This window comes from Anguilla anguilla, chromosome 4 (genome assembly GCF_013347855.1).
Source record: "Anguilla anguilla isolate fAngAng1 chromosome 4, fAngAng1.pri, whole genome shotgun sequence".
NCBI classification, from domain to species: Eukaryota; Metazoa; Chordata; class Actinopteri; order Anguilliformes; family Anguillidae; genus Anguilla; species Anguilla anguilla.
Genome location: NC_049204.1, coordinates 26,014,799 through 26,074,210, shown reverse-complemented (window position 1 = coordinate 26,074,210; position 59,412 = coordinate 26,014,799). Strand labels below are relative to the sequence as shown.

Genomic DNA, 59,412 nt, shown 5'->3' with positions numbered 1-59,412 from the left:
CAGCCTGGTTACAACCTCAACCTTTGGTAGATTTTGATATTTTAGTAAGAATTCATTGTAATGGAAATAAAAAATATTGTTAATTTTGTAGAGGAAATCCTAAGAACTAAGTATAGTGTATACATTCCTGTCTATTCTGGTGGATCAAAAGATCCAAATACTGGACATACAGTATGTGCTTTTTAAATTCCAGAACTGAAAGTTAAATAGATAAAATGGCTACCAGATAATATGTCAGTATATACAGCAGAGCTGATTGCTATCTTACTTGAATTAGCCTACATTGGATTGAGATAGTCAAGCCTGTTAAAATGGTGATTTGCTCTAATTCTAATTTGGCTTTAATGAATATTAAATATGCAACCTCAAGATGTAGAGAAGATATTGTTTATGAAATATTAACCACATTGTTAAGAATTACCCGGTTTGGAAGTAGCATTATCTTCTTATGGGTACCAGTTCGTAGTGGTAGAATGAAGCGGTGGATAAATTTGCTAAGAGGGCTCTTAACCTAGAATCAGTTGAGATCAATGTCACAGTTAGCAAAGCGGAAGTTAAATTGTATATGACTCCAAGTTAAGAAGCAGTGGCATGTGGAACAAGGCTTCAAAAGGAAGACATCTTTATCAAATTCAAAAATAGTTGGGGAATGGGAGGCCTGTTGGGAGGAAAAGAAGAGAAGAGTGCTTGATAAGCAGGATGAGACTGGGGCATACGAATACCACACAACGACTGACAAAGAAACATCCAACCGGAGAATGTGACCGTTGCCATCAGCAGAAAGAAACAGTATTACATGTAATATTTTTTATGTCCTCAATATTCTGCAGAACGTCAGAGATTAAAAGAAGAACTGGATCGCTTTGGAATTAAGGGAATGGAATTTAAATGTTTTTTTCCCCCCCTATCATTCGGGAAGTGCTGTATACAATCATGCATTCATGTTTCTGGAACAAACGGGTCTAATGCAAAAGATCGAAAAATTTGGTTTCATATTCAATTTTAACAGTAGGTGGCGATAATACTCCGGTTTGGTAGGAATTCGTTATTAAAAAGAAGAAGAAGAAGAACCACAATGCTTTGCGAAGGTTGCTCGAGCAACCGTTCAAACAAAAAATGGATACGTCGGAGAAACTGTCAAGTGTCCCAAACGGTAAAATAACTGGAATCTAAAAAACGAAATATTTAGATAATATGTTTGGAGTAGTAACATGTTGATAACATATATGGATAGTTAACTTAGTTATTCTGCTGAAATGCTCCCTGGACTAGTAAGTAACGTTACTATCGGGCTAGCGAGTCTAGGTAGTACAGCAAGTTAGGCACACAGTGCCAAAGTGAGTTTCATGAGTCAAAAGTTACTTGTTTATATTTTGGACAGGTGTACATCCTAAGCAAATTTACCGCTGTTTCTGTCGCAGCACTTTCGACACAATAAATATTGAAAGCGCTATCCTAAAATTTCTTACCGTGAAGAGTGCCATGACCCGCAACCATAGAAATGTGTTAACACGGCGGCGCAATTACATCGAGAAATACCATCGTTGGAAAAAAGACTATATGCTAAAACTGCATTTAAATCAAACCTACTATGTATAAAAAAACATTCGTCAGTCACGTTCAATCAATTTGTAGTACCACCACAGCGCGTTTTAAACGATATAGCGCTGCACCCCCTTTGTATCATGCAACATGGAATTGTGGTGAATTCCCTTACTTTGTTAACCTTTACAGCTATTACGACTTAGGTGTACCCCGCACCACTTTTTTGTTTTTACTCCTACCTCAGAGTTAAATCATTATTAGTATCACTTCACTCTCGGTAGTGTCGGTCAGATTGCCATTTAATGGTATGTCCCAGAAATTTCATTGTGTTGTATAATCATAGCCAAGAGCTTTTGGTTGTTTTTCTTTCTTCTTTTTTAAATTAAAAATGATGTATTTATCTCTAGTCGTATTTTGAGTCAAATACGAAAACCGTTAATTATTTCCCCTCTCTCCCCTATATCAGCACACCCCAATGAATGCACATATATGCAAACCTGTACTCACAAACATCCACGATACAGGTTTTAAAATTAATGGAGTTAGATTTACAAAAAACGTGAGAGTACCTGGGGCTTAAATAACAGCTGCGTAGAGTAGGTTGTGAGAAAGGAACGGCTTCTGATGCTGTATTGAAATAATCTTTATGCCCGACTGACTGCTGTTATATGGAGAGTGAAGGACAGCTGGTCATCTAGGGTTACCCCAACACTCATTGCAGTTCAAGAGCTCTGAGGAAATTCAGAGATTAGGTAGACCAGTATCAGACGGTCTATGAGTATCAGTCAGCAAAGAAGCACCAAGATTCTGTAGAACAGTATCAGTCAGGGGAGCTACACAGAGATGAGATGGAATGGCATCAGTCAGGTGAGTAGCACAGAGATTAGGCAGAAAGGTATCAGTCATCAGACATTATGTAAGTCTTGGGAGCTGCATGGAGGTGACGCGAGTTAATTTTACTTAGTAAGTTTACATAGCTGCACATAACTGGCTGAGAGGCTTTCAGACAGAGTAAGAGGACTGATGCAGACCCTGAAGCACCGAAACTTGTTTTCACAATGGACATTGGGGAGGTACTGAGCATTGTGTGAGCTCTTTGCCAGCTTTCAAACAGGGAATGTACTGTGTGTCTCTGATGGCAGCTGCTGTGGACGAGGAAACGGAAGAAGAGGGAGGAGCAGAGACGGGGGTAACTCAGACCCAGACCATCCCAGTGGACATGTACTACAGTTATGAGGATCTATGCTCTAGGCCATTCATTACACCCAATTCCAACATCCCCAGAGACCTGCTTCAGCTCACGTATCCTACTCATGGAGGAATGCTCAGTGTATCTCTGTGTTTGTGTCTGCTTGTGTTTGTCAGCATGTTTGTAGACAGCAGGATACAGTGCCGTGAAAAAGTTTTTGCCCCCTTCTGTCTTTCATATTTGTCACACTGAATGGATTTGAGTGTTTAGACAAATGTAATATTACACAACACATTTTAAAAATAATTTCATTTATTTAATTAAAAAATAATTAAGTAAAAAGTATTTACCCATATTCCCTGTTTGAAAAAGTAATTGCCCCCTTAATTGCTCAATAAACCTATTACCCAAATTTAATTGATAATTAGATTGATTCAGCTGATTGAACACAGCCTTGATTGCAGCCAGCCTTGTTGAATCTAAACCTCTCTCATATTGAACCTTACCATCCGAATGAAGTGGTCATCACAAAGTTTCTACAAGCACACTATACCACAATGAAAGAAAACTCCTGAAGAGATGAGAAAAGTTGTTGCAATATACAATACCTGTCTGGAAAAGGTTACAAAGCAATTTCTAAGGCTCTGGGACTCCACTGAACGACAGTGAGAGCCATTGGGTGTGGCACAAACCGCAAACTTCTATGCTCCGAACTACCATGCTCCTGAATACGCACTCCAGTCAGTGCTTGGGACTACGCACTCTGGACCATGGAAGTACGGTAGCACGGAAAAGCAGTTCTTTCAGTGGGATGCACTTTGTGTTATCTGACCAATAACCTTTAACCTTTGCTGTAACTATTTGGGAAATTTTGATGATAAACCTGAGCCCGAAAGCACCTAGTATCAACCACCTGAAATGCTAAGGTATTTATATAAGGGACTGGATGCAGTTACCTGTTTAAATGCAAATCCTGTAATACACATAACTGTCTAAATAAAAAATAAAAAAACCCAACTTAATACATATTAAGTTGGGACGGAGTGTGGCACAGTGGATAAGGAACTGCGCTTGTAACCGAAAGGTCGCAGGTTCTTCCGTAGGGTGTCAGGGCTTACTCTCCTTGAGAGGGTGAGGAGCTCAGTTGTCCGGGAGTACCTCAAAGTAGAGCCGCTGCTCCTCCGCATTGGAAGGAGTCAGTTGAGGTGGTTCGGGCATCTGACAAGAATGCTTCCTGGGCACCTCCCTCTGGAGGTGTTCCAGGCACAGCCACCAGGGAGGAAACCCAGGGGCAGACCTAGGACACGCTGGTGGGATTATGTTAACCGGCTGCCCTGGGATTGTTTTGGGATCCCCCGGGATGGGTTTCGCGGAAGTCGCTTGGGAGAGGGACGTCTGGGCTGTTCTGCTTGCCCTGGTGCCACCGCGACCCTTATCTGGATCAAGTGGTTAGAAAATGGGTAGATGGGAGCGTTTGGCTGCAGTTATTGCAGTACAGCCAGTTAAGTCTATGGGAGCAATTACTTTTTCACCTAGGTGATATGGGTGTTTGATAACATTTTCATTAAATAAATGAAATAGGAATTTTAAATGAAGTGTTTTGAATTTACTTGACTTTCCATCTAATATTAAATTTTGTCTAAAGATCTGAAACCACTCAGTTTGACAAATATGCATTAATATAGGAAATCAGGAAGGATGCAAATACTTTTTCACAGCACTGTAGTAGGTTGTGGGGTCAGTTCCCTACTGGAGTATAGCAATTTTACCCTTGAGGAAGAAACCTGAATTTCTTCAGTAAAATAACCAGCTGTAAAAATGGTTTGTATGTGAGAATGTAATCTGTGTACATATTATTCTCTGGATAAGAGAATGTGATAAATGGCAATATGTTATCTTATGATGAAGAATCTGCTAAATGCTAAAATACTATTTTATGTTTGTGTGTGCATTTACATGCACGTGAGTGTGTGTGGGATTGTGTTTCTCAGTGCTGGAAGTTTTGCCTTTAACACTTCAGTCACTCATTTGGATATGACTGTCACCGACGGAATAACCTACAGCTGCTGGATGAGCAGACTCTTGCTTTCATTGCTGGGAATTTGCTTGTCTTGCTGGATATTCAGAGTAAAGAGCAGCGGTACCTGCGCAGCTGCAGCGGGGGAGGAATCGGCACCATCATGGTACTAACACAGGACTCCTTGCATTTACACACACCTATTCATTTATACACACACCACCTCATTCACACAGACCTCATAATAGGTAAGTCAGGCATCTGGGTAAATTAGCAATGTTACCTTTATGTTCTTTTGGAAAAATCTATTATTGATATTTTTTGGGCAATATTTTGTCAGCTGCAATACTAGTAGAAAACTATCATCATGTACGTAGAAAAAAGGCTTTTTTGCATGAACGTTATAATTTTATGTCAAAAAATATTGGACAAAGAAATGCATGTGCAAACTGATTATAAAATACGAAGGTAGAGACTAGTGCATGTAGGAAGGTATAATGATTATTATTGGTTTAACGCAAATGCTAATGTTTTTTTCATCTTTTATATTTATTATGCAAAATGTTTTGTTAATCTTCAAAATCTATTCATAAATGCAGTGTTTCCATAATTTGTGCCAGCATTGTTTGCCAGTATAAACATCAGCCATGGTCGCTGTGATGTCACAGTTTACATGCATTAGAGGTGAACCTGTCTTTCTCATTGAATTACTGTTCTAAATGTATTGGTCTCATATAATCCTTATATGCCTTTGTGCCCTTCTCTTTGAAGGCTCATCCCAGTAAGAGCTACTTTGCTGTGGCAGAAAAGGGATATCAGCCCAATATCATCATCTATGCATTTCCTTCTCTGCGCCCCTACCGTATCCTCAGAGGTACTGTATCCTTGTTCCCAAAAATAACTAGTGTGTGTACATGCACACTTGTGGACTGTGTCTATACTTTATGTGTCTGTATGTGTTCCAAAAGCAGGTCAGCTTGACTTTATATGGTTAATTCATATTCCCAAAAAAACCCTCTTAATTTGAAGAATGAACTATTTATTCTTTACATGCACTCTGATCATCAGTTTGGATATTCTACAGGTATATTTTAATCATTAACTTAAACTTAGCTATTTTTTTTCTCCAAATTGGCCACATCGATGTTCAGTGCCTCAGGTTGGAGCAGCCTGCCATTGAGGCAGAGAAGTAGGGAAATTGAAAGCGTGCAGGCATGCCTCGACCACATGCCTTCTGTCAGATTCCGCAAGTGTTCTTTGGCTAAGACAGCTGGTGACTAAAAACGGTGCTGGTGTATCCTCGCACCTGGATAGCTTCAGCCAGTCGATCAACCAGGTCTGCCACCATCTGTGACATTTGCTGCTGGAAGATTCCACCAATGCACACAGGAGGATCCCAATTTCCCAATTTATTTGTTTTCTTTTTTTAAGTGCCATGATTTAAGGTAAAATAAAATAAAATGTATAAGAACTAGCTATGGTCGTACAAATGCTGCAAATCTGGAAAGGCTACTGGCAACAGAAAGGTACACTCAGCAGTCTATATATTGGTGTTTATGTGCATGCGTGTGTAATGCTGACTGTGTGTGTGTGTGCATGTGTGTGTCTCTGTCTGTGTGCCTGTTTGCACTGCTGACGTTGAGTTTTTATATGTGTGCTTGAATGCATCCACAGGGGGAACAGTAACGGCCTACAGCTCTGTGGATTTTAACCATGATGGCACGTTGCTGGCGAGTGTGGGCTGTGCATCAGATTTCATGCTGACCCTGTGGGACTGGGTCCAGGAGCGGGTTCTGCTTCGCTACAAAGCCTTCTCCCAGGATGTCTACCGAGTCACCTTCTCACCCTACAACCCTGGCCAGCTCACCACCTCTGGCTCAGGACACATCAAGTTAGTGCTCCACAGTAACCAGTGGTCAGTTTTGTTTGACTATGCAACAAAAGACAGTTTTGGTTTTGTTGCCAAACATAATAAAGCGTTACCTTTGGCTTTGCGTGGATATACAGAGTCGGCGTACTTGTGTCCCTTCTTTTCTTCTGTTTTGTACTTCTGAGAGTTACACTTCTGTACATTTCCCTGGATAAGTGTTTCTGTAATGTAATGTAGCCAATGATGTGTCTCCTTACAAACATGTAGATATGACTGGCCTTACATTCCCATAGCGAGATATTAGTAAGGAATAGGTATTGTTTAGATTTTGTCAATACCGATGCTAAAATGATACTTAATTGTTACCTTCTTTAAAATAAAGAGCAAATGTAAAGAATGTCATTTTTATTGCAAAAGCAAAGAAATTGAATAATTGAATTGTTTAATAAATGTTTAAATTATACTTTATACTTATAATTTATACTGTTTCACGTGTGGCAGAGTTTAAGCATTAGCTAGCTTGCTAGCAGTACCTGCTGTCACTGACTGAGTTGTTAAAGCGAGTGCAACATTAGCTAGTGAAGATGTGTCACTGAAATGAAACTGAAATCTGCTTTGCGATTCGGTTTGGTAGGTACCCAACCCTAGTGATTAGTCTCTCTGATTCTCAGTAACCTGTTATAGGAGTGCTTGGTAATCAGTAACCAGGTACAATGCTTCTCAGTGATGCTATATTCATTTGGAGTTTCACAGTTTTTGGCTGAGATTGTTAGAACTGTGATGATGAACATATTTTTTACTACCCCAGCCACTACATCACATTTGACATCTGTAACCCCTTTAGATTCTGGAAGATGGCCAAAACTTTCACAGGGCTCAAGTTGCAAGGGCTGCTGGGACGGTTTGGGAAGACAGCCCTGACAGACATCGATGGCTATGTGGAGCTTCCTGATGGCAAGGTCTCTCTCTGCCTGTTTTCTGTGGGATGTGTTTGTCTCTACAGAAGTATGAGGGATCAGAACCAGCATAAAATAATTTTTATGATGATGGTCAGGATAGTGATGGTGGTTGTCTTGATGATGATGGTGGAGCTGATTGAGGTGGTGATGATGATGATGTTGAAGGTGATGATAGTGGTGGTCATGTGCTTTATTGCAGGTTGTGTCTGGCTCAGAGTGGGGGAACATGCTGCTTTGGGAAGGGGGCCTAATTAAGGTGGAGATTTGCAGAAAGAGGGGACGTCAGTGCCATGCCGGCTCCATTCAGCAGTTTGCTCTGGATGAGGGTGAGCTGATCACTATTGGCACAGATGGCGCTGTCAGGGTAAGAGCTCATTGCTTCTGCTGCACTAGACCTCGAACTTACCTCCACCCAACCCCACTCCAGCTTGCTTTCCACCAGGCCTGGGTCAATTAGTTTGTAATACTTTCTACATTAGTTTACTGTTATTGGCATTTTGCAGGCACTCTTATCTGTAGTACCTTAATTAATTAATTAATTAATTAATTAATTAATTAATTAATTAATTAATTAATCAATTCATTCATTAATTCATTCATTCATTCATTCAATCAGTCAGTTAATATGTAAGTAAAAAATAAGTAAGTAAATAAATAAATGAATAAATAGATGTCTGTGAAATGCATGTGTGTCAAAGATGTCTGTTTTGAGTTATGCTGTGACTGGTGTGCAGACCTGGGATGTGGAGTGCATCGATGCTGCAGATTCTCCAGACGACAGTGGGCTCTTTGAGATGGAGCCCATGAACGAGCTTTTGATTGGACGCACTGTCTGCCTGACCTCCATGGTGAAGAGCTCTTTGCCGGACTCCTTCATTTGGTTTGCTCAGGTCAGGGGTCTTTGCAGGAGCGCAGAAACACAGTCAGCCTGAAGAGTGTTTCTAGGCTTCTGCTCACCGAGATTCATCTGTTTACAGGATGCTAATGGCTCCATATGGAAACTGGACCTCTCATTCTCAAACATGGTGAGTTTACCAGCCCTTTGCGTACGTGCATGTGTTTGTGAGGCACTCTGCCTTAGGTGTGTAATGTGATATATTTGGATGATTTTGTGAAACTAATATTTTAATAAAGAAAACGAGGTCTCCAATTCTATGTAACTGGACTGTTCTATTCCTGCTGCACCATGTCCCACACACCTACAATTCTAAGCATTTCTGTCTTTTGCAATAACCATTCTTTTTAGGCCCTGCTATTATAGGCTATGGGATAGCAATATACTACTTGGGACATTTTACAATTTTCTCAAAAGGTTTACAAGTGGAGTTGTCCTTCTGTTTACTTAAGTACTCAAATTTTTTTGTGCATTGTACAGGAGCTTATAGGTGCGACAAAACTAAGATGCGACAACACTGAGATAAAAACTTGTTTTGAGCCATTACCAGATACCAGGCACAGCTGTAGTCTTGTTGCTCTAGGGCAAGATTGCAGATTGGAGAGGGGAAGTAGGAGTGACTTTGATTGAAAAATGCTACAAAAAATTCCCGATAACGTTTTTTCTAAACTGCTGGCGAGTACTTACTTCCTTATGTAAACAGTCCCACCCCTACGCTGTCTATTTGTGTGTACATGTGTGTTTACCGTGTGTGCGTATTTACAGACCCATGACCCAGAACGCCTGTTCACCTTCCATGCTGGTGCCATTCAGGCCATGGACGTCTCCACGACTTCCCACCTCATGGCGACTACAGCACTGGACCGTACGCAGCATATTTGGCAGCATGGATAGTTGTGTGAAATGTTTTGAATGAGGAGATATTTGCCATATAACTTTGTTCATTCACTTGAAGTGAAAGATACTAAAGGGCTTTTAGAGCAGGTGCTGTGGGGTGCAGGTGAGATGTTAGCTGATGAGAGCAGTTTCTGAACGTGTCTTCAGGAAAATTTAAATTTGGTAGTTTCGAAATTAAAGGGAATTCATTGATATTATTTCAGTTTTTGTGTTTAATGAAGGCTATTTTCAGTGCTTACAGAACTTTCTCAATACCTGCCAGCTTCACAATGGCTGGTGTAGGGACCTCAACAGGCTTTTTCAAGTAATTCCAAAGTAGCTTGTACAACAATTTTATGCTTCCAGAAGTAGTGCTGTATATGTGTATACCGTGATTACTTAACTTTTTTAATTTACATCTTTAAAAATAAAAATAAACTAAATGCATTTTAAAAGTTTGTTTAAAAGATTGTTATTCAAAATATTGTTCAAATACAGATAATGATAAATTATAAAATGACAATGTATTTTTATCTTTGTAATTGTGAATGAACTAGATTAAACTACCATTCCACTCTGGCCCTGCCCCAATCATGATATCTGAGTACATATTTGGAGATACTACTACGTCATGTAGATGTCGATCAAGATATCCTGTAGGAAATTGTTGCCGTCCACAAATTTGTCTGTTTACTTTTTAATATGATGGAACACTGCCTGCGCCTAATTGGCTAGATTAGTTTCAGTCCAACCGGACTGGAGAAATATGGTGGCCTGTTCATAAAGAGTGCAGTTACTCTTTAAATATCACTGATTTTCAGTCCAAATCAATAGTAATTTAACGAGTGCTCAAAGGCAGTGTTGTCTAGCGTGTGGGGGTGTCTGCTTTCCTTACTTCTGGGCTTCATTAGGAAGATCATATTTTGTCTCACCATCTTTCATTCCCCAGGCTCTGTCCGGATTTTTGACTTCTTGGCAAAGAGGGAACTGACAACAAACCAGTACAGCCAAGGAGGAACAGCATTGATCTGGGCACCTCGCTCAGTGAGTACCTGTGCATGTTTGCGTGTGCAGACCTTTTTGGGAATTTCAACATACTGGTTTGATTGCAGTGTGCCCTCAAATTGGAGACTTGCACAGGATTTACTTGAGACTTTACATATTTCCCGGATGTACAACAAGATCAAGACCAAATTACTCTTGTCCCGATTGCAGCACACTGTCTAAGGCAGACCTTTCACTAGAAGATATTTTAAGTGATTTTGCTGTCTTACAAGTTGGAGTAAGGTCACAGCAGAAAACTCTTTGCAAATAAAAAGCATGCATTGAACTTGAAGTGTGCTTGAAGAAATGCTGCCTGGTAGTTTTCACATAAGCCCTGCCCCCCCATCCCAGCTCCAAACTTGATATGACATTGAACATTAGAGCAGTTGCTTTGTTCAGGCAGAACATTCCATTTTGTATGTTGCCTTTCATTTTAGAATTGCCTATGTTAACAAAGTGATCAGCTTTTCCAATTCTGGTTAACAATGGGGACCGGCGCTCCCCTCGTTCAACAACAATTTATTATTTCAATAAAATGGAATTTTATTAAAATAATGTTTTTGCCGCTAATCAAAAAACATTCCGAGCTGTAGCCCCGGAAGCCTGATGCTGGTGACACCTATGGTTGGATATATGACAATGAACAAAGTTAGCTGGCAAAGTTTCTCACAGCACATCTCACAAAAACGTTAGCTAGCTATTAGCTTGCCCCATTTGTGACTTTAACCCCTTTGCGCAGATGTGAAATCCTCACTCATTTAGGGGGTGTTCTGTTTAAAGCTTTAGAACTCCAGATATGAGTATCACGTTTTCTATTAATGGGAAATGAAAACTGGGCCATAGTAATTATACAGGCGACGTTTCATAGAAATTTTGACAGTAGAAAACTTGAACAAAATAATTTATAATATTTGCTTGAATTTTTGGAAAAAGTGACAGCCCTACTCTACACTTCCCACACAGGAGTGTCAGTCTCTCCTATGATGAGTATATACTTATCTACCATAATGGTGGTAGATCACGGAATTGGCAGTATGCCAGGGCACAAAGCATATGGCTCTTAAATGGAATGAAATGCGGTCATTTGATTAACTGTGACTGAATCCAAGTGCAACCAGCGGTGAAACTAGCATTGGGCTGTTGGGCTCTACGTAAGCTAGGCCACCTCTTTAAGTGGATTGGCAGATTCAAACCCAGCTGAGCAAAATCCAATTTTTGCATGCTTCCAGGGCTGTCACTTACCGCAGCCTAGCGTCATTGGATGTTAGAAGTCACAATGAAATAACTAGTGTAACCAGAGCCTAGGATGTAGTACGTTGTGTGATTGTTCTTGATCTCTCCCCTCAGATTAATCCTCGGGGGGCTGTGCTGGTGGTGGGGTTTGAGGATGGGGTAGTGCGCCTTCTGGAGCTCTACCGATCTGTCAGCCTCCAGGCTGTGCAAGGCCAGAGCCAGACCAAGGACGGAGAGCTCCGCCTAAGACAAGCCCTGAAGCCCCATAATGCACCTGTGACCGCCATTGCATACGAATGCAACGGGGAGATCCTAGCCACTGGGGTAAGAGGGCAGTTTTATTGTGTTTTTACTTTATTTTATTTACTGGTTTTATCATTGTCTTACTGGTGGTCTTTTTGGCTGGACCGCAACAGCGGGGCCAGTCCTACAAACACAAATGTCTGTGACTGAGTGACTGAGTGATGAAGTTACACCATTGGTCGGTCGAGTTATGCAGTTACACCATTGGTCGGCCGGATGAAGTGTGTTAGGTCCAGCCATATACTAGGTTTTGACCTGGTCTTGTTTCTGGTGGTTTTATCATTCTATTTTGGTTTTATTTGTTTCTATTTAAGATTTTGGCTTTGTCCCTTTTTAATTTCTGTTAGGAACACTTTTATAGATTAATGGTTATTGTGTAATTGTTTCTGTAAATATTTTTTGCAATGTTTAAATAAATGGCACATGGGACATAAAAATAAAAAATATCTCTCTGCCTCCATCTTTCTCTCTCTCCATCTCTCTCTCTTTCTCTCTCTCTCTCCCTCTCCAGAGCGCAGACCACACTGTGTTCTTCTTCTCCGTGGGGGATAAATATGATCCTATTGGCTTTGTCACTGTCCCAGGACCAGTGAAGTCTCTGGAGTGGTCTCCCAAAACACATGTAAGTCACCTTCCTCCTTCACACTGTGTTTTAAAATAAATCTCAAATCTCAACAAAATCTTATCATGAAATGTGTGCGTGTGAAAGAGAGAGCGACAGTCTCTTTGTGTGTGTAGCTCTGTGCTGTATCTGTGTGTGTGTGGGTGGGTGTGTGTGTGAGGCATTGAAACAGCAAAGCAGCAAAGCAGATCATATGTGTTGTGAGGCGGTGCAGAGTGCATGTATATCTGTGTGCTATGCTTGTGCTGTATGTCTGTGGTGTTTGGTATCTATGCTTTGTGTTGCTATGCTATGCTATGTGTGTTGTATCTCTGCGCTGTACCTCTGGTAGGAGAGGAATACACTGCTGATCCTGTGTCATAATGGCTACATTATTGAAGTTGAGGCCCCTGAAGCAGAGTCTCACACACCTGCTACCACCTTTGAGATCCACGGACTGCGCACTCGATACTTCCACTTTCACAGCATCAAGTCTCGCATTAAGGTGAGATGACCTCTCACCCCTCTCTCCTGTCTGAACTGCTACACTCCTCTCTCTGTGTGACACATCTCTCTCTCTTTCAGCATCCCATTTTTGTCTTTCCCTCCTTCACTAAACGGCATTTCTTTCACATCCTCTAACATGCTTGTTAGTAAATCTGACTTGGGTATTTTCTTTTTCGGCCATCACTGTGTGTGTTGAAGAAACTGTATGCTATTATAATGGTTATCCATAAACAGCTGAGTGTGTGTGGACTGGTACGTGCCCATGTTGTGGTAGGGTGTTCAACTGGCAACTGTAGACTTGCTGCTTTGAGCCCCTGGTTGGCATAGGTAACTTGTTTCTGGAGAGATGAAGTTGGGTGCCTGCATGAAAAGACACCCAACTCTGCCATTGGGCCCTTGAGCAAGGCCCTTAACTCTTAAATAATTTATTAAATGAAATAAATTAAATAGCCTCTAAATAGTGTTTTGGACAGAACTTTGAGAATGGAGGTGTAAGGAAATTGCAGCATCAAAAAATACCAAGGACAAAAATAACCGGAAATGTACATTGTAGAATATTTTTATTATTTCCCCAACCATTTACACAACCATTTGTCAGTGCTTTGAGAATTCCCATTGCAAGTGTGGAGGTATTTCAGTTAGGTGTTATTGATCAGGGGTTTTCCTTTTTTTGCCGAGGGACCCCATCATAAATTTAAAAAGGTTGGATTTTAGAAAAGGTTTTATATTTTCAAATATTTCCCAAATCTATATATAGTCATTGCATATCCAGTCTGGTTGGGCACCCTCCTACAGTGCCTTCAAGGACCCTCAGGGGTCCACAGACTGTTGGAAATTTCGGTTGTAGATGAAAGCGACTCTTAGTTGTGTTGTAGATGTGTTGAGTTTGTGTAATTTTTTAGCGTGATATAGAGGTTGCTCGGAGAAAGGAACTGAAAGAGAAGAGGAGGAAGGAGAAAGAGCAAAGGAAGGATGACCCCACTGAGGAGGAGAAAGAAGAGGAGGGGCAAGAAGAGGAGGAGAAAGATGAGCTACCCGCCCTCTACATCCCAGAGTCCCCAAGCCCCCTGCTCTGTGCTTTCTACTCCCAACCTGGAGCCTTCTGGGTCTCCTTGGTACTGCCTCATTCTCTTTCTCATTGTCTCTTGTTCTCTCTCTCTCTGTCTCTCAGAGTGCATATAGGCACACACAAACACACACACACACACACACACACACACACATACATATATATACACAGGCCAAAAGTATTAGGCCACATGTAGTTTAAATATATGTAATATAATAATGAAATATTAGTATGCCAAAATAAAATCAAGTGTCTTGATTCTAAATATGTATGAGTTTTTTTGGTTGGATGGTAAGTTCTTAGCCCTTTAATATTGTTCAAGTTGTTCCTGAGCTTTTTAGATTTAATTTGAGCCATTTCCATAGTACATAACTGAAAAGCAACACAATTAAATTAATGGTTAGCAGCCCATTGTCATGTTTAACAGCTCTCTCTCACACACACACACACACACGCACACACACACTCATGCACACACAACAACCGTTCATATGCACTCTTACTCACACATTCGTGCTTATTCTCATTAAGATGTGTGTTTGTGTGTGTTATGTGTATTTTTTGTGTATTTATGTGTGCAGGGCGGATATGATGCTGGGTTTCTGTACCATTGCCGGTTCTCAGAGCAACAGGAAGAGGACCCAGAGCTCAGACAAGATGAGCCCTTTGCATTTCTCCCTCTGCAGGAAACGGAAGAGAACCCTATCTGCACCTTTAGCTTCAGGTACAGGGTGGGACACTAACATTTAATGATCTACTTAAAAAAAAAATTTAATTAAGACAGGAAATAGGCCCTAAAAGATTTAAATCGCTTACACTTTTTTCCCTGCTTCGCCTTTTCACCAGTTCTTTTGAATTATCACCTACATCATGTTTTGTGGTGTTGACGGTGGAGGTGATATACTGTCAAATTAGCATTGTTCGATCTTGTATCCTTGGCAGCGAGGGAAATTTTTTAAATCAGAATAGGTCATCCCATTTTGATTAAAAATTACTCAAACAAATTGTAGTAGGCTTGCATTGAACAAATTTAATGTTTCTTATGTTGTCTAGTGCGTGTTATCTAGGTAATGCAACTTTGCTCCAAGTAGGTAGCAGCCAGCTTGTAATGATGCTTGTACAAATGCATAATCAACGGCACGGTCTGTGGTATGATTTTAATGCACAAGGCAAAGATCCACCCGATGGAAAGCTAACCGGCTAGCTAGCTGGACATCTGCTCCAGTTGCTTCAAAACTGCAGCTATACTCTCAAATAGGTCATTGCAAAGCTGTCTTCATTCATGAACATGAGATGGGAGTCAATGCTGTATACCTTTCCACCTCCAATTTAAAAAAGGCAATTTTGTCCAGTTTACACTGCTCCTAAATAAAGCCTTATAACTTCGTAGCAACACACATCAGAGACATGGTACACAGTCTGATCGCCAACATGTTTTTCACCACTGGAAAAATAGTGGTGCATATATCTAAATTCAACAGGGGTTAACAGGACAGTCTACTTTTCAAAGGACAGACTACATTTCACATTGAAAATTCGCTTTTGTCCAATTCTTCAATAACTTGGCCACAGTGGAAATGTGATTTTATTTGAATATTCGCCATTATTAGGTTATACTATATATACCTTTCTCAAAAAATGCACTGGCTCTTTAACCAATTGGATTAAAGGGCCTCTAGCAGTGAACCGACCAGATGCCAGCGTTGAGTTGAGAGATTAGATAAAGAATCCCTAAACACAGAAACTCCAAGGAGGGCTTGTTTAAAAGCGAAAACTCCACTTTAATTCGCCCTGTTGCTCGATTGGTTTATAACACCAATGGCAGAAAAGCAAATCACTGCTGATCTGAGACCAGTCTGTGGCTGATCTGTGTTTTTCTGGAATATTCTCAGCTGATATGTATTGGATTGAGTTCAAAATGGCGTCAGAGCTCGGAATTAGTTACAGCTTGCAAACAGTATTTTAGGAAAGACGTTTATGATGTGGTTTTTGGTGTAATGAGTCATTGGAGCATGGTAGGGCACCTTGTTTTATTGCCTTGTTTTACTGAGCTAAAGGGAGAAGAGATAAGGGAAAGAATGGCCTGGTTAACTTCAGAAGAATCTCTGGATAGCTCTGAATGCTATTTTTTGGCATGTTTGTCCAATTCATTTTAATAAACTGGATATGTAATGAGTCAAAATTCTGTGGGCACCAGAACCCATACCACCAGGGGGCGGAGAACAGGATAAAACTTTTGAGTGAGCATAGCCTCATGAATAGAGTATACAGAATTCAATTAACAATGATTTATTGTAACAATACTGTTTTAAATTAGTAAGATAACTAAGTTTTTGAGTGAACAAAAAGCTACAATTTGAAGTTATTTTAACATGTTTTTAAGTACTGTGTGCACAAGGGCAAGTAAGTTTGCTTACATAATTGTTTTGAGGTAATCAATTTCCACAAAACTTTTGAGTAGACTGAACTAATTCGGATTTTCAGTGTGTGAGTGAGTCAGTATCTGTGCTTCTGTCTCAGCTCCAGCAGGAAGTTCTTTCTGTGCGGGATGTGGTGTGGGCAGATCAGGGTGTACCCCATGCAGCCGCAAGACCCGAACATGATGTCCCTTGATGCCTTCTGGGCCCTTAGTCTTCATGACAACCATAACGGACACCTGTGCAGCGTGCGCTGCAGCTACGACGAACTGTTTGTCCTGACGACGGGAGAGGATGGCAACATCTTCGTCTTTAGCCTGCTCTCCCAAGAGGAGCTGGCCGAAGCCCTGGAGCCCAGCCAAGCTAAAATCCCCTCCCCCCCTGTGAGTCTCCCTGGGTTTAGACTGGGATGGGATGAGTGAGTGAATGGGTGATGAGTAAGTCTGATAATAGTGAGTAAATATAGGATGGGGGATTAAAATGTGATGAGTGAGTAGATGTTTGCTGGCTGAGCAAATCTCTTATATGCTTCTGACTGTTTTTGCTGGTTTATACAGTTTGGAATCGAAATGGAGAAAGTGGTACCAGACATACTGGATACCAGTGCTTACAGGCAAGTTTTACTACCTCCTGTGAAATGCCATTATCCATTTTAAATTACCCAATCACATATTGCCTTTTTTTCACCATTGCGGGATGGAACATTGTCTCATTCCATCACTTATACATGCATGTTATCTGTGTGTGCACGTGTATGTATGTGTATGTATGTGTGATTTTTTGGGTGGGTCTGAATGTCATGTGTGTAGCATTGAAACTGCAAAGCAGAGGACTGAGCTGGATCGTATGCGTCGTGAGGCGGAGCAGAGGAAGGAGGAGAGGCGGAGGAAGCTTGTGGAGCTGCAGAGCCAATTTAAACAGCTACTACAGTGCAACCAGAGCCTGCCAGAGCATATCCGCTTACGGCAAACGGTACCTCAACCCTAGCAGTAATGCAGAGTAATTGCAATGAGATCTGATTGTGAGTGAGACATGGTTGGGTAGTACAGAGCAATGCAATGCAGTGAGACCTGGTTGTGTAGCATAATGTAGTGAGACTTGGATGTGCAATACAGACGAGTGTAGTGCAATGAGACATGGCTGTGCTCTACAGACGAGTGTAGTGCAGTAAGACATGGCTGTGCTCTACAGACGAGTGTAGTGCAGTGAGACATGGCTGTGCTCTACAGACGAGTGTAGTGCAATGAGACATGGCTGTGCTCTACAGACGAGTGTAGTACAGTGAGACATGGCTGTGCTCTACAGACGAGTGTAGTGCAGTGAGACATGGCTGTGCTCTACAGACGAGTGTAGTACAGTGAGACATGGCTGTGCTCTACAGACAAGTGTAGTGCAATGAGACATGGCTGTGCTCTACAGACGAGTGTAGTACAGTGAGACATGGCTGTGCTCTACAGACGAGTGTAGTACAGTGAGACATGGCTGTGCTCTACAGACGAGTGTAGTGCAGTGAGACATGGCTGTCCTGTACAGTGCAGCCTAATGCAGTGAGACAAGGCTGTGCTCTACAGACAAGTGTAGTGCAGTGAGATCTGGATGTGCGGCAGGAGCTGGAGCTGGACCCTCGGTTTCGGGAAGAGGCAGAGCGACTGACTGCCCAGCAGATTCGAGAGGTACAGAAAGAGCTGGCCTGGGAGGCAGAGCGGCACAGCATCGGCCTGAAGAAGCTGCAGGAACGGTAACCGTGTTCGTCTGGTTTTACCTGTCTCACCTGTCTGTCAGATCTTGTCAGCACCCTCTCCATGTTACATTACATTACATTGTGTTGTGGTTATGTGGCCTGATTATTGCATTCCCATTCATTTTGGGAGTTTTTACACATTTATAATCAGGACTACAATGTGAACCGCTCACCAAACAGTACTGTCCTGATGGAAGGAGTTTTTTTTATGATGTAGTCCTTATGGATTGTATCTGTTCATGTTTACAAAATTAACTTGTATAGAAAGAGTCATCTTACAGTTTTTGCAATAAGTTGTGCAATTACAGCACATGATGCATGCTTTTCATGGATAAAATTAAGTTTGTTAAATCTTGTGAGTTTTTGAGCATGGGAAAGGGGTGAAAATGTAGGGAGAAGCAGAAGAAAAAAAATTATAATAAGAAGAATAATCCTAGCAAAAACATTTGGGATCCTGGGCACCCTTTGTGCTTGGCCCCCTAAAAAGTGTTATGTATTCACTCAGTTTCCCTAATATTACATCTTGGCTAAAGATCTGAAACATTTTGGTATGACAATACATTTCAGTATTCGATATGCAATAATAGACAATTCTTTGCTCGTTATGTGAGCCTTCATCTGATCTCCAGTCTGTTATTCTTTGCACTTGGGTCCACATCTCAGCTCCCCACATAACAGTCCTGAATACAGATACAGGTACAGATTAATTTGTTGGTTGACAGGTACAGTTAGCAGAAACTCTACATGCCCGTAATCAGCTGTGTCTTGCCTTTCTTCCACCTCTCAGACATTGCTCTTTCTGCTGTGTACCTCACTTGTGTCTCATCTGTGTCTCACCCATGTCTCCTGTGGTGTGCAGGTTCTGGGAGTCTCTGGAGTCAGATATAATTACTGTGGTGGCCTGTCAAAGTGAACATAAGATATCCACATACCGGCTATTGCCATTGTCACAAAGATTTCTGCAACTACAGAAATTGGGCCAATTAGGCAGGCCTCGGCAGTGCAAGAAGGAGCTCAGTAAGGAGAACGACATGTCTTCAGGTGTGTGCGACTCATATGCACAGGTGTCTGAATCTCCACAGGTATGCATCTGTAGATGCAAGATAAATATCCACATGGGATATTTGAGACCCTGGAGGTATGTTTTTTAGACGTATGTATGAGACTCCACAAGTGTTTGTACAAGTGCCGGTAGTGTTCTCTGTCTGCGCATGGGATCTGGAAAGGAACACGGTCAGAACAGAAGCAGCCATCTTTCCCTCAATAGACCTGGTTGTAATTAATATTATACAAAAACGTTAACAAAAGCTCATCCATACTGTATGTTTCATTCCAGTCTCTGTTACTATCAACATAGCCCATCCATACCGTATATTTTATTCATATTGTATCTGTCTGTGTTTTCTCTTACCCATATTTATTCATATATTCATAGTAGATTTGGATCTTTTTTTATCCCATCATCTTCATTTGATTTGTCTATGGTGCATTGCGGTCTTTTGTGAATTATGAGTCCTTTCTGATTATGAGATGACCTGCATTTCACTCTCCTCTCACCCTCTCTCTCTCCATCTCTCTCACAGGAGGGCAGGATGGAAGTTTGGATAGGGCTGAGAAACAGAGAGATGGTAATGTTGAAGGATATTGTTGGTTTAATAACAATACATCATTTTATTATCATTTTTAGTCTTCCTTCTCCACAGACCTGCTCCAGCCCTTTCCTCCCTGTTCTTCGGTTTTTCCACTACAATTGCCATTGTGCTGGCTGAACGCTTTTGCCATAATAAGTTGTAGTGATCGATGGTCCATGTAGTGATAGATGTTCTAGGCAATCTCCTGGATTTCCCTTATTTCTGACATCACAGAAAATTGCAGGCAAAGCCAAGAGGAGCTAATAGCTTATTTGTAAATACCAACCCACACTTCCATCCATTATCTATACCCGCTTATACTGGTCAGGGTTTCTGGAGACTATCGCAGCATGCGAAAGGCAGGAATACACCCTGGACAGGTTGCCAGTCGCAGGGCACACACACCCATTTACTCACCATTCACTCACACACTCATACCTATGGCCTTCCTGCATGTCTTTGTACTGTGGGAGGAAACCGGAGTACCCGGAGGAAACCCACGCTGACATGGGTAGAACATGAAAGCTCCACACAGGGAGGTCCAGCCTGGGATTCAAACCCAGGACCTTCTTGCTGTGAGGTGACAGTGCTACCCACTGCACGACCATGCTGCCCCCACACGCACCTGTATTTGCAATTTGTTTTTATGCCAAGTCAACCCCATAACCCCATACTCTTTACACTATCACTGGAAACCACTCTCTGATGTCTCTCATCAATTTCCTTTTTTGTAGTCTATAGAGATATTTCATGGAATATACCTTATGCCAAATCTAGATTCTATGAAGGATATTTTTCATCATCTTTCTCTCCATCCCTCAGATGAGATTTTTTCAGAGGGTGAATCTCAAAAGCCTGTGGGGGTGGCTGAGGGGATGGGAGCCCACGTGGCAGACAGGCTCCAGAAAGCTGCAGAGAAGGCAGAAAGAATGAAAGCCAAGATCGAAAGACGGAGACAGGAGTGGGTGGAACTGTGAGTAACACATTTCCACTGGTTAAATCTCCAGACCATTCTCCGCATCCACATCCTCAAACAAACACCACTACTTTATGATTTGGACAGTTTATTGTATGTATTTTTACGAGACTTGCATTTTAATAGGTAACGGCGTTCAGTCCTTCTCATGAATTTGAAATAAATGTTAGCATTTGAGGTGGTCGAATGTCATCCCCCCATGCCCACTCAATAATAGGTGCTCAAACTCCAATGATTTTGAAATGAAAGCTTGACCAAGAACTTGACCATAAGCTTGACAGAGTCCTCTGATGGGTGATTCAGCTAGCAAACTGAGGGCAACAAAAGGCTCTATTTTAAGCCTGTGTTGTGAGCCATCAAATTTATTTTGGGTTGTTATCTAAGCATGTGGACTTTAATAATTCCTAGTGGTTCTGTGGCCAAACTAATTCTCAGGCCATTAGGTTGTATAGCCTGCTACTTCATCATTTCACACAGGTCAAGTAAGCCAGAATGCTCTTATTTTTTGGTTAATGGTTTTGTCATTTGCGTGTGGTATTCTGTTGTCAGCTTTTCTTCAAAGCCAAATGAGAACTATGAGGACCCTGAAGATGTGCGAGCCCTGCAGCTGGCTATAGAGAACATGGGTGATTTTAAACTGAAGACAGCCAAGGACTTCACTGTCCCAGAGCAGCTAAGAATGAACACAGAGAGAAAGAAATTACAGCTGGTCGCCCTGGAAGAGGAGGTGCGTTATGCCCCTTACAGTAGAAGTGCGGAACCCGGTTCCTGGATGACAGTACCTGGATTTAATGGCATCTGTAGATTTAACTTAATTCAACTTCTGCTCTCTATTATTTTATTATGTCAATGATTTATGTCATACAATGTAGCTACATTTACTGATACGTTTATGAATGAGACGACTATTCTTGTAGATGATCAAGATGATCAAGACATTGCAGCACTTGTCACCATAGTCAGTGCCATACTGGGAATAGAAACTATTCCTAGGAACTAATTTGTATTCCTGTATAAAACATTTTCATGTAGCCTATGAGTGAACCGCCTTTGACTTATACAGCTATTAGCCAAGAACAAAAACTAAAATCAGATAGGGCTCTCCAGGAGCAGAGTCATTACACTCCCACCTCTTAACTTTGACCGCTTTGTGCTGGGATCCCCCACACCCTTGTCTCTTACACCTTGACTCCTCCCCTCTAACACTTTAAACTCTGACTCCTTACATCCTTAAACCTCTGACCCTTTACATCCCCACCCCTCACTCCTAACACCCCTACCTTTTACACGCTCAGTCCTGTCCCCTCAGCCTTTACACTCTCATCCCCATGTACTGTGATGATGATGACAATGATTATCAGTCTGAGCATTGATGATGAAGATCAGGATATAATAATAATGACGATGATGATGCTTTGGTGGCACACAGATTCATGAGAGAAAGCTGAAGATGAATGTGCGAATCATGACGTTGCGGGATGAGAAGATGCAGCTGATCTCCCAGCTGGGACTGTGGATGGAGCAGCTTTTGGCAGTGCAGGCCCAGCTTACTCCGGATATGCGCTGCCAGTGCCCCACTCTGCCTACTCTGCAGCCAGAGGAAATCCCTGAGAGGAGGCTGCAGTACACACGCAGTACCCTGCAGCGTTTCGCTGCCCTTTGTGCACAGTGGAACCAGCAGAGGGGTGCAATAGAGCGTGGTCCAGAGGAGCCCAGTCTGCTCAGCTTGATGCAGGAGGACAGCGATGATCCCATCCTACCAAGCCGAGCGCTGCAGGGCAGCCCGGCACCACCAGAGCCGAAGCCCTGTGAGCTCACAGAGCTTGAGGAAGAGATGAAACAAGTGCAGATCATCAGATTCCTCTACCAGCAGGATGAGCTGCTGTCAAAGGTGGGAGCAGTGTGTGTGTGTGTGTGTGTGTGTGTGTGTGTGTGTTATTGTAACATGGAAGGTTAAAATGTTATTGACATCCTATGACATCCCACTCCACAGACAGACTCCATACATCACTGCTACATCAAGCCATCTGACAAATCAGTAATTAAATAATTTAATCTTTTGACTGTATGAAAAGGCCTTTCTTTCATTAGTAAACATTATAAACCCTAATGTGTAACTTGCAAATGTACGGTTTCTTTACAAAATATTCAAGCAAAATAAAAAAAAGGTTTGGATTTAAATGAAAAAATATACTTTCAGATAGAGCTGGCATATTAACCATATCAAAATTAGTAAAAAAAAAGAAAATGTAATCACAGTAAAATGTTAAGTGCTAAATCAACTCTTACATAGTACATGGTCTCTTTTGGACTCATGTGCTCTGTTAGAGTTGCATCAACATTTTGCTGTGGTAACAATCTTTGCAGCCATACGGCTTATCGGCTTCCTTTCATCAGTTTTTTCTTTAATCATACCTGTGGTCGTAGACAACCAGAATAAGTAAATAAATACCACTCTTATCTATTGAATCTTGTTATGACATGCACTCAGCAGCAATGCCTTGCAGCTGCCATGTGAACACATCACTTGATCACAGAAAAGGAGGTAAGGTGATTGTTCTTATGCTTTAAAAAACAGCAGAAGCTGAGAGGTTTCACCACTGGTGTCACTTGACTTCGACTCCATCATGGGTTTCCACAAACTTCCCTGCACAACAACTTTGCATTATCACATTACGTTTTTTAATGAGCTGGTGTGATATTCATTCAGAAGACAATTCACCTTAAGTTTACATTGCAAACTATTTATGATACTGTTGCAATGTGCAATTTTTAATATCGGATAAAAAACAATAAAATAGTATTGAAGATGGCAAAACCACGCACGATTGCATGAATTCATACCGGTATACCGAAAAATACAGTATAGCACCCAGCCCTCCTCATCCAATGTCCAGGTTGGTCAAAGTAGCCTCCTTTTCCTATGGCCAGGCAGGTTCCAATCTAGGCAGGCAGTCTTTGTGGGTCAACAGACTTGTCCTTTGGCTGGGTGTGACCACGCCTCCAGACTCCTAGGCCAAGATGAAATGCATCAATTGTTACTAATGTATAATGTAGAGCATCCAGTAAAAGTAAAAGTAAAACCATGCAAATGTTACAGATAGTTTTTAACAAGCTTGTTCCCTGCTTTCTTATTTTTTGTGGCTGTTTGGAATAGATGGGGGAAGCTATGTGCCGCTTTGATGCAGAGCTGCAGATCCTGCGTCATGAGAAGGAGGCATTAGATGTGCAGATGAAGCTGGCTGACCTGCGCCACATCACCCTGTTTCAGGAGCTCTTGCTTCTCAAGGACTTTGAGAAGAGAGAAAATTTACTGCAGGAGAGGCTGAACGCTCGCATGCAGGAGGAGAGTCAGATCCTGGTGAGCATGTACCCTCCTCACATGACCATGTTCCCTCCACATGCACATGTTCCCCGATCACAGACTCGTGTCTGCTCATCACATATACACTGTCAGTTATCTAGTGTTTGGATTATGGCCTTGGAGAGAGAAACAGTGAATTGGGTACAATATAATTTTGTATCCAAGAACGCAGCCTGCCCTCCCTGCCACAAATATCAAAGCAAAGGTAATTGGGGAAATTTAAAGTCCGCTGATACCCTTATCTAGACAGGCAATCTATGGGTCCCACCCCCAAAAACATACTCTAAGTTCACATTAAATGATAAGTTCATGGTCAGCCCGACCCACCCCCCCTCCCCCGGCTTCTCGATCTCCCTCTCTTTTCTGGTATTTTCAAATTAATTGTTTAATGTTTTGTTTAATGTCTTCCGTTTTGTAATTTAGTGGGCTGCATTCAAGAAAGAATGTATGATTTCAGTTCATTATTTTAATTGACTGCTTCTATTTAATCTTAAAGCCTAATATAGAGTTTGTTTTGACTTGTTGGTTCATTGCACCAGTTTACTGTAGACTGACCTACCAATGAATTCAGCAATTTAATTGATAATTCTCATTTTCACATGATTCATACAAAAATCGACCCTTGTGCAACACGTAAACTGCACTTCCAGTTCCATGCGCCTGTTTCATACATACAGTGTTTTAGGGTTTCATTTGACACAATTGCCTCTATGGTAAAGGTTCTGCTTGCCAGGGGGAAATACTTGCGGGGTTCTGACAGTAGTGGGCAGCAGAGTGTAATGTTTTCTCATATGGAGAATACCTCATTGATGTCTACACCAGGCAAGATCAACAGGGCACAGAAAAGTATTTGAATCCAAAACAAATACATATTTGACCCAGGTCTGCTACATTTATGTGCATTACTATTATCACTTATAACAAACACAGTACAAAACGAAATGATATCTGAAGAAAAACACGTTTTCAACTTACAAAAATGCCAAGTTACTCACACATACAATGCACTGTCTATGAGTCATTCATTCAAACTTGCTAAATCTAAGCCTGCCATGAAAAGTATTGATATCATAATTAGGCCAAGGTGCAAGAAACAATATTGGCTAGAATTAGAAAATTTCCTTGTGAGTGATATGAATTTGAACAAAGCAGGCCACTACAAGCCACTACACTGCGTTGGCACTGCCCAGGGTAAGCTTGTACTGTCCTGGTGCAGTTTATAAGGCAGCTGACTCTCGACACATATACAAATTACCCCCATGTTTGATTCCTCACCATGGCACTTAACATACTGTGATCTCATCTCTATCTGTAACACGCTCTGCTTTTCACCTATCAGAATATCCCCCCACCAACAAAACAAAAACAACAATGGAGAATGGAGGGTCTGATGAAATTCAAGGCCTGGTTTGCTTGACACAGTACTGGATACACTGTAGTTTTATTGGTTTTACTGTTGTTAGGTTTTTAAAAATATATATATTTTTTTTTGGGGGGGGAGGAGTTGGTATTGTTTTTTATTCATTGATTCATTGATAGTTTTTATTGTTTGATGTTTTTTATTTGTTGTTTGATGTTTTTATTGTTTGTTGATTGTTTTTATATTGACAGTTTCTCGTATGCTGTACATGTAATCAAGGAAAGTTAGGCTGAATGGCCTGTTCTTGTCATTGCTTTTTTATGTTCTTATGAGACTGCTTGCTCACTTAAAAACTTAACTAACATTCTTCTCTACTATTTACCAGCTGTGGTGGTCCACAGGATTGCATGAGCCATCCAGTCCTTTGTGCTTTGTGCTCCAATATGTTGTGTCTGTGTGCATGTGTGTGTGTGTGTGTGTATTTACAGGCTAAGTGGGAGGACAGTAGGAAGCAGCTGGAGTTCAAACAGCAGAGCATGGTGAAGCTCCAGCAGAGGGAGAAGGCACTTCACACATCCTTCCAGACTTCACTAGGAGACAACAACAAATTTGCAGACTTCCTCACCAAGGTCTTCAAGAAGAAGGTGAAACGCACGAAGAAGTCGGAGAAGGCTGGAAATGAAGGTGAGCAATCATGTCTCCAAACATCTGCATGTGGGTTTGTGTGTGTGTGTGTGTGTGTGTGTGTACGCGCGCTCGCGTGTATTTATGAGTGTGTGAGTCTGTTTATTTTCATGTTTGTAAAGTAGACTTGAACATTCACACTGCACACTGTTTATGTTTTGTGTGTAGAGGAGCAGGAGGACAGTGATGAAGACTCTGACGAGGAGTCTGACTGGGATGAAATGGAAAGTGATGAAGAGTCTGAGAGTGGCGGTCCGCTGGATGACAGCGTTTGCCCGCCTTGTATGTTCCCTTGCATCAAACTCTCAATGTTGATTGCACTCTTTTTGTGTAGACTGTTTTCAGTGTAGATTGAACACTTGCAGTGTTGACTGTACTCTGTCTTAGTGTAGACTGTGCTCTCAGTGTAGACTGTACTCTCTCGGTGTAGATTGTAAACCCTCAGTGTAGCATGTACGATCTTGTGATGCAGTCTGTGACCCAGAGCTGTTTGAGAACACTCTGCAGTTGCGAACGCGGAAGTTGGACCTAGAGGAGCTGATTGCGGAGGAGAAGAAGAGCTGTGATGCCCTGAGGAAAGAATGTGATGCACTAGCCAAGAAGGTGTGAGATCTGTGCCTGTTCCTTCAGTTCCTCCTGCCCCTTCTGCTCTGCCATTGGTCTAACACACTGAACTGCTTTACCTGCTCCTGCTCTCTAACATTGGGTTTCTCAATTGTGGTCCTATAAATTGGTGAATCTCAAGTTTATAAAAATCTCAAAACTAAATTTTTGCTCTTTGTCCAGACTGTGCCTCACAGACACCTCACAGTGTCCTTGGCTGCACCATCCTGTTTGTGATACCAGTTGAAGTGGTTTTCAAAACCCCAAGTCAAATTCCAAAGCTGAGGAAGCATAAAATAGTTCAAACAGACATTTATTATTCACTAATTGTGTGATATGTATGTGTTATGTGTTGGCCCAAAGCCCAAGTCCGTACTAGACTTAATGCTTTCTCCTCCTCTTCTGACCCACTCCCCAAATCCATGGCGAGAATTTACTGTATCCAGGCTGTGGAGTTGGCAAAATTAGTAAAATTTTCCAAAAACCAAAGGAAAAAAACCATTATGCCTCAAACGAGTACTTGTATATTACTACGCAATGTTACAGTTGAATGCACAATGCTGTGATGAAGGAACCACTAACGGAGTTGCACGGGCCTTTCAATCTTGATAATATTATTCTAATGAAATATGCCATACACTGTTTGGAAGCTGGTACTGCCCTGGTGCAGTTTATAGGGCAGCTGACTCTCGACCCACATACTAATTATCCCCATGTTCGATTCCTCACCACTTAATATACTGTGAACTCATCTCTATCTGTTTTCTCAATAACAGCTTGATAGAATTTCATGAATTCTAGGGCCCTATATGAGTTTAAACAAGGGCATGGCCTGTCCCATAAGATATTTCCCATCACTTGTTTTTGATTGCTAAACAACATCTGTAGTTGGTAGTCACTACCATCAAACATCACAGCAAATATTTCTTTAATCAGCCAAAAGTTAATCAAAAGTTATACAGTAGCCCTTTTAATGCGGTCGAGCCAAGTCAAATCAAACTTTAATTACATAGCACATTTCATGCACATATGAACGTGCAACATGATTGACAGGCTGAGAGCTGTCCTGATTGGCCTCCTTGCGGAGAGCTGTCCTGATTGGTTGCTAATATTCAGGCATGGTGAAATTTAGAGTGGCTGATTTCAGAGCCTGGGGCAGTCAGAGAGATTGGATTTTTTCTTAGAGCTTATATTTTATTGATATCTGTCGGAATGTGAAGGAAATTTTACCAAATATGAACAGAACTTACATACTGCGCCTTTAATTGAATATAAATATTAATGTTTTGTAACATATGACACATTTTCTGGCAAAATGTGGTATTAAGAATTGAAAGTTTCTAATTAAAATAATTAATGGCACTTTATACATCAGGAGTTACAATTATAGCTATAACCACTGGTCTAACATTGAACTGCTGCTTCTAGGAGAAAATTGTGCAAAGCAGCCTGAAGGCAGCAGAGGGCGACCTTGAACTGTTTGATCGTGAGAAACAACAGAAACTGAATGAGCTGGATGTGGTTGTTCCTCTCAGACTACACCAGGTGGGTGTGTACGTGGTGCATGTGTATGTATGTGTTACACCGTGGTGCCAGAAAGGGGGGTCCAGGGGGCCAGTAGCCCTTTCATAGTTGATTTTGTTCAGCAAGTTGCAAAGGTGTCAATTTAGCACAATTTGTCTTGTCCACCACTGCGCCCATCCCCTGTTGATTATGATGATCCTGTGTTTGACTGTGCATATATGTATGTGATTGTGAGTGTGTGTATGTGATGGTTTTTCCTCTTCAGGTTGAGTTCCTGAACAATGGAGTGTTGCCCAGTGATCTGTCGGATTCCCTGGTCTTGAATACTAAGACTCTGCTGAGTCTGCAGGACCGGATCCGGCAGCTACTTGTGGAGAAGAATGACCAGGGGGAGCTCTACCGGCAGGCCAAACACCGCCACTACCAGCTCATCCATGACCGCAAAGACATGGAGACGAGGATCCAAGGTACAGATCATCTGTGTGTCTACAGAAATGCAAAGAAGCTGCCAAAATTTTGACAAAATTTGAACCACACTTTCCATTGATAAAATTGGAGATAAACATCTGACTCTATAATTGAATGCATTTCTTGACACTTTGTCAGATTTATTTCTAATTATCAGTACAAGGAGCAGTTTAAGTTGAGCTGGGATAACTGCTGCTCATCTTTGAATGTCCCCTTACTGATATCATCCTTTGATGGCATGGCAAGAAACTTCTAAAATGTCTAAAATACCTGCCAGTGGTTTAAAAATGAGCTTAGCTAACTCTTTGAGTACTCTTGGGTATATGCCATCAGGACCTGCTGCCTTATTTTTCTTTAGTTTAAGTAATTCATCCAGTACTTCTTTATCCTCTATTTCAATATCTGATAAGACATTCTGAGTACTGAATATGCCTTCTAGTCTATTAGTAACCTCTTCTCTAGTAAAACCCTCAACAAAATAACTATTTAAGGCATCAACAATTCTTAGAAAGCAATGCTTCTTCTTCATTCCTAATGCACCTGATATCATCTTTGCCTTTCCTTTTCCTACTACAGTAAGTAGCTTTCATGTCATATCCTCATATTCAGTGCATGAAACACAAACACTACTGAGCTACCAATGAACACTTACGTTACAATGTGAAATATCCTTATTACCAAATACCACTAACCTATTTAAAGACACTCAATTTCAAAAATAACATATATAACCGAAATATTTTGAGCAGTAATACTTACATAACGATGATTAAACTTTATCTGTGTTCAGTAGATAGAGACAGAGAATCAATGCTGTCATTCTCCTCTTCTGACTTACTTCTGACTTACTAGCTTGTTAAATGAATGACCGGTGCGACAATGGTGGTGCTACGAAACTTCATATTCGGCATGGTTGTCGTGTGTCATCTACTAATAAAACCAGAACACAGAGTTTGTGTTTTCAACTGATAGTTTGGTTGCAGGAGATGAGCAATCAAGGCATGCTGGCGTGCAGACCACTAGGGGGCTTGCACAAAGGGGTTAATAAAATTATAGACGTGTTGCATGCAATTTAGTATATGTGACATCTTCAACTGAATTAGTCTGTCCGACACTGTCCAACAGTCATGCAATATGTGATGTTTGTGGTTCTTAGTCACAGTCTAAGGCTGTGAATGTGGTGTAGTTGTTACTGCTAAAATCACAATTAGGAAATGGACACTGAACCCTCTCATAGTTTTGAAGATGTCTTCCTAAATTACAAAATAAATGTTGCCTAGGAGCAGACACATTCAATTCACATATTTTGCAACAGAATGTGGCATTTTCAATACATTTTCCTGATTTAGGATGTAGTCTGTTGATGTGTTTTTAAGGCCTCTGCTGTTTTAGAAGTACAAACACACTCTAGATTTGAACAGGGAAAGAACCTACACCGGCATGCTGATGATTAAGTCTGTTGTGCTTCAAAAGAATGTCTTGCTGCTGCATGCAAAATTTATAAGAGGCACTGCATGGTTTTCACCTTACGTTGAGAATGAAACACCTGTAAAAAAACACAAACCAAAAAAGGTGTATTAATCACTTAGAAAGTTCATCAATCAGTAAGTTTACATACAAATACTAACAACTAGGCAGTATGTGTCTTAAGCAAATCAGTGACAAAGAATGTTGTTTTACTAAAGTAAAAGTATACTCAGGACTGATTTTCCTCGCTAAGCCATCCCCTTAAATGGCGACACCATCACTGGGTGTGTCTCTGAATGCTAGACTGTGTGGTCTGTTTGTTTGCTAAGTATTAGTAATTGTAATGTCTCTGTTTGTGACATTATGGGTATGACTCTGTATCTGTGTCTCAGAACTAGAGGAGCGTTGCGAGGCTATGATGATGGCTAAGTTTGGGCGACTGGTGGACTTGGAGGCACTGCAGACTCTCTCTGGCAACAGAGTTGTGGAGGAACTGAAGCACGACAGCAGAATTAAGGATGTCCAACACACACATGAGCTCAAACATTGGAAGGTACTGTTCCACTGTGTATGTGTTGTGTGTGTCTCAGGTGAAGCTTATACAGTAGGTGTGTGTATCTTTTGTGATGCTGGCTGGTGTGTGTGTGTGTGTGCACGTGTGTGCATCTCAGGTGAAACTGGATGTTTGTGTGTATGTCTCAGGTGAAGCTGACTGAGGCAAAGCAGACACTGATGGAGGTGAGCAGACAGCACACTGAGCGTGTCTGCACCCTTACCTGCTTACTGAAAGAGAAGAAGAACCTGGAAGATCAACTGGACACCAGGCAGAGGAAGATGGTACTGACATTTGTATGAGAAGAAGAGGGAGGGAGGGAGAGAGGCAGAGAGAGTGAGAGAGAGAGATGGTCATAATGTTGTGTTTCAAGTGCTTGGATGGTGTACCAGAATTTCAGTGGGGATAGCAGTAATAATAATAACTTTATTTGTATAGCACTTTTCAAGCATACAGCACTAAGTGTTTTACAGCAGTACAAATAACACCAACAAAAAAAAAACAATACCATAAAATACCATAAAAGTAACACAAGACTTAAACTAATTAAAACACCAAATAGAGAGATAACAAATTGAAAGTGATAAAATTAGATGAAAGCAGAAAAAACAAAAGGCAAATACAAATCATACATTGTAATGGCAGTTGAATAAAAATGAGTCTTGAGAAGGAATTTAAAGGCTCTAAGAGGCCACTGACTCAGCAGTCCTAATGTTCAAGGGGAGGCTGTTCTCAGGGCTTTTACAACAAACACAGGCGCACCTTTAGTTCTCAACCAGAATTCTTGGACAGCTAAAAAGCCCTTATCCAAAGATGATTTAAGAGGTCTATGTGTCTCATATGGAGCTAACAACTGTACAATATGATTTGGTACAACTTGTAAATGATGAGTTAAATTTAAAAATTGATTATGAAATGAACTGGCGAACAATGACCGGCAGCTAGTACGGGAGTAATGTGTGACACTTAAGTCCTTGTCTAAAGTCTAGTATCAGAATCAGCTTGGAGTCTAGCAATGGACTGGTGGTTTAGGCATGTAAACACAGCATTATAGTAGTCCAGTGTGAAGAATTAACAGTATGTATAATTTTCTCAGTTTACTCAAAGGATAAAACTTATGCAATGTTTCTTAGTTGATAAAACATGACTTCACTAGTTTTTTCATATAATAATCAAAGCTTAGATATGGATCAAAAATCATTCCAAGGTTTCTCACAACTGGCTTGATATAGACTGCCAGTGGTCCAATAGCGTGACGTCAGTAAATCATGACAACAAATAATATGGCTTCCCGCATGTATAATGAGAGCAGAGTCGGAACCAGAATAGTGCCCTGTGGAATACCACAACTGGCTAATGCCAGAGAGGAACTGTTTATTTCCAATTGAAACAAAAAAGGTTTGATCTGACAAATAGGACTAAAATTATTCCAGTGCAGGCTCAGTAGAGTAATGTGGCAATGTTGATTTAGCAAATTGTATTACCTGCAGGCAAGCATGTGTTACTTGCTGGATACCTTACTTGGAACGTGTTTGTGTGTGTGTGTGTGTGTATTTGTGTGTGTGTGTGTGTGTGTGTGTGTGTGTGTGTGTGTGTGTGTTTGTGTGTGTCTGTGTGTGTCTGTGTGTGTCTGTGTGTGGGCCTGCAGGGCGCTCAGTTCAGGGACCACCGGCGTGAGGAGGATGAGAGACTCAGGTTGCAGAAGGCAGTTGCCTCTCAGGCTGAAGAGATAGAAACTCTGAGGCGGGAGATCACCATGCTGTCCCACAAGGGAGGGCATGTCCTGCCCCCGACACAGTGCCTCCCTTCCACCTACAGCAATGATAGGCCTCACCCACCCCTCCGATCTGGAGGAGCACCAGGCTCTCTGCACAGCAGCCGAAAGGGCCTGGACTAGTCCCATCAGTAAAGCCACTCCTCTTTCTTTTGCTGTCTGTTTGTGTCGGTCACTGTCTCTTTCTTGCTGTCTGTTATTCTCTTTCACTCTCTGTCTCGTGTGCTCTCCCCCTCTCTCATTCAGTCTTTTTCTCAGTTTCTTTCTTTTCCTGGTTCTACCTATTATTTAAATGCAGTATTGACTTCGATTTAATACACCAGAATTAAAACTACCTTGAGTAGAACAGTGTCTGTGTGTCTGTTAAAACTGGATAATTCTTCTTGTGGGGTGGGGGTTGATGCCGTTCTTCAGTTTTTAGTTTGGTTATATCAAAAAGAGTAAATATTGACCAGAGCTTGGAGCACTGGCGGTAAGAGCAGGGCAAGGGGTTGCCACAGTGACTGTCCAAAGTGTGCACAGACGTTTTGTGCAGGGCAGAGGAGGGGATGAATCAGGATTTATCCTGATCGAGTCTGAAAGGCCCCAACCTCCCTATAGCCTAATATCTATTCCCCTCTATGTAGCCACAGTTAACAGCACTCATTTCAATTTCAACAAGTGATTAAATCTGCTCCTGTATGACACCATTGCGCCTCCCAGCTAGAGGACCTGACCAACCTCCACTGGAAAACTAAAACTAATCATTTTCATAATCAAACTGTAAACTGATTGTTTCACTATCAGACTTAAATATTGTCCAACATTACATATATTTTTCACGATCATGACCAAAAGCTATGCACCTACTCTGGCTGGTGAGGTTTCTCTGGCTCATACTGTTTAACAGTGGATGTAGTTTCATGGCAAGCCAGATTTCAATCAGTTGTCATCTGTATAACCTCTCCTTGACATTTATAAACATAACATTACATGCTAACACAAAGGTTCACCTGTCATTTAGATGCTCCCACAGCTGTTGCTTAGACTGTATCATTGTGACAAGGCCCAGTGCTTTGAAGGTCAGTACTGTTAATAATTAATATCTTGGGCCAGTATATGCTCAGGGAAGCACTAAATATTTAAATTAGGGACTTGCGGGTCAGGAACAGGGAATGAATGGGGTAGGTAGGTGCAGAATGCCCAGATGGAAGCTGTCAAGGCTACCTATAAAAAGAGGGAGAACACTAATACAGTCTTTATAGCAGAATTTTAGTATGCATGGTCTGGAGCTGAGAGGAGTGTGGGAACAAGAGAGGATGTGTAGAAGTATTAGTCTGAATTGTCTTTTTTTAAATGCACAAAGCATAATTTTTGGAACTTGAAGTTGTTATGAAAAAATTGGATTTGACATAGTTGGGATTACAGAGAGTACAGAGACATGGCTTGGGGATGGAGATGAATATAATATAGAGGGGTACAAACTTATTAGGAAGAATAGATCCAGTAAGAAAGGTAGGGGTGTAGCTCTCTATGTAAAAGAAAATCTTAATGTGCAGGAAATTCCAGAATTTGACTCACTCATTTCTAGTGAGGGGATTCGAATTAAGTCACATAGGAAAATTCCCAAACTGGACCTGAAATACTGGGGGCCCCTATGAAAGTATGATTTCTGCCAAATTTGAAGGCGTGTAGCTTGGGCTCTGAGTGTCTGGATAGAAACTCAGGGATCCAGATTGCTTCTCTGACTCCACTGGATAATGTCAGAAGCAGATTGGTTACTCCAATCCAAGAGTTTACAACAGGGGGCACCACCAAAATTTTAGAGCATATGCCATTCAACTATGTCATTTGAAAGCACAGACCCTACTGACTGGGAAAACACAAACCTCACGTGAATCGGACAGGAAACGGCAGAGCAACGGGCATGTGAAATCTTTTTCTGGTCTTTGACCCCCCGCTGCAGCGAGAATGGTAGGTCCCCGCCATACACAAATTTGCATGCCGAGTCCCCCGGAGCCCCCTAGGGCATGTTTTAACTCACAAAAAAGCTGCTATAGGGGGCTTTAACCCTTTGAAGCCAAATGACACAGTTTGCGTCAAAAAAGTGGTCCCTTTAATCTCCATCGAATAACTCTTATTTCTGAATGTAGTATCGGAGCGCTTGAAAAATATGCCTACTCTTTCGACTGTTTCAACTGTTTCATAACCACCAGAAGTAGCTGCAGAAAATACTAATGGAGCATGGAGTGAGGCTGCTTAGTAGTTGTTATACGTCAGAAACATGCCTAAGATGTTGTGCTCAGTTTTCCAGAATCAATGCCACATGGTGAATGGGTGCAGTCAGTGGCGTGGCGTGTCGCGCACTGGGTGTGGCTTGTGATAGTTGATGTTTTCTAGACCAGAGGCGAGCAGCACACAGCGTAAAGAGCATTGCGCACCTTTTTGTGATATTTTCCCCATATTTCAGGACATTCGTGTATTTTTTCATACATTTAGATGTTAAATAACTACAACAAAATACAATGTGCAGTATGCAGCGTGTGCATGGTGGTGCTTTAATTCATTTTTCACAGATGCACAGGAACTTGTTTCTCACACTGTCAGAACATTTTTTTACATGCTCATATCTAAAAATATGCAACCAACTGCAAACACTATGTATGGCACATTTCTCTTATTTTTTGAGGACATATGCTTAGTATATTTTTTTTAATGTTCATTCTATGTCAAATTAATTTTGGCATTCTATCCCTGTTTTTTATAATTATGCCATTTTATCCGTTTTTATGTTCATTATATGTCTGTTTTCATGTGAAGCACTCGGTGCATGTAATTTCTTTATTGTAAAGCACTTTGAGCTGCATTTCTTGTAAGAAAGGTGCTATTCAAGTAAAGTTTATTCTTATTCTTCTTCCTATTATTATTACTATTATTATCATTATTACTGTTATTGCTAACTTTTGACAATACATACCATCAAGGATCCCATCAATCTTGTCTTTAAGATATTATGCGCAAGAACCTCCACTTGGCCAGTGCAGTGATAAAGCAGATGCTGATATGTTATTGCAATACAACTGGAAAATGAACTAGGTAATATAGAGTTCTAGGTTCTAGGAACTAGGTCTTTTCACACAACTGATATAACTTGAAAGTATTGACTGTAAATACTACTGTGGGACTGATCATTTTGTGCATTAATTTATGAAAAAAATAGCCAGTGCTTTTCCATATAACAAAATTGAGTAGAAACACACTACATGGCCAAAAGTATGTGGACACTTATCCATCATCCATCCAAAATCATGGGCATTAATATGGAGTAGGTCCACCCTTTGCTGCGATAACAACCTCCACTCTTCTGAGAACACTTTATACTAGATGTTGGAGCATTGCTGCAGGGATTTGCTTCCATTCAGTCAGAAGAGGGTTAGTGAGGTCAGGCACTATTTGGCTTTCCAATTGACCCCAAAGATGTTGGATAGGGTTCAGGTCAGGGCTCTGTGCAGGCCAGTATGTTCTTCCGCACCATTTAAAAAAAACAAAAACATTTCTATATGGCCACTGTCATAATGAAACACGAGAGGGCTTTCCCCAAACTATTGGGGAAGCACAGAATCATCTAGAATGTAATTGTTGTAGCATTAATATGCCTTCACTGGAACTAAGGGGCCCGGCCCAAACAATGAAAAACATCCCCAGACCAATGGGTGTCCAGATACTTTTGGTCATATAGTGTATGTGATCATTTTTGAATTCAGTTTTACATCAGTTCCTCAATCTAATAGCATTCAGCTGACATTTTCTAGTTGCAGCTTTCACTCTAGCATTAGTTAGAATGCTGTTCAAACACCCAAAACAAGTTAATTGACAACAGTATGTAAATAACTATGATCTAATCTCCTATGAAAATTTTTTCTTAACTTGAGGACAATTCCCCAGTACACATTAACTTGTTCACAAGCTTGCCATTTCTGTAGAAATGGATATCTGAGTATCTGATTTTGTTATTTATTGAAATTCTTGTGCAAAATGGAATTATTTGAAATTAAGACTAAAACTAAACATCATGGCATATTAATTTGCTCTCATATGGATGGGTTCCACAGACATGCAAATATGATTGGTAGCTGGTGAGTTTAGTGAGATATCCGCCTTGCTAATTTGGATCTGCCCTTAACTGAGGAGTGGCACATCCATCTTTGTGCAGGCTTTCTCTCGCTTCGTCTCCTGCTCCCCAAGATAAGCCTGCAGTTTGTCGGTGGAGAAGCACACAATGGAGTGACAGTGGCGGGATGAGTGATGTAACCCCTTAACCCATGGAATTTGGAGGCACTCAGCAGCTGACGGTCTTCCCCTGCAAAATGGAATGGTTCATCAGCAAATTGATCTCATCTGTCAGTTTTTCACTTCTGCATTAATGTGAAATTAATTGTACACAACCGTTTTATCAATAAGGAAGAGCATTGATTTGTTGGAGGCATGACTGCTGCTAAAAGCAGCACTCACACCAATGGAAATGCCTCTGCAATCTCACCAGGGCTTATAGTTAAGAGTCCTCTTGATGAAACTGACTGATCCCTCAGAAAGCCCAGGATAGCACCTGCTGAACTGTATTTTCCCTTTCCTGATGTTGTCTTCGCTTTCCCAGTGCAGCTCAGATTTGAAGGGGTCATCCCCACTCAGCCTATGGGTGGGACATTGAACAAAAAAGCTCGGCAAATACAGGCAGTATTTGATATGAACCTCATATACTAGTTTTTCTTCTGAATATATTAGGCTGTTTGAGATATGGAATTTAGCATAGAATGTGAACACAACTATGTAATTTTCTACCTTGTACATGTAGTTCAGTCAGAAACCATTTTCCCCCTTGGGCCCTTCAGATAAGATACTTATACTTACAGGAATTTGGGATAATATAGGTATGCCGTGAAACCAGAACTAGAATAGGCATGATAGGCTCCAAATACATATTCATTGTGGTTTAAAATCATTGAAAGCCCGCATATCCATCTGAGCGGAAAGCATAACCCAGAGTGTTTTCTGGTCTTTTACAGTCTGCTTTTAGTACAGTTGCTACATTTTCGCAAATTATTTCAATTATTTCCCACTGCCGCACATAAGCACTCAATTCACAATTCACTTTTTTCAGTTTTGTGTGATTTTCAACAACTTTGCCCTGACTACGCCACGGCTTCAGGTAATATTTTCTGTGACAGACACAGAGCCACCAGAAATTTGCTATTTATTCTGCAGTCCTGCAGTTCAACACTGGTAGATTCAAAATCAACACACATGGGTCGAATGTATCGAGTGTGATATCTCAAGAAAATGGAATACGCCTGGTCCAAATTAGATTGTTAATACTAACTAGGGGGTTAATAACTTCCATTACAATGAGGATATATGCATACTCACATGATAAAAACCAAAACGCCAATGGCCCAGATGTCTGTTTCAGGTCCCACAGCTTCCCTTTCTAAAACTTCAGGTGCTTTGGGAAGAGCAATATTTACTGGAAACCATAACAGACAAAGATGTTTATTTGTTTGACATGTATCACAATGAATTCCATCCTACTGAACTGTCTCCTACTGAAAATTGAATGAGTGCATTTAATTTATTTGATTGCATAAATAGAACCAGGCTTATTAAATCGTTCATTAATGTGTCAATATCTGTGGCCGCATCACAACTATTGTGTCTGTGCTGTGACTATTCCTTGAATAAATATGGCCCTAGGCCTATTAGTAGGTAAAGCACCCAAAATCTCTCCTTGCACCCCCACCCCCCCAAGTCATACTGAACTACCAATAAACTACCAAATGTGAGCAATATGCCTTGCTTGCATTTGTTTTAACCCCAAAATAATGTAACTTTATCATAAAAAACTATTGTGGTGAAGTGGAGATTGAATAAGTTATAGATAATATATATATATTATATAAATTATAAAGCCAATCCGAACCTTTGTTCTCCTTCGTTTCCTGAATGTGCTCCACAGAGAGGGTCTGTCCTGGGGTGAAGGTCTGAGCTGAACCCAGGTCCACTATCTTCAATAGGTTGTGATCTGTCACAAGTATGTTGTCTGACTTTAAGTCCAGGTGCACAATGTAGCTGCTGTGAAGGTAGTCCACACCGCTCAGAATCTGCTGCAGGAGCTCTGCTACATGCATCTCTGCATACAGGTCCCTGCAGAGACAAGAGGGAGGAGGTGGTAGAGTTAGGATTCTCATTTTACACTTTTCACATTTCACAGCAAAGTAAATTTATATTTGACTGTCATATTTTTCATCTGAGGAAACCAACTGTTTGTGGTCCTCAAAGTTCAATCAATTTATTGTGTAACATTACATAACAATGAGAACAGGCCATTCTGCCCAGCAATGCTTGTCATTTTCCTACCACTATAAGGTGCTCACCTAGTGCTCACCGTTCACCTACAAACTTGATAATATGTAGCACCATATCAAGCCTGATCTTGAAAACCCGATGTACATATCTTGGAAGAATTAGAATACCAAAGTCCTTATGCAGTCTTAGTGCAGGGGATTTGGTCATGTTGGAACAAATGTGCTCTTTAGTTCAAGCTTTGAACCATGACTGTATTTTATATAGTTTTGGAGATAATGGGGTTTTAGACAAGTGGAATTCTTGTAATTTTTAAAAATGTTATTTGTCACATCATATGCTACTTAGGTACTTTTTGCAATTATATTTTTTCCTTTTCGTTGACTTTTCTGCTAGAGTGTATTGAGTGTATTTATTCTTATTGAAAATTGCTGCTGGTACACATGTTTTGCAAATTTGCCTGCATTTTACCTGCCAAGGGACAGATGAAATTTAGCTATCAAGCTAATTTTGAGGCAGTTACTATCCGTCCATTGCCCCTTTCAAATAAACAAATAAATAAGAAAGGTGAGCTGCAGTTTGAGGGTATGAATTTGCTCAGCTTATTCTGATTCAAGTGCTCAGTTGCATTTAATGTGCTGAGAAAAGCTTTTTTATTGTGTATAAGGGTTACTGTTCTTTTTCATTATGTTACTCCCTTAAAACTAGTTTTTTTTATTATTGGAAGGTTTGAACCTGTTCCCTTAATGCTCATTCTTTTGTACGAATCACACAATCCTTCTTTAGTAACATGGGATTTCCTCAACTTACTAATGAATGGAAAAAAACGAAAATCTTATGAATATCATTGGTAAACTGCAGGAAAAAAATATGCCAAATAGGGTCTAATCGCTTAACAACATACTTGATATAGTACAGGGCAAATGTAATCAAGAGGATAAGTATCACTTCGTGAAGAAATGTTGCTTTGAGATAAAGCGATATTGCCAACAAGGTAAGAGATTGTGTTTTCACCCTGCAATGTCATACAATGTGTAACAAAAGACAAATGCAGTGCATACCAGAGGTGATGGTTTGTCACCTACCTCTCAGCCAGGTTATGCAGAAGCTCACGTCCAGCACACAGCTCCTCAATCAACACCAGGTAGCATGGGGTGATGAAGGCAGCATGTAGCTGGACAATGTGAGTGTGGTCCAACTTCTTCAACAGCTGGTATTCGTGCAATACCTGCTGCTGCTGCTCTTGTTTGTAGGGGATGATCTTTGCTGCAAATAGTTGCTTGCTCTGGTCATCCTGACACTGTCTCACCACACTGAAACGGCCTCTGTAACAGTGGAGTATTAATCACATTGTATACGATGGACAGTAGCAATTATATAGTTACATTCAGTTATAATACAATTGTTTTGTGAATCAGAAAGCATTCCTTCACCTAGAAGTTCAATCTGTGTATTTCATATTTCATTTTTTTTTACATGCTTCCTGTTTTTGGGGGTTCAGGCTTAGTCATTTACAATTTCATATTTTCATGTAAAGCATCTTTCTGACATACTATACAAATAAAAAGGAATTGGCTTAAATATGATTTTCAGAATAGCATTTATGTTTCTGTGGCAATAAAGCAGTTGCACCAATACTTATTTCTTCAGGCAAGTATCTTTATATGTGCGCCACCTAGCCTCACTATTCACTCTGCACATTCTCAGAGATTCACAAAGAAATAAACATATGCACAGACTGCACAGATGTAAATCCATTGCAAAGTGAATTATGTTAATGCATCTCCTTGCATTCCTTTTTTTTGTAAAACTAACCTGAAAGTTCTGCATTAAGGAAAAGCTGTTTGTCATCTTTCATGATATCTCACTGGATACGCACACTGCGAATGGTGTCACAGTGGGTCACATCCCAAGGGGATTTTGGAAGACCTGAATGAGAACTATGACTCTTGCCTCTTTTGCTTCAAATCTTGTATGTATTTGTAATTTGTAATTAAATTTGTAATTTATAAATGAAAAAAAAGATAACATATTTTATGTGCTAAACCTGGTCCTTTTCATTTTTGTCAGATATACAAAGAAAACAATGCATGTTTATGACCTGTTGATTTCGGAGAGAAAGCTGTAGGTCTTGTATGCAGCCAGACGGTCTGATCCAGTGTCTGCTACTGCTGCCAATTCCACAGGTGTGAGGGGAATGTGGATGTCTGCAGAATGGAAAAGAGGCAAGGGATGTATGAGATTAGATTTGCGCAGACTTTGGAGCAGGGAGTACTTTTCCAGATAAGCTTATATGCTTCATGATAGTCATTCCAATCCCATTCACCAAGCAATGTCATAACCCCTTATTATTCATGACAGACTGAAGTTCTCTATTTTCTTTCGCATTTAACAAAAAAACTTCTGAGCATTTCTTCTACACCTCTCCCTTCACGACTCACAGCTTCACCAAATATCCATATTAAATTCTGTTCAAATTTTTTTTTTGTGATATTCTCACTACTAATATTACTATATGTATCTCTGATACTCCCATCTGGGTAGTCTGAATTTATATTCCATTCATTTAGCAAATTGATTAATTTAATTTAATTCATGATCTCTTGCAATATAAGAGAACACATGTGCATCTCTCCAATTGAAATACAGTGATGTGAAAAAGAAAGTGCACCCACTTTCACTTCAATGGTTTTATATATTAGGAAATAAGTAACCCTTACCTTGAACCCATCAAGAACTAACAGTAGATAAATCACACATCACGTGACTCATAACACACAAATTTCTTTATTATTTTTTCAACCAAAAACAAGCAAACATGCAGAACCCATGCGTGAAAATACAAGTGCACCCTAACTGCTTCCATAGCAATTAAGGTCTTTTTTAATACCAGGTACTGCTAATTGAGAGCACATGGTTAGGTGATCATCAGAAATGACTAGCACCTGTATATAAAAGCAGAAACAGTTTAGTCTGAGGCATTCAGGTTTGTGTGGGTTTTTTTTTATTACATTTCTTTTTCACATCACTTTAAGCAATAGTCCCAGATCTAACTAACAAGGCCCCCAGAACTTCCTTGCCCCCAGATCCCTAATTTAAATTTCCACCCTCGGTTCTTTTAATCATTATTTAGGTAATGTTCTCACCTTTCTTTTTCTTTAAAATGGGCAATTTGTAGAATTCACTGGGTGCTCTCTTGTGTGAGCTTGCATCTCCAATGCCCAGCAGCATTCCCTTGGGAAGAGGAGATGCTACCGTTGACCTGTCACCTGAAAACCCAAATTAAAAAAGTTGTAGAACATTAAGAAGTGTAATGAAATATCACCTTGACATTTTTTTTCTGTTTTACTCTGCAACAAAAAGTCTACAGAATATATACTTAAATATATAGCCACACACCCTTGCATCAAAGAGACTATAATGTCAAAGTTGTGCTGCCAGAAAATGAATAGATGAACATAAGCAAATGCAACTGATGCAAAATGACATTTTTGTATGTTTTGTCAAATGTAATAATTGAGGACATACCTTCCCCTTTTTCTTTACTGTATTTCCTGTTCAACAGCTTAGAAAATCTGGACATGGATTCCATGAGTTTCGTTGAGATGGAGAGATCTTCAGCTTTTTGTTGCTGTTGCAGTGAAGAGGGAAAATCACGTCCTGGCAGTTTCTCCCCTCCTTTTTGTTTGGAGGACTTAACTGTCCCGGACTGCCTCCAAAAAAACTGCTTCAGCACAGACTTCCCAGATTTACCAGAGGGGGGTATGGTGTCGAGTGCTGACTGGGAACCATAGCGACAAAAATTGCTTAAGGTTTTCTTGTTAGATACCTGAAGGGTTGCAGACTTTTTTTGAAAATCATTTATATGAGAGATTTTGTGAGTACTATCTGATTTCTCCACTGTTGACAGTTTCCTATCCTCTGGCCTTTTTTCCTCTTTTATCTCCAGCAGGGCAGGGTTTTCATCTTCAACTAACACTGCCACCTGATCACCTTTGTCTGACTTTTTTAACCCCACATTAGTTATATTGATGGAACTGTGTAAACTGAAAAGACCTTGGTCCTTATTTTGAGGATCAAGTGAAAGGATCTCTTGGGATGTCTCTAGAGGCTTCAGAGATATATCCATATTTTGGGGCCTGTCCGATTGCTCCAAGGAACTAGGAATCAAAAGCTGGGATTTTGTAAATAATGGGTTTTGTTGCAATAAGTCCTTCTTGACTGGCTGCATGCTGCTCAATATTAATGTGTGCTCAGCTTGCGTTGTCTCCGAAATGGAGCTACATTCTAATTCTTCATGCATCCCCGGAGCAAATATTACATGTGTCATTGTTTTAATCTCTTCAGGCAGGGACTGCACCATTAAAGGCGGAGTCATTTCAATCATGGCAGCCTTCTCAGCAGCAAGTGAATAAGTTCTGCTTCCAATCTGTGTATCCACAGCTGCCTTTACTGATTCTTCAGGGTCTGTATCAACATTTTCAGGAGCATCACCTATGAAAGCCCCAGTGCTAAAAGTGTCCACCTTTTTGCTTTTCTCCCCTGATTCCCTCAGTTCAGCTGAGTCTGGAATCATGCTCATAAAATCATCTAAGGACCTGCTCCACAACTGATGCTGCTTGTAAATGTCAGACTGAGGCCTTGTGACTTCGCTGTCAAAAGAGATGGATTTAATCACGGTTATACAGTGTGATGGGCCACCTCTCTGGCCTTTCCTGCCTTCTGTATCAGCACTGTCCTCTCTGTACTCCAGAAGGGGTTCATTCAGCTGTTTAGAGAGACTGGACCTCAGATGCTCATAGGCTTGCTCCTGCGCCGTTATCTCTTTCAAAATCACTCCAGGGGCAGAGAGGCAGGAAACCTCCTGGGCGTGGCTGCAGGAGGTGCTCTTAATGAGCCTCTGCCTGGGGATGCTATTCAAACCAAAAGTAGAGTCCTCTGCCTCAGAGTGGGGTAGAGACAGGACTGTGTCCAACTGCGCCAAACACCCCAGCTTTCTGGATTGCTCTAGAGATACACAACAGAGGTCAGGCATCTATGTAAACCACAATTTACAGGGAGAACACTTGATACTCACACAACCCTGTTCAATACTTTACCTTGATGTTTTGTCACTTTATTGGATGTGTCTGAAGTCATTATGCTGTCTGATGACACAGGGCATAATTCATTGTATTCCTCCTCCTTCCAGTCCTTTTCAGGTCTGTCCTGGTAAAGTTCATCCCAGACGTCTGTTTTATTAAACTCAGAAGAGGATCCACTGCTAACAGAAGTGATACTGTGGTCATGCTGGTCTTTGGGGACAGCCAATGAAGTGTGCTTGCTTGGAGCCACCAGTAGCTCTGGGATAGACTGCTGCAGCATCACTGGGCCTTTGCAGGCGAGTGAGTACTACAAGGAAACAAGGAGCTAAGAGTTAAATGACAGAATTTCTATATGAATGTGCTATAAGGATTCTTATCAAGCAATTCTCCAGTGATAATGCGATTATGGACTGGGAATTAAATTACCATCCTCTCACTTACATGTTTAAAATATAATTTACAATATACTGTATATCATTAACCATTATCAGCCATTTCCTCATTGAAATGTAGAATGTTATACTAGAGAAATAAGCAACATATTACATATCAATATGAGACATGATATAAGCTTGTGCTCCCATTAAACGTCAGAAAAACAGCAACTGTTTCCCTAATATTTAATATGGTATTTTGACAAATTGCGGAAAAAAAACACTTTACCTGAATACACTCAGTCCTAAAAGTCTCCACCTTTTTGCTTTTCTCCCCTGATTCCCTCAGTTCAGTTGACTCTGGAATCATGCTCATAAAATCATCTAAGGACCTGCTCCACAACTGATGCTGCTTGTAGACGTCAGACTGAGGCCTTGTGACTCCGCTATCACAAGAGATGGATTTAACCATGGTTATACAGTGTGATGGGCCACTTCTCTGGCCTTTTCTGCCTTCTGTATCAGCATGGTCCTCTCTGTACTCCAGAAGAGGTTCATTCAGCTGTTTAGAGAGACTGGACCTCAGATGCTCATAGGCTTGCTCCTGCGCCGTTATCTCTTTCAAAATCACTCCAGGGGCAGAGAGGCAGGAAACCTCCTGGGCGTGGCTGCAGGAGGTGCTCTTAATGAGCCTCTGCCTGGGGATGCTATTCAAACCAAAAGTAGAGTCCTCTGCCTCAGAGTGGGGTAGAGACAGGGCTGTGTCCAACCGCACCAAACACCCCAGCTTTCTGGATTGCTCTAGAGATACACAACAGAGGTCAGGCATCTATGTAAACCACAATTTACAGGGAGAGCACTTGATACTCACACAACCCTGTTCAATACTTTACCTTGATGTTTTGTCACATTATTGGATGTGTCTGAAGTCATTATGCTGTCTGATGACACAGGGCATAATTCATTGTATTCCTCCTCCTTCCAGTCCTTTTCAGGTATGTCCTGGTAAAGTTCATCCCAGACGTCTGTTTTATTAAACTCAGAAGAGGATCCACTGCTAACAGAAGTGACACTGTGGTCATGCTGGTCTTTGGGGACAGGCAATGAAGTATGCTTGCTTGGAGCCACCAGTAGCTCTGGGATAGACTGCTGCAGCATCACTGGGCCTTTGCAGGTGAGTGAGTACTACAAGGAAACAAGGAGCTAAGAGTTAAATGACAGAATTTCTATATGAATGTGCTATAAGGATTCTTATCAAGCAATTCTCCAGTGATAATGCGATTGTGGACTGGGAATTGAATTACCATCCTCTCACGTACATGTTTAAAATATAATTTACAATATACTGTTTTATCATTAACCATTATCAGCCATTTCCTCATTGAAATGTAGAATGTTATACTAGAGAAATAAGCAACATATTACATATCAATATGAGACATGATATAAGCTTGTGCTCCCATCAAACGTCAGAAAAACAGCAACTGTTTCCCTAATATTTAATGTGGTATTTTGACAAATTGCGGAAAAAAACACTTTACCTGAATACACTCAGTCCTAAAAGTCTCCACCTTTTTGCTTTTCTCCCCTGATTCCCTCAGTTCAGTTGAGTCTGGAATCATGCTCATAAAATCATCTAAGGACCTGCTCCACAACTGATGCTGCTTGTAGATGTTTGACTGGGGCCTTTTGACTCCGCTGTCACAAGAGATGGATTTAACCATGGTTATACAGTGTGATGGGCCACTTCTCTGGCCTTTCCTGCCTTCTGTATCAGCACTGTCCTCTCTGTACTCCAGAAGGGGTTCATTCAGCTGTTTAGAGAGACTGGACCTCAGATGCTCATAGGCTTGCTCCTGCGCCGTTATCTCTTTCAAAATCACTCCAGGGGCAGAGAGGCAGGAAACCTCCTGGGCGTGGCTGCAGGAGGTGCTCTTAATGAGCCTCTGCCTGGGGATGCTATTCAAACCAAAAGTAGAGTCCTCTGCCTCAGAGTGGGGTAGAGACAGGACTGTGTCCAACTGCGCCAAACACCCCAGCTTTCTGGATTGCTCTAGAGATACACAACAGAGGTCAGGCATCTATGTAAACCACAATTTACAGGGAGAACACTTGATACTCACACAACCCTGTTCAATACTTTACCTTGATGTTTTGTCACTTTATTGGATGTGTCTGAAGTCATTATGCTGTCTGATGACACAGGGCATAATTCATTGTATTCCTCCTCCTTCCAGTCCTTTTCAGGTCTGTCCTGGTAAAGTTCATCCCAGACGTCTGTTTTATTAAACTCAGAAGAGGATCCACTGCTAACAGAAGTGATACTGTGGTCATGCTGGTCTTTGGGGACAACCAATGAAGTGTGCTTGCTTGGAGCCACCAGTAGCTCTGGGATAGACTGCTGCAGCATCACTGGGCCTTTGCAGGCGAGTGAGTACTACAAGGGCACAATGAGCTAAGAGTTAAATGACAGAATTTCTATATGAATGTGCTATAAGGATTCTTATCAAGCAATTCTCCAGTGATAATGCGATTATGGACTGGGAATTAAATTACCATCCTCTCACGTACATGTTTAAAATATAATTTACAATATACTGTATATCATTAACCATTATCAGCCATTTCCTCATTGAAATGTAGAATGTTATACTAGAGAAATAAGCAACATATTACATATCAATATGAGACATGATATAAGCTTGTGCTCCCATTAAACGTCAGAAAAACAGCAACTGTTTCCCTAATATTTAATATGGTATTTTGACAAATTGCGGAAAAAAAACACTTTACCTGAATACACTCAGTCCTAAAAGTCTCCACCTTTTTGCTTTTCTCCCCTGATTCCCTCAGTTCAGTTGACTCTGGAATCATGCTCATAAAATCATCTAAGGACCTGCTCCACAACTGATGCTGCTTGTAGACGTCAGACTGAGGCCTTGTGACTCCGCTATCACAAGAGATGGATTTAACCATGGTTATACAGTGTGATGGGCCACCTCTCTGGCCTTTTCTGCCTTCTGTATCAGCATGGTCCTCTCTGTACTCCAGAAGGGGTTCATTCAGCTGTTTAGAGAGACTGGACCTCAGATGCTCATAGGCTTGCTCCTGCGCCGTTATCTCTTTCAAAATCACTCCAGGGGCAGAGAGGCAGGAAACCTCCTGGGCGTGGCTGCAGGAGGTGCTCTTAATGAGCCTCTGCCTGGGGATGCTATTCAAACCAAAAGTAGAGTCCTCTGCCTCAGAGTGGGGTAGAGACAGGGCTGTGTCCAACCGCACCAAACACCCCAGCTTTCTGGATTGCTCTAGAGATACACAACAGAGGTCAGGCATCTATGTAAACCACAATTTACAGGGAGAGCACTTGATACTCACACAACCCTGTTCAATACTTTACCTTGATGTTTTGTCACATTATTGGATGTGTCTGAAGTCATTATGCTGTCTGATGACACAGGGCATAATTCATTGTATTCCTCCTCCTTCCAGTCCTTTTCAGGTATGTCCTGGTAAAGTTCATCCCAGACGTCTGTTTTATTAAACTCAGAAGAGGATCCACTGCTAACAGAAGTGACACTGTGGTCATGCTGGTCTTTGGGGACAGGCAATGAAGTATGCTTGCTTGGAGCCACCAGTAGCTCTGGGATAGACTGCTGCAGCATCACTGGGCCTTTGCAGGTGAGTGAGTACTACAAGGAAACAAGGAGCTAAGAGTTAAATGACAGAATTTCTATATGAATGTGCTATAAGGATTCTTATCAAGCAATTCTCCAGTGATAATGCGATTGTGGACTGGGAATTGAATTACCATCCTCTCACGTACATGTTTAAAATATAATTTACAATATACTGTTTTATCATTAACCATTATCAGCCATTTCCTCATTGAAATGTAGAATGTTATACTAGAGAAATAAGCAACATATTACATATCAATATGAGACATGATATAAGCTTGTGCTCCCATCAAACGTCAGAAAAACAGCAACTGTTTCCCTAATATTTAATGTGGTATTTTGACAAATTGCGGAAAAAAACACTTTACCTGAATACACTCAGTCCTAAAAGTCTCCACCTTTTTGCTTTTCTCCCCTGATTCCCTCAGTTCAGTTGAGTCTGGAATCATGCTCATAAAATCATCTAAGGACCTGCTCCACAACTGATGCTGCTTGTAGATGTTTGACTGGGGCCTTTTGACTCCGCTGTCACAAGAGATGGATTTAACCATGGTTATACAGTGTGATGGGCCACTTCTCTGGCCTTTCCTGCCTTCTGTATCAGCACTGTCCTCTCTGTACTCCAGAAGGGGTTCATTCAGCTGTTTAGAGAGACTGGACCTCAGATGCTCATAGGCTTGCTCCTGCGCCGTTATCTCTTTCAAAATCACTCCAGGGGCAGAGAGGCAGGAAACCTCCTGGGCGTGGCTGCAGGAGGTGCTCTTAATGAGCCTCTGCCTGGGGATGCTATTCAAACCAAAAGTAGAGTCCTCTGCCTCAGAGTGGGGTAGAGACAGGGCTGTGTCCAACTGCGCCAAACACCCCAGCTTTCTGGATTGCTCTAGAGATACACAACAGAGGTCAGGCATCTATGTAAACCACAATTTACAGGGAGAGCACTTGATACTCACACAACTCTGTTCAATACTTTACCTTGATGTTTTGTCACATTATTGGATGTGTCTGAAGTCATTATGCTGTCTGATGACACAGGGCATAATTCATTGTATTCCTTCTCCTTCCAGTCCTTTTCAGGTATGTCCTGGTAAAGTTCATCCCAGACGTCTGTTTTATTAAACTCAGAAGAGGATCCACTGCTAACAGAAGTGACACTGTGGTCATGCTGGTCTTTGGGGACAGCCAATGAAGTGTGCTTGCTTGGAGCCACCAGTAGCTCTGGGATAGACTGCTGCAGCATCACTGGGCCTTTGCAGGCGAGTGAGTACTACAAGGGCACAATGAGCTAAGAGTTAAATCTCAGAATCTCTATATGAATTTGCTATAAGGATTCTTATCAAGCAATTCTCCAGTGATAATGCGATTATGGACTGGGAATTAAATTACCATCCTCTCACAAACATGTTTAAAATGTAATTGACAATATACTGTTCATTATTACTCATTACCTGTCATTTCCTCATTAAAATGTAGAATTTTATACTAGAGAAATAAGCAACATATTACATGTCAATATGAGCCATGATATACGCTTGTGCTCCCATCAAACAGCAACAAAACAGCAACTGTTTCCCTAATATTTAATATGGTATTTTGACAAATTGCATAAAAAAAACACTTCACCTGAATACACTCAGTCCTAGAAATCTCCAGCTTTTTGCTTTTCTCCCCTGATTCCCTCAGTTCAGTTGACTCTGGAATCATGCTCATAAAATCGTCTAAGGACCTGCTCCACGACTGATGCTGCTTGTTGACATTAGACTGAGGCCTTTTGACTCCGCTATCACAAGAGATGGATTTAACCATGGTTATACAGTGTGATGGGCCACTTCTCTGGCCTTTTCTGCCTTCTGTATCAGCACTGTCCTCTCTGTACTCCAGAAGAGGTTCATTCAGCTGTTTAGAGAGACTGGACCTCAGATGCTCATAGGCTTGCTCCTGCGCCGTTATCTCTTTCAAAATCACTCCAGGGGCAGAGAGGCAGGAAACCTCCTGGGCGTGGCTGCAGGAGGTGCTCTTAATGAGCCTCTGCCTGGGGATGCTATTCAAACCAAAAGTAGAGTCCTCTGCCTCAGAGTGGGGTAGAGACAGGACTGTGTCCAACTGCGCCAAACACCCCAGCTTTCTGGATTGCTCTAGAGATACACAACAGAGGTCAGGCATCTATGTAAACCACAATTTACAGGGAGAACACTTGATACTCACAGAACCCTGTTCAATACTTTACCTTGATGTTTTGTCACATTATTTGATGTGTCTGAAATCATTATGCTGTCTGATAATACAGGGCATAATTCATTCCAGTCCTCCTTCCAGTCCTTTTCAGGTCTGTGCTGGTGAGGTTTATCCCAGGCATCTCTTTCATCAAACTCGGTCTCCTCTGAGAACAGAGTTAAATAAGTGTTAATTCTGTATCAGCTCAAGATGATCATATTTAGTCGCTGTTTGAATCAATAATACTGGCAAATATAAAACATGCATACTTAGAAAGGCACTCGTTCCCTTGTCAATAAAGTATTAGTCTGTGTTAGGGAATCTACTATTGTGCTTTCAAATCTTTAATAGCTCTACATGCATACTTCATTTTCTGCTCAGTCTTACGTCTTTCCAACGTCAGCTCAGCACTGCAAGACTGCTCTTCACCAGAGATCTTGAACAGAGAAGTAACGGTTCTCCTGTGCATAGCATCAGTGCTGACAAGAATGGGAGCACAGTGGGCAGTATGATGGAGCAGCCCTATGTGCTCAGTTTCTGGAAGTGGTTCTCCGGTCTCCAGTCAAAAAAAAAGAACAAACAAATGAAAAGGAACAGGAAATAGGCTTTATAATGGTTGGCTATATTTGCTCACTGTTTAAAAATATAAATAGGACATTGCTCTGCTGATCACTATAAACACCAAGGTTGCATAGTTAAAAAAGCAATGAGTAACAGTCTGATCAGCAGATTATTCTTCCCCACGCCTTATATCAAATTCACCAGTACAATGTTTTAACTGCAGTTACGACCCAAACTTGCCAAAACCCTCAACGCTGAATAAAAGTGAAATTGAAGAAAAATAAGGAAATCCTGAATAGATTTTCATTATATAGAGGCTTATAATTGCACATATACATGTCCTCTGAGGACAGGATTTTAACAAATTTAAATGCCACCCAAGCAAAATTACACACATGAATTTGATGTAGTCATATACTGATTTGATCACATGATCTTCCATTTAATGTGAGTTCATTAAAAACTGAAATTGATTTTTGGTAAGAAATAAAATTTGCAGGTGAAAATAGTCAAACTGGGTTGAAAAAACACATAATACTCCCTAATAAAAAATGAACTAGCCTTTATATTCAGATTTACTGATGGTATATAGAATGGTTGGTGAATTACACATTAACATATGAAATTTAAATTAAATGATAGATCTAAATGACTGGTTGAGGAGAAATTATCATAGCTTTAGCCAAGAAAACCCAGAATGTCCCAGGTTACCCATGAAGCTAAATGTTCTTTGATTATGGTGGTGAAGACAGGATTTTCACTGCTTTGGTCAAAAATATTCTCCATTGGTTGTGGGATGGAGTGATGGCCTAGAGAGAGGAAAATGGCAAATAAATTTAACATGTCTGGTTGTCAGACTACATTCTGATTGTTTGCTACACATTCAAGAATTCCAAAGGATAAGATGACAATTTCTATCAATGATTCTTGAGAAATGTGTTGCTCAACCACTTTATTCATTCTTACTGGCTAACAATGTATATGAGAGGTTTCAGTCTTAGGAAGCATCAGAGTACGGAGACAGCCCTTGCCCAAGAATTAAATGATCTCTTTCTCTCCCTTGATTGCGGCTGTATATCTGTTCTGCGTGCTGCTTTTGATACCACTAGATTCTGGTCTGTAGGCTCAAAATATCTAGTTGGTACCTCTCAGCTTCACACACCAGCTCCGGTTCCTTCCCCACCAGTGAGGTAACTTTCTACGCACCAAGAATCAATTTTCATCATCTGGGGAGATGACGCCTGGATCTACCCTGTTCCTGCCTCCTGCCCGACAGGCATCTCCACCAACCCCTACCCTGAACCTTGCGAGTGGTGGGCCCACACAGTTGTCTCATGTAGTCTTTTTGGGTTCGGCCCGGCCGAGATACGTGGGCTGCCCGGCCACAAAGCAACTCGCCTTTGATCTCAGGGGCCACCTTGCTGGACTCCACAGTTCGCAATTGGTAGAGTTCCAGCAACTGAGTAGCATGTCCTTTAAACCTTATAGTTGCTTTTTGCCAGCAAAAAAGAAGCTTTTTAAATTTAGTATTCCAGTGTCCATTTGCTGCCAAAACTGCCTGTTAGCAGCAGAATTCTATATGGCTAGTTCTTTGAATAGGAGGCATTTATGAGCACAACGACACTATAGAAATAATTTCAAGACAATGTTAAGACAAAAATGTTAAGAATTGGTGACCAGGTATTTTCTATATTTCAACTCTCAATTATTATGGTTGGCTACCAACCAGCAGGGGGTGGTGCAGCACACTCAGCACCCCAATGTCCTGTGCTGATGGTGTACCCTGGTGCACATTCACACATAGTGACCAGTTGGAAGCACTAACAAAATGAAACACGCAAATTTATGTGCACCTTGTCATAGGAATTCTACCCAGCTAAGGACGCATACCATTGCTGGTTTTAACACAGATTTTTTCAAATTTTTATTATGGTCATTGATGTCATGAGTTCCAAAATATATTAAAACTAAACCCAAGTGCACCTTCCATGATATTAGCCAGACCTATTAGTTTAGTATTTTGTTTTGAAATTACATGTGGTTATGTTATCGTTATTCTTATATTTTAATAGGTTTTCATTAGCCATAACAAAATTAATGAAAATGAAAACATATGGCAGGGATTCACTGAGAGGGTCATCTTGTTCATGAAGACTTTACAACCAGTGTTCTTGCCACATGTCATTCTATACTTCTAAGAGTGGGCTTGTAGAAGACTTGAAACAGACAAGTAAACTAAATTCAATCCTGATTAATCCTGATGATGTACAGATTAGTCATGGGTGGATGAAAAGGGAAGTCTAATGTTTCAAGAGTAGACAGTACGGATTAATTCAGTGAGGTTGTTTCAGGTAATGGGGAAATTAAATGTTGATTTTCAAAATGTATTTGTGCTTACTCTTGACAGTAACTTGGGCCTTGGTGCTGACTGATCCAGCATGACATTCATACCACCCTGTGTCCTTCTCATTCACATTGTAGATTGTCAGGGTTGCCTCATTGTCCAAACCACGTGCCAAGTACTTTGAGGAGTTCCATATTAAGCAACCATCCCTGTACCACAGAATATGGCAGGCTTTGGAAGTCTTGCATGAGAGTACCAAATTTTCCCCATCAATTGCTTTACAGTCCTGTAATGCCTTTGTGAATTTTGGGCGTTTTTCTAGAAATTACAAAAGACCATAAATACTCATTAATACACTCAAATTAAGCAGGTCTTTGTTATACACAGCTGGCGCACAGTGGCCTACAAGTTGATGCCACACTGACTAAATAACAAAATATTTGGATGTGTATGAATATATTTTTAGTTAAAAAGGGCACATGCAAATGTGTTCTGATGGCTTCTTTACATGGAAACCATTATATAGGAATATATATATAATTATATGATCTCAATTTTTTTTAGTTATACAACAATGAGCTTCCTTTAAGTGATTTTAAAGGGAACATCACCTCCTGCAAAGAATGTTAAATCAAGAATATTCATCCTAAGTAGCTCAGACAAGAAGAAGCAGAAATACAAACATTTATCAGACGAAGGCCTGATTCAAGTGTGGTAGTTTTAAATACTTTTAAATTGTTTTTAAAGTAAATTTTATGTACGTAGTCTAAACAGATATTCAGACCTTTCCTGTACATGCGCTCATCTTCAATATTGAAAAGCGCATCCATGTGTACACTCAAAAACAAAAGTAATTACACTCCCTGTAGGTAAATTTGAAACAGTAGCACCTCGCTGTATGAAATATACTCCAATAACGTATATTTAGAGTCTCTCTGCAAAAGGGTTGTTGAAACGATTACAGTTTATAATTTTTTTTTATTAACCTTTATGTATACTCTTTTGAAGCAATGCCCTGTGAATATTGACTATAATATTATTTATGCATAAATCAAGAATATTTGAATACAGTCATTTTAAAGGTCATTTTGGTTTCTATTTTCATTTTGAAATAGAACATCTGACATTGCCTGATGACACATTAGTGTGCTGCAGCACAGTGGTTGGGAAAATGTGGTAGTTGCATAGGAAATTTGTTAGAACAGTGTTGGATCCTTGCATCCAAAATGTATAATACTTCAAATACCTCTGACAAGCAGGAAAGCATATAATCTTTTGCCTCCAGCCTCAAGGGTAATGATGCCTGAGTCCTTTCGAGCCAGGTTCCTCATGGTGAGGGTGTGGTAGCCCCCAGGAAGAATTTGGATTTTGCTCAGGTGGTCAGTATGCAGCAGAGTTCTGTCCAGATACCACCTTACATTGAAGTAATCACTGGGACAGATACGGCACTTAAACATGATGGTGTCACCTTCCAAACACACTTTGTCTTCCAGCTCTTCCATGAAAAAAACCTGTCGTTCTGCAGTGCAACACAAACATTTTTTGCTTATCTTTCTACAGCGCTTACCAACACACATTTCATAAATCATTGTAAAAACTATTTTGTTATGCTATATACTAAACAAAATGGTTGACAATGTTGTATCTTGAGGCTAAGTTGTTCATCTGAAGGAGCAAGATCTACTAATGTAAATTATAGGATTTTCCATTAACTATAGCCAAAGATGTGCTCTTTGAAAACTTTGCCATCACACCCCTTAATGGCTGAGTGAATCCAAATTTTATCCAAACCAAGTCAGGTGGTTAATAACCTCACAAAACAGTTGAAGAGTTATAGGCATTTACATTTATTTGCTTCTTATATCACCATCTATTGGCAAAAAGGCGCCAAAATTTGCATGCTTCCTCAGAATGTGCTGTACTTACATATTAATTTCCTGATCAGACATAGTGTTCACGAGTTACAGCTGTTTAAGGAAAAATGGCCACACCCACAACTATGTTTTATGTGTGGCAGCCAGCATGTTTTTCAACATTTTTTTATAATTGAGTTTAAGACTCCTGAGAGTCTTTCTAGCCTAATTTGGTGACAATAGGCCAAATGACGCCAGACTAGTTTTGCAAAAAAATCGAAATGGTGGAAAATTTTGGCATACACATATTCAATTGTGAACATGAATTTTGTTCAACATGAGCTAAGGAATCCAAAGAAGGAGCCAAGGAAAAAAAGAATTTTGATTCTAGACCACACGGTTCAGGAGGGCCAAAACATAAATGACTGTGTTACAGCACCACCATTTGGTCACTGCAATAAACTGAGTGGTTGAGGGGAACAGGAACATACCTGCCAAGTTTCATAGCTCTATGAGCTATGGTTTTTGCTGCCCATTCCTTTTTCTGGAATAATAATAATAATTAAAAATATGGCACTGTTAAATCGTATGTATTTTGTCAGGTTGTAATGAATGACACAAACACCTAACTCCGATGAATCTCGGAATGGAAGGATTTTGAATGTTGGGCAAATATTTTAGGAATCAAAATTATGAAATATACAAGCCTCATCTGATGCTGATGAAGTGGGGGCTTTTAACTCTCAAATATGATGAGCTGACCGACAAGAAAACCAGATTTGCATTTGAAAACCATGACTACATTTAACTAGATTTTGGGTGTTTCGTCACCGACAGTACTAGCTGCTGAAACCACAAACAAAGCATGCTGAACTGCAATGGTAATACTTCAGATACTTGCCTCAGAAACAAACATTGACAGTAGAACTGCCACTTCATGCCATACTTCATTCTAATGATGAAGTTTATGGTCCAGGTGGTGAAAGTGAAAGTGCACTTTCTGGGGATGAGGATGTTTATTTCTGTGAAAGATGACATGCAATGAAGGATGGTGTGAAACCACACAAGACGTAATGAAATGTAATGAAATACAAACATTACAATTAAAGTATTCTACTACAATATTGACTGCTAAAACTATGGGAACATAAACATTCCCTAAAACTATGGGAACATAAACATGAACACAACAGGCAATACAAACCCTACAGTTAGGATTGTGTTGGAATTCATCTCACTTTAGTAGGCTTATTTGTGACAAACAACTCCAAATGCAAGAGGTCAATTATAATTATTTAGGTCACATGTCAAACCTGCTATATCTGGTCTGCGGGCCAGATATAGCCTCTGATGCATTTTGATCCTGTCATGGTTCGGTGTTTCTGTTTGTTTTTCCTTTTTGCGCCGCCAGATGGTGGCACTTCAGTTTTGTATTTCTGTTCATTCCCTCATTGGTTTCCCCTGTGTTAATTGTATTATTGTTTTCTATTATTCAATCATTGTTTCTGTTCATGTCTTGTTATCCCATCCCTCTCTTATCTGATTATGTATTGAGTTCACCTGTGTCTGGTTTATTTAAGTCCTTTTTATTTCCCTGACTCGGGTGCTGGTTCCTTGTGTTTTTGACTCTGTGTTTCTGTTGCTGTGTTTCTGCCTGTTTTTTGGATTTTGAGAAGTTCTTCTTTTGTACTAAAGTATTTTTTGTATTTTGGAGAGTATATTTGCCCTGCGTGGCCTCGTTTTTGGTTTCCTGGTTTTTGTTTCCTGTTTTGTAAGTAAAGTCTTTGTGTTAATTTTCCTTTTTGAGTTTGAGTTTTTTACTCTGCGTTTGGGTCCTACCTACCGACGACCTGACCGATCCAGCCCACATATCAATCAATCCAGACAATCAATTAAATCTGGCCTGTGAAATTGGCCAGATGTTTAGTCTGTGGCAATATTTATTTTGCAATGCATGTAAGCTCTACCAAACCGGAAGTATACAAAGAGTAGTGGCAACTCTTCATTCAGCTGCTAACAACAATTTACAACCATTGTGCAAAGCAAAGCTTCCTGTTTTTGTAGTGTACTGTGATGCTCACCTGGCAAATTAAAACAGCCGTGTTTGAGCTTTCACTTTTTAAACAAGTTTTTCCTTCTGTTAAACATCATGGTAATAAGTTTGTCACTTGCACTTGTACCCTTTATTGGTAGGAAATGGTGAGCATTGTTGGGCTGAATGGCCTTTTCTAGTCAATATATAACATTATATTTGTAGTATTTGTTTTCAATAAATTACCAGACATTTGTATACCAGTATCAGTTAAATTCTGCCCATATGAAAAACATCAACGAATAAAGGTCATTTGGAATTAAGTTGCGAACAATATGATTTGATTTTGTAAAATCCATAATGGACAGCCAAACTGAGAAGAGAGGATATTTGGGGCAGACATGCTCTGTATAATCTACCAGCAGGCAATTAGATATTTCCATTTATTGTGAAGCATGTCAGGTTAAAAGGGATGTTTTTGGGATGTACTGTTGATGGCCAGGTTTGGAGTATCAGCTGTTCCCACTTGAAGTATTTTCCTCTATCTACGTTATAATTTACCTGAATTCCTTAGTCTTGAGTTTTCTCTTCTAAATAAATTTTGTCTCTGTATAAACATTATGCATCTGTAATATCTTTACTGGCTCAGGTCTTACCTTTTACTGTCAGTACAGCCCTGCTTTGGGCAGTTCCCACATCACAGGTGTAGATGTCACTGTCACTTTTTTCCAGCCCCTTGATGGTGAGGGAGAGTATGTTCCCTTGCTGTTTTATATTGTATTTACTCCCAGGTTTCAGTATGACCATGCCTTTAAGCCATGTCATTCTGAGGGCTGGCCGCCTAGTTTCACATTCCAGAATAGCCACACCATTCTCCTCTGCTTTCGTGTCCCTCAGCTCCCTGGAAAAGATGTGCTCCAGGTCTGGAGGACAGATGCAAGAGTGGCAGTTTTATTGTATTTTATTCAACATTAAACAAGGAAGGGACTTGCGGTAATTTATTTAAAAAACATATGTTCTGGAGATCAGAGTAGTGGCAGTAACTTCAATGGCCTTGCACTCATGCATATAGTGCAGGTAAATTAGTGTTGCTGTACATTACATAGCAAATGATACAATGCAGCTTATGGATAAATGAGTGTCACCATGTTAACTTTATGAACTATTTGAGTAATACTATATTTAATGTGAATTGGCAATATAATGTCACGGACTAACTATTAACAGTGGTCAGTTTAACACATAAATGTAACCTGTAGAAGGAAAGGTTGTTGTGAAGGCAACATACCTTTAACATTCAGCCTGGCCCTTGAGGTAGCTCCATTCACCTCACAGCAGTATTCTCCTGAGTCTGTGATCATTGCATTGCGGATCACCAGCTTCACAAGATTTTCTATCTGGCTGAACTCATACCTTGGACTGTTCTTAATTGTTTTCCCATCTTTGAGCCACTTGACTTTAGCATTACACTTTGTGACCTCACAGCTGAGCTCAGCATCCTCTCCTGGGGTCACAGACAGGCTCTGCATATCTCTGTACACCATGACAGGCTTTTCTATGGAGAAATGAACATAGAAACAGCTATACATAGAATGTAAAGACACGCAAGTAGTTAAGCAATATAAGTAATAAGTATTTTAACCTTTCACAAACAGCATTGTCTTGGAACTGAGGTTCCTTATTGTGAAGACCACATCCCCAGAGTCAGACATGTTCACTTCCTTAATGCTCATCTTGTATTTCCTTTTCTCATTGGAGATTTGGAAACGACCATCACTGACCACAGGTTGACCATTCAATGTCCATATGTATTCATCTGCTATATATTTGGAAAGAACACACACAAAATTGCAGGTCTCGCCTTCCTTTACTTCAACTGTCTTCAGCCGCTTGATGAAATCAATGGTGATGTCTGTAGAGTAGAAAAAAATATGAATGGCAGTGTCCTTTGGCACATTTGTTTTACAATTAAATTTTACTGAAAATTTTACTATAGTCAGTGTTCTAATCTATATTGTGCACTTGACACCAATACTAACCTTTTTATTATACTTTCTTGATACACAGATATAAGTATAAATATCACAGGATCATATGATAAATACACCATGTATCAACTGAATCAAATATCGCATATTCGTATATGCATGTACCAACATCATATTATACACAAACTGCCCTTATTTTTGCCAAATACACACACTGATTTTACATCACTCATTTACAGTGTATTATAACAACTGTTATTTCGTTTACTCATTAGTGTTCCA

The 59,412-nt window shown here is 40.6% G+C and overlaps 4 protein-coding genes across 4 annotated transcripts; 1 reads left to right on the top strand and 3 right to left on the bottom strand.

Annotated features, from left to right (window-relative positions):
• The first annotated feature begins 1,077 nt into the window (after positions 1 to 1,077).
• Positions 1,078 to 33,016, top strand: LOC118224501 (cilia- and flagella-associated protein 44). The gene is made up of 34 exons (XM_035411963.1): positions 1,078 to 1,153; positions 2,688 to 2,847; positions 4,755 to 4,917; positions 5,523 to 5,625; positions 6,426 to 6,642; positions 7,466 to 7,580; positions 7,780 to 7,944; positions 8,315 to 8,470; positions 8,558 to 8,605; positions 9,241 to 9,340; positions 10,301 to 10,395; positions 11,743 to 11,952; positions 12,443 to 12,553; positions 12,885 to 13,037; positions 13,942 to 14,154; positions 14,690 to 14,832; positions 16,629 to 16,908; positions 17,083 to 17,138; positions 17,335 to 17,497; positions 18,133 to 18,263; positions 19,126 to 19,307; positions 19,850 to 19,894; positions 20,720 to 20,870; positions 21,423 to 21,600; positions 22,303 to 22,764; positions 24,031 to 24,234; positions 26,086 to 26,281; positions 26,450 to 26,563; positions 26,754 to 26,884; positions 28,313 to 28,429; positions 28,674 to 28,875; positions 30,736 to 30,896; positions 31,046 to 31,180; positions 32,545 to 33,016. The coding sequence occupies exons 1-34, from the start codon at positions 1,117 to 1,119 to the stop codon at positions 32,791 to 32,793; spliced, it is 5,346 nt and encodes a 1,781-aa protein (XP_035267854.1). The 5' UTR covers positions 1,078 to 1,116; the 3' UTR covers positions 32,794 to 33,016.
• A 3,436-nt stretch (positions 33,017 to 36,452) lies between these two features.
• On the bottom strand, positions 36,453 to 43,605 carry LOC118226396 (3-phosphoinositide-dependent protein kinase B-like). The gene is made up of 8 exons (XM_035415982.1): positions 42,535 to 43,605; positions 42,153 to 42,275; positions 41,108 to 41,213; positions 40,092 to 40,331; positions 38,624 to 38,847; positions 38,074 to 38,170; positions 37,190 to 37,339; positions 36,453 to 37,009 (listed from the first exon to the last, which is right to left on the bottom strand). Exons 1-8 carry the CDS (start codon positions 43,586 to 43,588, stop codon positions 36,829 to 36,831), a joined length of 2,175 nt encoding a protein of 724 aa, XP_035271873.1. The 5' UTR covers positions 43,589 to 43,605; the 3' UTR covers positions 36,453 to 36,828.
• LOC118225267 lies at positions 43,597 to 44,936 on the bottom strand. The gene is made up of 4 exons (XM_035413435.1): positions 44,754 to 44,936; positions 44,106 to 44,397; positions 43,708 to 44,013; positions 43,597 to 43,658 (listed from the first exon to the last, which is right to left on the bottom strand). Exons 1-4 carry the CDS (start codon positions 44,934 to 44,936, stop codon positions 43,597 to 43,599), a joined length of 843 nt encoding a protein of 280 aa, XP_035269326.1.
• Positions 44,937 to 45,820: 884 nt separating this feature from the next.
• LOC118225263 lies at positions 45,821 to 58,556 on the bottom strand. The gene is made up of 16 exons (XM_035413426.1): positions 58,431 to 58,556; positions 57,799 to 58,065; positions 54,504 to 54,776; positions 53,312 to 53,575; positions 52,210 to 52,404; positions 51,625 to 51,722; positions 50,740 to 50,908; positions 50,366 to 50,518; positions 49,762 to 50,273; positions 49,114 to 49,405; positions 48,510 to 49,021; positions 47,862 to 48,153; positions 47,258 to 47,769; positions 46,610 to 46,901; positions 46,006 to 46,517; positions 45,821 to 45,865 (listed from the first exon to the last, which is right to left on the bottom strand). The coding sequence occupies exons 1-16, from the start codon at positions 58,501 to 58,503 to the stop codon at positions 45,821 to 45,823; spliced, it is 4,461 nt and encodes a 1,486-aa protein (XP_035269317.1). The 5' UTR covers positions 58,504 to 58,556.
• Positions 58,557 to 59,412: the final 856 nt, after the last annotated feature.

What these genes read in the sequence shown, in the direction of transcription:
- LOC118226396 (XM_035415982.1), bottom strand. Translation starts at nt 43,588, where the DNA reads ATGAGCATGATTCCAGACTCAGCTGAACTGAGGGAATCAGGGGAGAAA. An exon ending in GGCGTTTTGGTTTTTATCAT is followed by an intron (nt 37,340 to 38,073) that starts GTGAGTATGCAT and finishes TCCCACCCATAG; the next exon opens with GCTGAGTGGGGATGACCCCT. An exon ending in ACTCTTAACTATAAGCCCTG is followed by an intron (nt 37,010 to 37,189) that starts GTGAGATTGCAG and finishes TCCATTTTGCAG; the next exon opens with GGGAAGACCGTCAGCTGCTG.
- LOC118225267 (XM_035413435.1), bottom strand. Translation starts at nt 44,936, where the DNA reads ATGGTTAAATCCATCTCTTGTGATAGCGGAGTCACAAGGCCTCAGTCT. An exon ending in TAAAGTGACAAAACATCAAG is followed by an intron (nt 44,014 to 44,105) that starts GTAAAGTATTGA and finishes GTGTATCTCTAG; the next exon opens with AGCAATCCAGAAAGCTGGGG. An exon ending in AGGCAGGAAAGGCCAGAGAG is followed by an intron (nt 43,659 to 43,707) that starts GTGGCCCATCAC and finishes CTCTTTTGACAG; the next exon opens with CGAAGTCACAAGGCCTCAGT.
- LOC118225263 (XM_035413426.1), bottom strand. Translation starts at nt 58,503, where the DNA reads ATGATCACAGACTCAGGAGAATACTGCTGTGAGGTGAATGGAGCTACC. An exon ending in GGCTGTACTGACAGTAAAAG is followed by an intron (nt 54,777 to 57,798) that starts GTAAGACCTGAG and finishes GTTGCACTGCAG; the next exon opens with AACGACAGGTTTTTTTCATG. An exon ending in TAATGTGACAAAACATCAAG is followed by an intron (nt 50,274 to 50,365) that starts GTAAAGTATTGA and finishes GTGTATCTCTAG; the next exon opens with AGCAATCCAGAAAGCTGGGG.
- LOC118224501 (XM_035411963.1), top strand. Translation starts at nt 1,117, where the DNA reads ATGGATACGTCGGAGAAACTGTCAAGTGTCCCAAACG. An exon ending in GCACAGATGGCGCTGTCAGG is followed by an intron (nt 7,945 to 8,314) that starts GTAAGAGCTCAT and finishes ACTGGTGTGCAG; the next exon opens with ACCTGGGATGTGGAGTGCAT. An exon ending in ACACCAGGCAGAGGAAGATG is followed by an intron (nt 31,181 to 32,544) that starts GTACTGACATTT and finishes GTGGGCCTGCAG; the next exon opens with GGCGCTCAGTTCAGGGACCA.